The sequence below is a fragment of the Centruroides vittatus genome, unplaced genomic scaffold (genome assembly GCF_030686945.1).
Source record: "Centruroides vittatus isolate TY-2023 unplaced genomic scaffold, ASM3068694v2 contig_885, whole genome shotgun sequence".
NCBI classification, from domain to species: domain Eukaryota; kingdom Metazoa; phylum Arthropoda; class Arachnida; order Scorpiones; family Buthidae; genus Centruroides; species Centruroides vittatus.
This window is the reverse complement of record NW_027122577.1, coordinates 26,442-87,417: the sequence shown is the minus strand read 5'-3', so window position 1 is coordinate 87,417 and position 60,976 is coordinate 26,442. Positions and strand designations below refer to the sequence as shown.

Sequence of the window (60,976 nt, the reverse complement as noted above, 5' to 3'; positions counted from 1 at the left end):
AAATAACTATTAATTAGTTATTTTTCCAATTTAATAATCTATTAAAGATCTCGCGGGCCGGATAGAAACTTTTCGCCAGCCGTAGCTGACCCGCGGGTTGCCCGCCGTTGATCTAGTCTGCTCGTGATTCACATAATCGGGCGAGGGTGGCCAGGGCCGGATTTTAGGCGATTGGAGCGATTGGTGCCAATCGGGCCCCGCGTTTGAAGGGGCCCCGCATCACGTCAAAATTTATATATTTAAAAATAGTACATGTTACAAAAATAAATATCTAGGTATATTATTATTAAAAAAAACCCAACATATTTCAATATGTAAATTAACAGTTAATTAATTTTGTTATCTAAAGTTTGAGGGGCCCCGCAAAAAAAATTCAATCGGGCCTCGCACCTATTGGATCCGGCGCTGAGAGTGGCCGAATATCTAGCAGGCGGCTAACAGCCCACAACCGCTCCGGGATATAAAGTCGCGTACTCTTTACGCGTGAGTCGCTTCTACCAGCTAAACCGTGACGTTTGTGCTATGTAAAGCGCATGCGCCAATGCCTATAATCTGGCTGCTTGGAAGTTGACAGGCAGGCGGATAACAGCCCACAACCGCTCCGGGATATAAAGCTGTACTCTTTACGAGTGTGTCGCTTCTACCAGCTAAACCGGGTGAGGTTGGTGCACTGTAAACCGCATGTGCTAATGCCTATATAATCTGGCTGATTGGAGACTGACCCGGTTTCGACATTCCTTCAGCCACCGAATTATTCGAATATACAATAGCAATCTTATCGTTTTTTTCACATGTAGTATAGAAATTTGTAAAAGATACATAATGCAGTTATAATAAAATATTAATTTTAATTAATTCAAAGTACGTTAAAATATGAAAATTTATATTTTATAAAATACAAGGGAAGGTCATTGAAAGGTGGAATCGGCGCTTCCATCGCTTCCAATGACGGCACGCCACTGATACAGATGTTGATCCGATCCTCTGTATAGATTTGGGCTCTGGCTTCCCTACCCTTTCGTCGTCCTTAACTTTAACTCCTTGCACCTTAATCTGAATTGAACATAAAAACATATTTAAAAAATTAAATATAATATCCATTCAAATTATGTTTTATCTCAGACATAAATACACAGTAATAATATTACGATGCATAAAAATTTTAAATAATCTTAAAATCTTCTAATCGCTGAAATGAATCAATGAAGAAAAATTTAAAAATTACTAAATACAGTATTTAAATTCTGCGGATTCGAATTGACTCATAACAAGCCATTTCGACAATTGATTTCATTCAAGGATGGGATGAGTTCGCTAAAGAGCCAAGAAATTCAAATAAAAGGGTGGAAATAAAATATATCTTCAGAGGATTTCAATAAAATGTAAGTAATTCTCAATTACTTTTATCTATGCTTAAAGTTCATTTCAAATAAATCATTTTCAAATGTCTGATTCTCATTGGCTATGTGACATTTTTCAATGCTTATTCCTTTATATAGGTATAGATGGATATTATAAATAGATAAACCAAAGCACTAATTATAAAGTTTTAAGATAATTTATTTTTATTTTTATATTTATTTACTTATATTCATATTTTCTATTTTTTATTTCATGTACTGATTTTATTAAATTGATATTTTCGTTTTTTAAATATACAGTAGAGAGTCGTTAATCAGAACGCCGGTAATTGGAATCGCCGGTAATCGGCACGATTTTCAGTCGGACTGTGTCGTGCTGAATCGAACGTTTCTGATACTAAATTTACTTCTAAAGTATAATTTTCATGTTTTTATATTCTTCAATATATTTATTTTGTTTGTACAAAATTCAGAAATAATTTTTAACGATACGATAGCCTCGATTATTATTATAAACATTTTCGTTAGGCTTAAAATCGACGAAAATTCAACACGAAGCGACACGCAACGGAGAAAAATTTGAACATCGGACAGGTTAATATATTTTTTTCGTACATAATTGGTAATCGGAACAAATGACTAATCTGAACCACCCCAGTCCCCAATTGATTCCGATTTTCGACTCTCTACTGTATTATAGTTATGTGCTGATGCATTGCATCCTACTCGGATAATAGCGGTGACCAGTTGTGCAGGATCAAAATTAAAGCATAGCTACAGAAAATTCATTGTGATTTATATGCTGTTCGTATATGTCAGCGGTTTCCAACCTTTTTTCATTAGCGTACCCCCATGCATTTCCAACTCCCCAACGAGCAACGCATGAGCAAATCTCGCACTGCCTGTTTGTAGAGAGTGTCGCCATTTTGAATTTTATTTTGACTCTGTTCTCAGTCCCGAGTACCTACAAGTCTGGTTTTTTTTTATGCGCGCATGATTTGTGCACCTAATACTTTGTGCCAAATTGCAACTTTTGACATGTACTCCTTCATACCTCTAAGTTGGTAACATAGCAGGCAGTACGATTTTATAAACAAAACATAGTCTTGTCAATAAAAAATTAATAAAAATACTGAATAAATAATGAAAAAATTACCGCTTGTAGAGAAAATCTGGAGAAACTACAGTGGGTGATCATATTATTAGAGCTACAACGTAAAAAATACCGGTACATTTTTTCAACTTACACCATAATAAAAGCGTGAAACTAAGAAAAATGTCTAAATTTGTTTATTGACTTATTTCTAAGGGGTCTTATTGATAAAATAAAAATACAAATCAGGTATTTATACTTATATTTCTAGAACTAAAAATAAATGTAGAAAAATATGTTTAATGTTTTGTTGAGCCACCTTTTGCAGCAATCACCGCTTCAACTCTTCTAGGCATACTTCATATGCATTTTAAGCAATTTTTTTTTATTTCTTTACTCCTGTGCCACACTTCTATTAAACGCTCTATCAATTGCCGCTTGTTGGTGATTAGATCCCTGGAAACTTCTCTCTTTAGCAGCTCCCAAAGGTTTTTTATAGGATTAAGATTTGGGGAGTTTCCAGGTCATTTCAAAACTTTAATTTGTTTATCTGCCAGGCATTTTGTGACTTTTTTAGCCTTGTGGCAAGGAGCAGTCATGCATAAACAGAAAGTCACTATTTGGATCCCATTCCTCAACTTGGGGAAGCATGTTGGTGTCTAAGACCTTCATATATTGGTTTTGTCTCATTGTGCCCTCTACAACGTACATGCAGCCAGTACCTTGGCTACTGATGACAGACCACACCATAATGCTTAGAGGGTATTTCACTCTTCTTACTATACAGTCATTGCGGTACTTTTCCCTAATTCGTCTCCTTACAAACTCTGAATCGAAGACTCATCAGAGAAACAAACATGAAAAAATCAGCAGAGTCGTTAAAACCTTCAAAATGATTTAAAAAAGGCATTTAATTTATAATTTGGTATAAAACCATAGATTTGCCTTTTCCCAATGTTGAACAGTTCAGTTTCTGTGATCTTTTGCCCATTGCAATCGCTTTGCCATCATAGTGGGCCTAAGCCATGGCTTTTTTGCTGGACGCCAACACGCAAGCCCAAGTTCTTTAAGACGACGACGAGTCGTCATTGGTGATATATTTATATTAGCATCTTGAATCTTTTTTACCAACAATTTCAGAGGTGGCTTTCTGTTCTCCATACAGATATTTCTTATTTGATGCTTATCTCTGGGTGTAGTAATGTTTTTTCGGCCACATTTCCCCTTTCGGTTCGAAATTAAATCCATATTAGTGTCGAGTTTCTTCTTAATTCTATCAACAGAAGCCCTTGAAGCGCTTGCAATTGATGCAATTTGTCTATTTGAATGCTCAGTATTTAAAATGAGTTTTAATTTCAATAATTTTCCTAGGGGTGAAGTCATTAACTTTCCCCATGACTAAAATAACCTAAAAATAATGAAAAGCTCATAATTGTAATTGTAACAACTTTTATATAAAATGGCGTTATAACATCATATTAAACATTACATACTTTAACAACAATATTACCCCCACAACAAGTCAATAAAACGTTTTTAAAACACAAAAACTACGAATTAAGCAGATGATACTCAAACGGCAACAAACTGTTGAATGACAGCATTATCGCAAAATGGCATGCTATTAATGGCTATTGCTGCCAATGATAAAATAATCAACTAATTTGAAATGTAATAGTATCTGCTAGGACCAAAAAAAAAAAAAAAAAAAAAAAAAAAAAAAAAAAAAAAAAATAGTAATAAGACTTGATTATGAATTTTGCATTGAAATGTTTAGAGTATTACTGATTATTTGTCAGTTTTAACAAGTGGCTCTAATAATATGATCACCCACTCTAGCTATGCCCTTTTCCTTGCTATCAATAAAAAATACTTTTTATAAACAAAAAAATACTTTTTCAAACAACACGTGGGGATATTGTTGAGAGATAATAATAATAACGGTAACACACCCCACCATCAAAAGTCCGTAGCATAATCATTAATCACACATAATGGTATCCCCACTACCATTGACTGACTGCGCAACATTTATTGATCTGTTGCATTGTACAATCGGCAGCACAAGTTTTTATTTCTATTTTTGCATTTTGAAATGTATAATAAAGTCTGTGATTGTTGCAAGGAACATTTTTTACCTAATAATTTTTTAATACTAATAATTTGTGATACATATTATTTTTCCTGCCATAATAACTAACTTTTTTCTGTACCCCTAAACAACCTATCGCGTACCCCGGGTTGGGAATCGCTGGTATATGTCATTCAAGAATTTTTTATGTGACATGTTTAGTATGACAACAATGAATTTGATGGTTGTTTGGTCTATGATTATGGCTTGCTATATTTTGTGAATTGTTTTCTAGACCGTCGGAAATGAGAATTTGCAGTATAGTTGCTGAGTAAGTAATAGCTTGAGTTTATAAGTTTTCATTTATTCTAATCCCTCGGCGATAGTCCGCAGACTACCTATTAAAATGCCGCGCCCCAACGAGCCACTCAACTTTTCCTGTAACATTTAAAAGTTTGGTGGCGCCATCTGTTATCATATTTTATTTTAAAAACCTGTTATATTTTTAACTATTACCGGAGATTACCGGAAGCGCGGCCATTGGGGTTCCCTAGGTAAACTTTAACCTAAAATGGCAAAAAGCTTAATTTTGAGAATAGAGATGAGATTTATTAAAAAAAAAAAAAAAAAAAAAAAAAAAAAAAAAAAAAAAAAAATGTAAATGATAATAACGAGTAAATCGTCATTAAATCCGATCCTACTGGAGGTATGACACGATTCCCATTATCTCTCCACTCCCTCGACCTTTAAGCACCAAAATTTAATAGCATCAATTCTCCTAATAAACAAACCTTCCAGCAAAATTTCAGAAATTTTTGACAAAAAGCACAGAAGTTATTAAGCTTCAAACAGGATGAACGAAATCGTGCCCCTTGCACACTAATATCCATACATACCGAAATTACCCCCGATTTTTTTGCATTTCTCGACGTTTCAAGGTGTCATAAGTCTAAAAATGTAAAAATTTGGGAGGGATCATTTTTGCTGGATCGCCATTTTTACTTTCTCTCTATATAACAGCATTTCTTTTGTCTTACCGTCGGTTATTTGGTTAAATTTTTAAAATGTTATTTATAGTTATTTAATTAATATTTATGAATATAATCATATTCACATAAAAAAAAAATACCAATTGCAACCCGAATGTGAAGAGTGACGCCCGGGATTAGGCTGCTAAAGAGGCTCAGAACAGAACCTCTAGTACAGTAGTTCTCAATCGTTGAGCCACTGCATATTGATGTATCACGAAGCCGTTTTAAATGTGCCACAAGATGAATTAATGCATTTATTTAAAAATTAAAACATAATAAAACGTGTTATCGACCATATTTCAGAAGTTTGTAACAGCCGGCTATCGTAGAGAAGGTATTAGAGAGAGCTCCGCGATTAACCTGTTATAATACTGGTATATAACAGTAAATCGTACCCAACCAGTGGCGTAGCGTAGTGGGGGCGGCAGGGGCGGCCCGCTCCGGGCGGCACTTTTAGGGGGTGGCAGAATTTCACAATAAATACACAATACACAATACACCTGTACAATACACAATATTGACGATTGTTCTTTGCCGAAAAGTTCTTTAGAATTACTGTATATTTTAGTCTTTTGAATCGAGATACCTAAATAAGGGGGCGGCGAAATTTTCCTCCGCCCCGGGCGGCTGCACCCACGCTACGCCACTGACCCCAACCTTTGCATGATTGTTCGTGCGCCGCTAGTACAAAAAGGTTGGGAAACACTGGTCTTTGCACTGTGATCTTTGACTTAATTTTATTTTAATTATAGATGGCATAGATATATGTATCGGATGAATTTTAATTTTTACTGGATGTCAGCTGTCAATTTCCTGTTGCACTTTCGGTGAACGTTGTCTCCGGAACAGGATACTTGCGTTATTAATATATCTTGTATATAATTTCCAGATATATTTGGCTCGCGACGTTACTGCAATTCTAAAGAAAAACACTTCCCAGAAACATGAAATTAAATTTTTTTAACCTTTTTCGAAAAATAAATAAAATTATTAGAAACTTTTCTTGTTTTTTCTCCTTAGAAACAATGGGACTAGCAACATAACAGGGGATGAGTGATACTTGACACTTGTATGTGCTTAGAGAAGAGACCGATTGACTACTCGTTTTGTGACTATGTGCTGAAGAATTTTATTAAACCTTAAATTAGTAATTTTCCAGATGTCTTTCCTTTGCATTTCCATCACCACATTAATACTCCACTGATAATTGAGGTTTTATGAACGACAATGAGATACAGGATAAATTATTGAAATTATTTATCATAAAATGTTCATTAATAAATAATATTTGGTTAAAGCGTACCTAGGTAACCCCAATGGCGGCGCTTCTGTTAGGTTAGGTTAGATTAAATTAACTATATTTTTAGTAGACGTTTCCTTATTTTTCTTTTGTTCAATAACTACCGTGAATCAATAACTAGTGACGTTTAGCACACGGCGGCCTGCCGGCGGCTCCCCTCCGGGAGGTCAGTCGGAAGCACGAACAGTCGGAAGCGCGGCCATAGCGCCACCATTTGGGTTACCTAGGTATACTTTGACCTTATATTTTTATTAAAAAGAAAAGCAATAGTTATGCGTAGAGTTTCCTAAATATCACGAAAGCTTCTCTGGAGTTCAATTGTCTATGAAAATCGGTCTTTGATCTGTCCTGCTTTCGCTTTACATTGGCATCGGTGTTTTTTTTTTTTTTTTTTTTTTTTTTTTTTTTAATAAATATATAAATCGAGAAATTCATTTCAAGAATTAATTCAACATTTCAGGTGAACTTCGGGTAAAAACTAATATTAAAGTAACAGGTAAAAATAGCACACCACAGCATTCTTCCATTAATTTAGGTAATAGAAAATTCGAAATTTTCTCATCGATTTCCAGTGGGTTTGAACTATCTGATAATGATTAATTTCTTCAGCGTGACTGATCTCAAGTGAGCTAGAATTAAACTCGGTTAGTGTAACAAAGTCCTGATAATTCAGTCTACAGTGTCAAACACAATTATTAATGCTGAATTTTCATGATAAAGATGACAAAGGAAAGTGAAGCACTTAGGAAAACAATAGTATAGAAATATTTATACAATTTGGAATAAACATGATACAATGATAACTTTTATATTTGTTTTAAAAATCGTGAAAATTTTTTCTCCTAGAGGAGAAATGATTTATGAATGCAGTTTGTTTGAGATCAAAATAACCATATTAGGCTACTAATTGAAAATCTGAACTTTATAAATATAAATATAATTAATAGAATTTAAAATGTAGTGTTTTAAAATTGAATTTTAAGTGTTTCATCATTGTAAAATGTATACCTCGTATATGGGATTACATGCAGAACATTAATTAAATATAATTTTATGTTTTAAATATATCGAATAAATAAATAGATAAATAAACTGGGCGTAAAGTATAACTGTTTAGAAATACATAAGAAAATATTACATCTTATTTAACTATCTAAAACTGAATGATATAAGTTAAATCATTATATAATAGTTTTAATCCTGTAAAAATTGAATTAGAGAAAATATTTATTTGAAAAATGGAATAAAAACTTGATTGAGAATGTAAGTTTATTAGTAAATAGTATTTATATTACAGTAAATTAGTATATAGTGTATTAGTATATTTGATTTTATGTATGTATAAAACACAGATAAAAGTTGCATGACAAAAAATCGACAATATTTGTTCATTACTACAATACTTTAAGTGAAATTATATATAAATTACAGATGTTCTTAAAAACTGATATTAAACAACAGATACTGTTTATTATAACAAAACATTTGCTTATTTCATTTGTATATTTCAAAATATGCATGCAAAGTCTTCATTACATAACTGAATTAAAAAATTTGCCATCATTATTTTACTAATTCAGATATTGTTGATTATTAATTTAAAACACTAGAAAAAATGAAGACGTTTTGGATTCGTTTATTAATCTACTTTAATTTTTTGTTTTTATTAATTTAAATATTTCTATACATTTGAATATAATTTATAGTTATGGTATCACATTATAGTTTTTATAGTATTATATAAATCTACATTGTCAGGTCACACTTAAAATATTATCACAATAAAATGAAACAATAGACATTTTATTTTATTTTTTAATACTACAGATTTATCAGATTTCAGATACTTTTATTACTATAAAAGTAAAAAAAAGTAATTCTAAATTATAAAATTTTTCTTATTTATTTACTGATTTAAGACTTACAAATTGAAATAAATTTAAACGCATAATATATATTTTTACTTTAATACAATGATACTCTTTCCTTCTTATTTCTATACTTCAAATGAAAAGTGAAACTGTGTATGTTAATATATTGAGTTGTAGAAAAAATTCATTCTAAGTTAATTATTATAATTAATTTAACAATGTTTTAATGATGTTTGATAGCTCATTGTAAGCAATTCAACTTCATTAAAGCATTAAAGCACTGTTTAAAAAGTTCTTATTATTTTTTAAGTTTTAATCTTATTAGATATATCTAATATAAAATTTTTGTATTATTATAATTATTATTCAATTTTAAATAAAAATGAATGACTTTTTATATTTAATAGAAAATACTTTTGGATTTACAAACAATTATTATTAGAAAGTCTTTATGATTGATTTCTTATGTATATTTGCACAAGCAAATGCACCTCTTACATATAAATAGAAAAATTTCAATTTAAAAGATTTTAATGTATATAATATTTCAGTTTTATATTAAATTTTCCTTTAAATTTTTAAAAATATTCTTTTGATCCTAGTTTTTATTATGTGTTTCTAGTTTATGTGGACTCTAATGAAATGTCAAAAATAAATTGTTGTGTGGTAAGTTGTTCCTAACAGGTATTTAAAGGAAGAATCATCAGTCCAATGCTCCTTGAGTAAAGAACTTTACATTTTATATGTGTTAAATTATTTATAACCGCAAAATATCAGACATGATCCCTTTAAAATCAGATGAGAAAAGAGGACGACAGGAAAATCGAGGTCGTATCTTTTGTTTATTAAAACTGGTCATCATTTTAAAAAAGTTCATCAACCGTTATCAGATTCGTGAGAAATCGCTTTAATTACCCTTAAAATAAGAGTAAATTTTAAGTTAACGATGTTAAAGTTTTAATTGGAGATTGATTAAAATTTATTGAAATTCAATATTATTATTATTATTATTGTTAATATTATCATTAAACTTTGAACTTGAAGTGCAAATTTTATTTTAAAAAGGACTAAAAAAGTGACAGATCATGAAAAAGGTCTAAAAATTACTTATAAATATCTATAAAAGTAGTAAAACTATCTTTTTAATGTGCATAAGGTATACAAAAACCCTGTAAAATTCGAAAAAAAAAATGATGGAAAAATCGAATCAGCCAGTCACTTTCGAAATCTCATCCATCAGTTTCATAGTTTACAAACAACACTGTGCTTGCGAATACACAGTCATTCTACATTTTTCGTAATCAGTTGCAGACAACGTGAGAAAAGTAAGTCGTTGAACTAAGAAAACGATCTCCTCATATCAACAGATATTTGCATATTTGGTTTTCACTAAAACTTTAGGTTTTGTGACTGAGGAGACTTAGGAATTACATTTCGCATATGCGGGATTGAGTGCTTGATATAGACTAATAGACTTCTTCTCTAGGAAGTTTTTGAATACAGAATGATTTACCTTATTAAGAGCAATTCCTGATTGTATTAAATCTGCAGCCATTCATTCCTCTTGCTTGCATTGTCCTTTGCAAAATTTAATGATGCGAAATAAAACTCTGCTCCTTCTTTTCGTTCCTCTTTCTTTCCCTGTTGGAAATATGTTTTGCATATTTAATGCGCTGCTTAACTCGTGAATAAAGATACTTTTCAACCAAATCTAAGGTAATATCACGCAGTTCACATCTCAAAATACAATCGTCAGTCGTAATTCCTTTGTCTTTAAAATTATTTACTAACTCCTTCAGTTTTGACTTTGGTATCTTTGGCACTTTTAAACCGAAAGTTGTCGTGTCACCATCACACCCCTCAAAAAATGTGAATAACTTCGTGAACAATGAAATCGTCCTTATTATTTTATATCAGAGGAAGGTATTTAAATATCAAAATATCAAAAAACTTATTAATTAAAAATTTAATTTTAGATTTATAAATCGAAATAGAAAAAAATACAATATCCAATTTAAGTATTTAAAGGGGGAAAAAGGGAATTGATACCTCTCCAAACAATTATAAATTGAATAAAGGATTATCTTGTAATACTATGAAATAGTCCCTTCAACTTCCCAACGTTAATTCTAATTTAATTATGTTCTATTTAAATCATTTGAGATGTCATTTTAAAATTTTCATAAGCACTTTATGTTTTTTATATATTATTGTATTCACTCATTTGTTAATTACTTTAAATAATTAATTTTAAGGAAAAAAAATTAAAATTTCACTATAAGAACCAACTAATACATCGATAACGGATGACCTGATTTTAGTTATTTTGGCATTTACGACATTTATGACACAATTGATCAGTTTTAAAAATCTGGAATGTGGCATCGTAATTTACGTCAAGAATTATTTTGATTGTTTTTCCTTCCTATTTTCAGTAAATAAACTGTAAAATTTAAGTGAAACTTTTATGTGTTTCGAGTTAAAATCACAAACCGTTCAATATACGAAAGTTATATTTAAGTATTTTATTGCTTTTAGTGCTTAGCATATCGAATTATTCAAATACTGTATTAGGCAAAAGTGATATATTCATAATAATATTCATTTTATAACAAGATAAGCGGCTTAAATATTATTTTAAAAAAAGGAATGTTTCATAAATGAAAATAAGGAAAAATTTGAAATTTTTTTCTCCCTATTTGGAGCATAATCGGCGAAAAAGAAAAAGAAAACACGTGTAGTTTTATGTCATATCCTGTAAACCGCGTTTAGGTCGGAAGTTCGTGTGTTTGTGTAGGACAATATAGGCTTCAAATACTCAAGTAGAACATTATTTTACTTAAGGGAGAAAACAAGACAAACAACAAAGGATAAAACAATATGTCAATGCATTTGTATTAAATGTATTGATGCGTATTAAGTTTGATTGATAAATATATACACATAGATAATATTTAATTTTTAATTAGTTATCAGGAAGTTCACGTTTTCTTCTCACGCGTAAAAGAAACAGGTGATCTAACTTGTAAATCGAGCTACGAAACACGAATATAATTACATTTTTCACTTTCATTCTACTCCAAATAATATATATATATAAATAAATCTTAAATTTATTTTCATATTTGGAAGGAATCATCATTCTCATACGTGATTCTATAGCGGTTCTATTACATAATGTTATAAAGACTGCAATTATAAATAATGAATATGGCATATTTCATATTTTAATGACTATTTTGAAATATAAATTAATAAATGTCATGATTTTAATTATTATTTAAATGAAAATATAGATGTTTAATTAAGATAATAATACATTTTATTTGTTTATAATTTAGATTGTTTATAATTTGGTTTTTAAATCTTATTGATATTAACTTAGTTTCCTGAGCAACCTAAAAATTTTTTTGAATGAAATTGCTAAATTTAAATTACTAAAGAATCTAATGTTTAGGGAAAAATTGTTTCCCTTTATAATTCAAAGTTTATGTTTATCCTAATACTATTTACATTTTACGGTTTTGGCCCCAGGCACATACTATTTCGAAGTTCTTACTTAAGCTAATAAAAAGTTCGCTTATATTTCCTTAATTTATTCTTTTTATCTTTACCTTTTTTTCTTAATGTAAGAGATTCTTATTGTCTCCGTATAGACAAATAAAAAATGAGCGATTAAATTTTTAATTTACTCAACAGATATGATGATATAAATATCAATATTATATTAACGGCGATTGTTATTAAGGAGTTACGTTAATATCGAATTAAATATATAAATTTAAGTATAAAAATTTCCATTTTAATATTACGTTCCATACGTAGTCATTCAAAGTAATAATCTAGAAATATAAATAATCAAAAGTTAATAAAATCATTCGAGATATATAAAAAGAAACATTTCAATAAAATAAAAGCTATTATTGAGAAAATTACGTTGAAATTATGTCAGAAGTAAAGAAAAACTACTTTTACAAAATTTCTTTTCAAGTAAAGAAGGAATTTAAATAGATTTATGAGTCAGCGGTTTCTTTAAACAGTCTATATTCCAGTAGGAAGAGAATTACTACTCATTTCTAGGATGAATTGGGTGGGGTGAATGATCTGTTAAAATTGATACTTCTGTTGGAATGGTTTCGAATAAGGAACAATTTAGAAATTTTTAATTTCTCTATGTTCCGCTTCCTCATTTTATTGAAATGATTGTTTAGGGAATTTTATCGCAGAGTGGGTTTTACAACGAGTCTTAAACGTCATCATGTTATTATATAAACTGTAACACGCATGCATTTACAAATGAGCAAAAAAAAATTAGATTATTATAATAACCATAGAAAGACTGTTTAATATCACAAGAAAAAAAAATTGAATTTAAAAAGAATGTAAGGTAAAAACATAGTTCATTAGCGATTACAATGAAAAGTAAGGGAAAAAAAGAACGAGAATCAGAACTCGACATGCACATTTCACGAAAGAGTGCACTTTTGAGAATGACCCCGTTCGAAGGCCTTTAAAAATGGTCGAATTCATTTTTGTCCTAATTTTATGTATATTTTAATTATGAATTTATGAGAAGGAAGGAATATCCATCACAACTTAGATGTCGGCTGTTTATCTTGAAATCGAATTCTTACTTTGTGCAATTGCTAAATAGTAGATAAAAATCACGTCCCTAGGGAAAATTGGTGGATACTTGAAATTTTTTTGATAACCTTATTTTTTGTTTCTCGTTAGATATGCCCGTCTAATTTACTCGTCACGCCCATGTTAAAATATGTCTTCGTAAACAAAATGCTAAGAGATAGTTTCATGAAGAAGAAAACCGAATTCCAATTCGTAAAAAATAAATATCGTTAGATTTATATAGATTGGAGAAAACTCTTAAGAAATTAATTGGTTAGAAACATTATAATCTTAGTAAAAAAACTAGATTAAAATCATCGATAAAAAATGTGTAGATGCGAGGAAAATTTTACTCTTCGATGAAGTGTTTAATATCCAAGAAACAAATTTTTCCTACAGGCATAATGTCCTAGATGTTGCATTTACGTTTATGTAAATTGTAATTACTTCAATTATTATTTTCTTTTTATGTTTTAAAACTTTTCGCGACACAATATCAACAGCACTGTTTGTCATTGTTGCCGGTAAAGATTTATGAATGTCCCAGATTTGTTAGTTTTATTTATGCAAATGAATATGTCCCGAAGTCATTGATGTTGCGGTTTGTTAATTTAGAATCATCATCTTGTACTGTAATGTACCGAATAAATTATAGAATACGTGTTTGATTTATATAGGTTCTTCACGTGCCGTTACATTTTCTATAAATGGATCAAGCATTATGATATTAGGAATGAAAAAAGTTCAAACCCACACAAATTACTTACATTTTGGTTAATAGGATAGAATTAAATTGCCAGAAATAATGTAATATTTTAAATATAGATATTATATATATAGGCCTATATCTTAATTATAAGAGTAATTAATATTTATACTGATAAGATCAATATGTATAATTATGTATAATAAAGAAAGATATAATCTTGTAATTGTAAAGAGATTCAGTATTACTGTATTAAATAGTTGATAGTACAATACTAATGTGAACTAATTAAATGAGAGCTATTAGTGTCACTAGAATAATGAGTTCATTCAATAGTGGACTAATACAATTAATTTAAAAGAAGCGGAATCAATTAAAGATCCAAATTAGTTTAACGAAAAAATGAAAATATTTAAAAAATTGTCCATATAGACTTTTAATAAATTAGGCTATATTAACATAATGTAGAATAAAAGTAGAAATATGAGCAAATTAATGCGTGTTAATTAAATTTTTTGAAAAATTAATGAAAAGTTTGATCAAAAATTTATATGACTGTGTTGGATATGTAAATACAGCCCAATAAATATGCCTGAAATTAATATATTTGTACAACTTTCTTCTAAGCATTTTTAAAAGAAGAAACTGTGTCTTGTGGTGCAAATGTGATTTGATCGAGTAAAAATTTAAAAAGAAGAAGAAAAAAAAACACGCGATTATAAAAAATAGAGCATTAACAAATCAAAGCAAGTAAAAAATTTTAATTGTTTAATTTTAATTTAATACAAATTTACCGTGTTCTAAATAACTTTCAATTATATAATTATTTTAATTTGAATTGGAAATTAAAATAACAAGGTTTATAATTATTTCTAATAATACTAAAAACATAGAATTAAAAAAAAAAATGATCGCGGTAAGCCTTGGAACTAACTTCGAGTTTGATCGGAACCTTAGAAATTTTCATGAATAGTTTGACATAGGTATTTTGGGTCCCATCCCTCATTACCCAGCCTTCTACGGACTTTGCTGAATTCACGATGGACTTAGAAGAAGAAGAAAAAAACAATTCTCTTAATGCCCGCAGGGGAATAAGAGTTAAAAAATAGAACAGAAAACGAATTTCTTACTTTGTCTATCAATAAGATCTGTTTGATAAATGATACCGTAACCAATAAATTTAGTGAGCACAAATATTATTATAAGTGTAAGCTTGATTTCAAGTATATTTCTAAACACTTTCTCATATCACTATTTGAATTTCTTTTCTTTCTTTTTTTTCTTGTTCTTAGTGGACATTTCTATCGTTCATTTATCTATTCAAACTACACTAACGAAGTCAAACTGATTGGATAAATTCGTTAAAAATCTAACATAATTTGTAAGCTTCAGTGACGAGTAATTATTATTTGAAATAATTAAGTTCGTGTATTTTAGATGATTAAATTTTAAGAACTCAAATAAACTTTGGTTGGTTAAATTTGCATGCAAATATCTTTCTTACTTCGGAGAAATTTTCAATGTGTTCACTTTTTTTTTTACGTTTGTATCAAATGATAATCTCAAAGTGTAGGAATTTTTACGAAAAATTTTCTATTGTCTGCTTATTTTGTGTAATACGTAATTGTTTACGAATACACTGTAGATTGTGACTTTCTTTTCGCGAGTAATCATTTAAATAACAATTGCAAATACACCACTGTAATCACTATATTACTCTAGTGCGATCCAATTTTCTACCTGTTTATAAATAATATATAACAGTAAAAACATATGAACAAGACTTTCTGATATGAAATTTTAAGTTGGTTTATATTCGAAACTTCGATTTAACGGTATATCCACGAATCAAAATAGATTTATGTGTAAATGATTTTATGATATATTTAAAAGTTTTAATCGATTATTTGTAAGTTTAAACAAATTAACATATTTGTGTGAATTAATAAAATAATAATAATTTTTTTATGATGTAGATATTTCATTATTTATGCCAAAATTTATTGTCTTAAAGTAATACAATAATAGGGTAATAATGTCATGATTTTATGCGTAGGCCTAATATTTCAATAGCACTTATATCACATTTAATACTTTTGTAATATAATTTTTAAAATGAAGTATAAAATTTGAATATTTATCTAATTAATAATGTTAATGAACCAAAATGCCGATATGTAATTAATTTGTTAAAAAAAATCATAACATTAAAATGATTCTGATTCATATTTAATATTCATGATAAATACAACGATATATATGTATATATATTATATATATAAAGATACAAAAATTACTGCATGTACAAAAATATCCTAAAATCAACGTTTCTTCTGGCCTTTGTCTTAGCTAGCTGTACAGTAACATCTAAAATCAAGTTCTTTTTCTTCATTTTAAGTGTTTCATAAATATATAATGCTAAGACAGAAGAGTGAACTTTCAAGCAAATTTCTGCTTTCCTTCCTAGTGATCACAATTTTTTTTAGTGTTTTTAATATATTAATATACGTAAAACGGTCAAAAATTAAATAAAATATTTTCGACTCACTGGCGAAGGAAAGCACGAGTTCTGCATTTTATATAAATAATAAACTCCAAGTTTAATAAAAACTTCATTTTCGATAGACCACTGCGGGTTTGCCTCCTCCGAAACCAACTCCTTTTTCGAGAACCACTCCGAAAACGACTTTACCGTTTAAGTTAACTCTGGGTTTAGGTAAAATGGGGAAAAATAAATTCTTGAGAAGTCCTAGAGGTCCAAAAGGTATACCGTGACCTCCTCCTATAGAGACACTTAATCCTTTTCCAGGACCCACACCTCCACTAATTAATCCTAAACGATCTGAATCACCAGAAGCTTGAGCTTCGCTTCCTGCATTGCTGCTGTATGGTGGTGGCTGAGGCTGCTGAGATTGTGCAGTACCTTGTTGCTCATTGTAGCGAGCGTATTGTTGCTGGGCATCTTGGGTATACTGCTTAACATAGGTTCTTTGAGATGAAGAGCCTTGAGCGGGTTGCGGAGGATAATATTGTTGATTTCCTTGCTGATTAGTATATGTGGATTCTCCATTTCTTTGAGGACTCGAACGGCTCGTTTCAGATGCGTGGATAAAATCGGCATCCGAGTTACGAATTTTGGTTCTCTTTCTGGGAATTTTGCGCTCTACTTCTTCCTCTTCTTCTTCATCATCGTATCTGACTTTCTTTCTGGGTTTTGCATTTTTAGCAGGACCTAGGCCATCGGGCATGGGTGCAAAAACTACAAATTGAGGGGCTCCTTTTCCTTTTGATCCTGAAGTTGAAATTATTTTAGATAGCAAATCGCTGACAGAAGTTGATGTGGGAGTAGAAGAAGTAACGGCAGAATCCTTAGTGGGTACAAAGTGAACATAATAGAGGGGATCTTTAGAATCTGCTGCATCCTTATCCTGTTGTGCAGGTATAGGCTCATTATTTAATCCTGGCGGTACTGAATTATCAGGATCATCACGAGAAATAACACGAGCTTGTTCATCTCCATCCGGTACCGATACAGTTAAGACTGATTTTGGATGAAAATCGGCATCGCTTCTTTCTTCTAAAACAGGAATTTCGTATCCTCCTCTGCCATTCTATAAAAATTAAATGTTAAATTAATTTAGTGAGATCGTTTATAGATAATTTTTAAAAAGCATAAAATTAAAAATTATAAAATTCTAGATAACACCCACTGATATTAAAATATTTATAATTATTTTTAATAACGCTATGTTGAAATTTAGCTAGGTCAATGTAGGCTACACAAGAAATGTTTTTATATATCTATATTTAAAATTTTTGAAGAAAAAAAACTACAATTAAATACAAAGCACAAAATAAAATCTACTTAGAAAAGGAAAAATAGAAAGCGATTAATTTGAAAACCTGAAAATCATAAATTAGAATTAAAGTATAATATTAAGGTTACAAAAATGTTTTAAGCTGAGATTTCTATTTATCTGGCTCTTTATCTGTTATAACCGAGAAATTCGATTTTATCACTGCAAGCAATAGACAATAGAATAAAAAACAAAATCAGCTAGAGGAAGAAATTGGATATTATGGAGGAAAGTCGTGCTACGCCTTGAATCGAAGTAACCTACTTAATGAAACAATAAAACTTCATATCCTGATTTTATTTATACGAAGACCTTTGAAAGTAGTTCTAAAAGTAATTATCGAGTATTTAATATTGAAATTTTGCATCTATATAAAGAATGTTCCGTTAATACATTAATATAAGTGAAGGTTATTTTGATAGAATTGATATTTCGAGTTCAATAAATTAGAATTTTAAAAATAGAAAAAGTTTCTATTGCGAGTGATGCAATTAAAAGTTTAGAGAGGAATAATTTGTTTTCATGTTATACTGTAGGAGATATTTATAAAGCCTTAGGCCAAAGGGAGATGGTGAATTCGGTCATTTGCTGAAGTAACCCCTTTAACAGACAAAAGTAGATCAAAATCCTCGCGAATGAAACAGGAACTCGATTTTACTTAACCGGTTCTATCCTTTCAAAGAAATGGATTAAGATCGATGTTTGTTAGTTATTCGTTAGAACAACGTTACAGACTTTTAAAAGTGAATTAGAAACAATAACAATGAATTGAAAATTTGTGCTAACTTTCAAAAGAAAGAAAATAATTATTAAATTATGCTGAATTTAATTATGAAATTAACATAAGTTTGTAACATATATAAGTTTAAAGTATAATTTTATCTACTAAATTATAAGATTATAACAATGAAAAGTTGTAGTCTAGTACAGTATTTTCTGGTTCAATTGAGCTAACAATAGATTATGTTGAAAGTACTGTACAGTATTATTTTACATAGATTTATCTATTTAAACATGAACATATATAATAATTCTCTCTACGAGAAATTTAAAAAATATTAAAAGTTTATTGAAAATAAATATAAAATTAATGTTAAAAGATCAAAAATTAAAACAGAGAAATGAAATAATTATGGGGAAACCTTGTGACCTATAAAGATCTATATTTGAAATTTGTTGTAAAACTTCGTTAGTTTTACAACTGATCCGCTAACGAATCAAGATGGACGAAATAATCGTCTAATAATTAATCCAGTTTATCTAAATTAATATGATGCATAAAAGCATTATTCTGTGAAACTTAAGAAAAAATTATGTAATGTAAATCTATAAAATTTGGATAGAAAACAAAGAGAAATTTGCCAGGTGAGATGTAGTGTATACTGTTTATTCTTCAAAATGTAATTTTATATACAGTAGTTATTATTATAGGCCTACTGTAATAAATTATTTTATATTAAATTACAATTTAAATAAAAATTTACTTAGTTAAAGCTTCCATAAGTATGCTCTGAATATACTGTTATTAATTTATATTAACATTTCTACAGTTTTAAAATGAATTTTTTAAGTAAAATATATGTAAGAATTTTAAATTGTGGATTTAACTTAAATTCTTCCTAACTGAAATCATCAAGCCGATACTTTGAAGTAACTCTTTTAAAAGAAGAATCACCGAAAAGAGATTAATAAAAAGTGAAATAATTGTTTTATATCTAACAATCTATTTTTAAATGTAAAGTAATTAAGAATAAAATTTTCGTTAGGAATAAATAGTTACATATTTAATAATTATATGTAATTATTGAATATGTAACTATTTATAACCCTTTGAATCGCGTAAGTCGTGTTAGGGTAGATAATGGATAGGTGTCGTCGTCTGACCTATATACTTGTGCTATCACTCTCGAGAACACTAAAACGTTAACCTCTAAACTTCTCTACATTCAAAGAGTAGCACTGACCTTAATATTTAACTTTTCGTAATATTTTATTGACTTGAATGTAGAAGGGTGATTGTTTGATAAAATGATGAAGTATATTTAATATAACACACTCTTCTCTGTCAATTTCTAAAATATATTATTATTAAAATGAAACTTTTTAAAACTCTCCGCCTTGTGAACATTAAGAGAACCTTTTTAGCAAGCCCATTATGGGTTCGGCCAGGCCCACAATGGTGTGTCCTAGAGGGCTTAGGTCCAACTTATCCGGACGAAAAATTTCGGGTTTTTTCGACCAGTTCGCATTCGATCTCGGGTTTCCCAGAGCGGTAGGCTGCTATTCGACCGAATGAAATAAATCAATAATGAGTAGTTTATTCAAAATTTTATTAGAATATTTAAAACAATTTGATATATTCTATACGAAATTATTTAAATATCTTAAAACAACTCTTAACAGAATTAATTTAATTCAATACTATAACTGAAACTCTACATCTAACGATAATATTGGAGGGAGAAGATTTTCATTAATTTCTGATTTTTTAAATTCAAAATATATGAAAAGTTATATAAATAAGCACGAAGAACATTTCCTTTAATGTTGTTTACGTATCCACGTTTGAGCAGATACAAAACAATAAAAAAAACTAATATTGTTTAATTATGTATAAAAGTCATATTTAATAGCTAATTCTAAAAATATACTCATGACATAATTAAGGGCAATTTATTTCCGTCTATCTTCTTACATTCTAGGTTTTCACAAATATATGATCGTAATATAAATTTAGTTTATGCTAGTTAAGGAAGTCAAGCAAGAAAACTCACAGTAAAAAAAAAAAATATCCGAACTATTGTGATCCGAACGAAGTCAATATAAATGTATAATCTATAGACCTCTAATATACGTTTTTTTTTTTCAATCTTTCAATTCATTCTACTTCAAACAAAAGAGAGTTCATTATTTATTTTATGTTAGCCCCATTTAATATGTCTAGACTAACCAGTTTCAGCCCTTTAATCAAAACTTTAATCTATTTATTCGTACTTTTTCCTGTTAATAATAAGTTTGACAAGATTTCTATTTTTGGTAATATATGTGACATAAATTTTTAAAGGCAAAAATTCCTCTTTTATGACAACCGAGCACAACTTTTTATTCATTTTTTCTTTTTGTGCATAAATCTAAAATTATTCTCGATAAGGACGGAAAATTTCTAAATTCTGTCTGCAAGAGTTAATAATTTTGAATATATTATAAAATATAATCAAATATAATAATATTAATATCATTATATAATAAAAATCGAGACAATATATTAGTCCAAATTTAAGACTCCCTTTTCAAAACAGAAATTTCAAAGAAAAAAAAAAATTGGGTTAATGTTACCCTAGGTGCCAAGATGGCGACTCGTCTCCGATTCCAGCAAGGAAACAGTGGGACGCACGTTCTAACCTAACCTGTTCTAATAATTCGGTTGCTAATAATTATGGTAATTTATTAGAATAGGTTAGGTTAAGTTAGAACTGCTTCCTTGCTGGAATCAGAGACGAGACGCCATCTTGGCACCTAAGGTAACATTAACCAAAAATTGTTCATAATATAGTTTTAAAACATTTATTAAAAAGTAAAAACGTTAATATCGTATTTAAAATATTAAAATATAATTAATATAAAATAAAAAATAAACAATTTACTTGTACGTTATAAAATTTAAATACAGAGTTTAAGAATATCTCAAATATTATAAGTACTGTACTGTACTTCAATTTTAAGTCCATAAACATTTGAAAAAGTGTATTTTAAACTCGAACTAATACAGAAATTTTAATTATATATATATATATAAGAATGATTGAAACAAAAATTATTAATTTATAAATATCTATTTTTTAAGTGAAAAATGACTTGAAAGTAAAATTTTCATGTTTTAAAAATGGACGAAGTAATAACATATTTTCCCTTTTTCCTATAACAGAGAAATAGTTATTTATTCATTTTTTTTTCACAAAAGAAAATATTATAATTCTAAAAAAGAAAATTTAACATTCACTTTTATCTATATTCGTAACTATTTCGAGAACAAATAACAATAGAAATCTAGAAATCTATCCAAACATCTCTAGTAGTGTTTTGGTGCGTGACGTTTTGCATGGCTGCTTACGTGTCTAAAATAATTTTAATTCGATTAACTGACAATTTACAAGAATTATTATATATTAAATCAATTTATATAAAATTAAAAATTTTTAAATTTAATCAAAACTAGAGCTGAAATGGAAACTGATAGTTATAATTTTCAAAATTGATTTAAGTTGCGTTATAATTATTTAATTTATTTACTCTCTGACTCATGCAAATTAAAATATTATACAGAAAAATAGTTCTAATTAACTATATTTATTATTATTTTTTTAAAAAAATAATATGCATTGAATTGGATCAAAAATTATTAAAATTGACTGAGTTTACAGCCTTACTAGTATATTTTAATTTTAAAATGAAATAGAGCAATGTTTCTATTAGGATAAACGGATAATTTAGAAGTTACAGCATCTTATATTATTAAAATTGAGTAAATTCTTTAAAATTTCCTAACAACTATATCAGATATTATCGATTACTATAGATAATAATTATTGGTAGATTGCTAACCGAAGATTTCTTTTAGTTACAATTTAATTTGTAAAAAGTCTTTGGTATGAAAACGTTGTCAATTCAACTAAGAGATAAAAGAATTAAAAATTTAAAAAAGTGAATTTTAAAAATAATATTTAAGTTCTTTTTTTTCAATTAATTAACACGAGCATCAGACACTTTAAAATTCTATAAAAATGAAAAATAGAAGGAAAATAAAATTATTATTATTTCTGATAGCAAGCAATCGACTTTTAGATTTCAATAGGAGTGAATGACTTATGTAATGCGATGACTTACATGTTACAGGAAACTAGATTGAATAAAATGATACGCATAATTAGTGTGAATAAACCAACAATGATTAATAAAATCTAGTTTCTACAACCGTAGAAATTCCTATATTATCTATTCATATGTCAAATCAAACGGTGACACATTAAATAATTTATACGTGTATATTTTTCTCATAGAATTTCCTTCTTCCTGTATTTCCATATTTTTAAATATTTTAAAGAATTTTGTCATATAGTCTCGAAATGGGTTAAATTCTAGTCATTTCTAATCCGATTTCTGCCCTTTGATAATAGATTCTGTAAACATTTCAACTAAGATTGTACTTTAAATCTAATTTTCAACAGATAATTTTCATTAAAATTCTTCGTAGAACGAAAAGTTTTAAAATATTTTAACTTCATGATTCAAATTTATAAACATGTTATTGAACGACATTGTTTAATACGTAGAATTTCCATTTTTTTAATACGAAGAATGAATGCCACGTAGAATACTTAAAAATAGATTTAACAAGGAAAAAAAATGTTTTCCTTTACTGAAAATTAAATCACAAACCCTTAATATTATTATTTTTTCAGAAGTATATTTCAAAAATTCCGATATACTAGTTCAGAAACACACGTAGTATTTATGAAGCAGATGCTTTATTTTTTTTTCCATCCTTTTAAACAACGAAAGAAAGAGTATAAAAATTGAAAAATTTGGGTCATAAGTTGGAACTGGTCCTGATCTGATTTTGAGATTTGAAAGTCTATATTTTTTCTTTCCATTTTTCTATGTGCAAACAGGAAGTATTTGGAACGAACCGGTCAAGTTTTTTGGAGACTTACTGTTGTAAAGGGAAACACTTGGGGCTACGTACCATTTGTATCTGTTGATTTAGTTCGTTGACTCAAAGAGCTAGAAACAAGATCGCACTATCCCAAACAGATTTTACTCCATTTACATTATAATCTGCGTGATGTAAATGTAATTATTAAGGACTCATTCTAGAAGATTATTCCATGGAAGTTCTTTTAAATTTTTAAACTAATAAAGGAAAATATTTCCGAAATTCGTTTTTTTTTCTTTTTAATAAAAGCTGCTTAATGAAAACACAACAATAAACTGTAAATATGGTTATAAATTAATATTCTAAACTGTATTAAAAAGAACAAAATTAAATATATATATATATATATATATATCGACCTATTGGACAAAATTTACCGTCTAATTCTAGAACAAAAGACGTAATTTGAAAATAAAAATTTATAATAAACTGCTCGGATTTAACCAACGAAATTCATATCATGGACACGTTATTTCTCTAATAACTTCAAGTTTTCTGACGATTAATTCTACGATATTTGGAATTGGTCCAAATATAATATAAAAGATTAATTCCAATATTAAAGATATTTTTTTTTTTTAACGTATTCAATCGATATTTTTTTTTCTCGAAACATCTTTCGAAATGTTCAATTAATCTTAGAAATATTTTACAATTTTTTAAATTTCTATTAATAACCTACGTATCGTTAAAAGTAATAAATTTTAAATATTTTTATAAATCTGAATGATAAAGCATTAGCTAACAATTTTCTTCAAGTTAGACAAACAGAAAACGAAGACGGTAAATACCATTAAATATAACGTATCATAATTAAAGTTTAACTAACTTTGAACTCAAATGCTCCAGTAATCTCATAGAATATAATAATACATTATACAGAATTTTATATAAGAATAGCAAAGTTTTAATTACATAGAATCGATTTTTAATAAATAAATTATCATTGTTAGTTATATATTAAAGATATTTAAAGCATAAAGATATATTTTCTATATTCTGTTTATTTAAATTGAATCTTTACAATTGAAGAAACATTAAAATATCTTTTTGTAGCATGATTTGTATTTCACACTTCATAAATTGTATAAATTATTTAATGTTAAACTATAGAAAAAAACGAGGAAAATGTGGGATTTAATATCAGATCTCAGTAAAGTGTGACAATGTGTGGTATAAGGGATAAGGGTATCGAAATCGGTCGAAAATCGTGCGATGTAATATGTAAATGACCTCAGAATTCTAGTGTGTACCATTCTATAAAAGATATCATTATAATAATATATTTAATTTCGTTGTATTTAGTTGAAAAATTAATTATAATTTATATTTTAAAATATTTCTTTATAATAAAGTGTAAACTATTTATATACAGTAATACATTTAACAAAACTTTTTTTAAAAAGTTTATAAATAATTGTAAAGATAATTAAAATTATTATTTATTTTATATATTTTTAACTCGAAATACTATAAAATGTTTTAAAAATAAATTAATTTTTAAAATTTTAATTAGAAAAATATCATTTATTTATTATAATTAAAAATGTATGACGAGAAAGGGAATGAAGATTAATGGATGAGATCATATTTCTATTCAGGTAAGTAGGTCATTAAAATAAGAACTCTACCGAAGGATGAAGACGAAATAAACAACATAAAGTACGCTGTTGGGGTCAAAATCCAGTATTAAGGTTTTAATATCGATCTATTATTAAAATTATCAAGTAGCCACTCGCAAATTTATCAATTACTTCCTGATTTACATCTTCGAAGAAAATACAATTGCACACTTTCTATGAGTATTACTTAAGGTGCTGAAGATTTACAGCCTAATTTTATAGTTCATTAACGATGATATCTTTCTTTAGTATAATAATTGCAGATGTTTTTAACGATGCTCTTAACGATATTGAAAACTTAAAAATTTTACGATGTCCAAATTATCTGTTGTATAGTTATGATTACGTTAGAAGTCACATTTCCTTTAATTTTGTCACAGTTAATTTCTCAGGAAAGTTTTTCTGGTTATAGAGAAGAATGTATTAATTACAATTTTTCATTAAAACAAATTGCATAAGAACTTATTCATTGGCTAGTTAATACATTTGTTAAATGCATTTTCACAACAACGAAGTAAAGTGATATTACATTGTCCATTTATTTATTTATTTATTTTTTCAGAATGCCGAAAATACAATTCTTTAAGTCTAAAATTTCAGTATTTCAATTCTTTTTTAAATTTTAGTAAATATTATTTTTAATTATTTAAAATAGAGGCTTTAAAAGGCTATTGTATACGAAACCGAAAATTATTATTAAAGAAAAACATCCCATATATAAACTAGATACTCAAATAAATCACTCAGAAAAGAAAGAACCAATATATATAAACAGCAAAGAAATGAATTTTGGTGCTGAAAGATTCCAAATTTAAATCTTTCCATAACATTACTGAACGCCTAACAAATTAAACTAATTGCACCCATAATTCATGCTTTCTAATGGGATTCTAAAATTGAAGAAACTAAACAGGCATTTCTATTGTTTATTAATATTTTTGATTGTAAATTATTTAAAATTTTAAAATACTTCATCGGTCCTAATCTTGAACTCCCTAAACATATCGGACTAACTGTAAATTCTTCAAAAGTAATTTGGCTGTAAAGGCAATATTGCTCTATACTATCGCTCTATAATTTAATTAGAATTTATTAAATATTTTTAGGGGAATTTTTTAAGCAGTAGTCCACTTCAAACTGACTTTTATTTATAAATTTATTTTTCTGTCGCATTGGAAGAAAGATAAAACTTGTTTAATTTACTTTGTATTGAAAGGTAACATTTATATTATTATTATTATTTCGTTTATATATATTTAAAAAAAAAAAAAAATTGTACATTCTGCTAAAGAAATCTAAGAACACGAACGAAATGTGTGTGTAAACTTTCTCGAAAATATATAAATTAAGTTTAAACACGAGATAAAAAGAATAAGAAGTTGTTACCTGTAGTTCGTAAGGACCTTGTAATTTGCTTGCGTGTTTATTTGGTCCCCAAACTGCTTCTGCACTAACGGCCCAAGCCACAACACCTATTCAATTAAAGAAAACAAAAACAATCATTTGCTATTTTAATAATAATAATAATTTTTTATTTGGAAAAATTTATGAGAAAAATAACGCTATAAAGGATCCGGTTAAAACAAAAGACAGTTTTTATAATTGCTTACATTACGAAATGCTAATTAAAAAAATGTAAAAAGAAGTAAGATTCGAGTGACAGTTTATTATATTTAAAATTTTCCCATATAGTTAATGGACCGTTTATTATCAACGGCCATTGACATTTCATTAAAGTATGCAATCGATAAATTTCTTTATTTAATAAGATAGTTTTCCTTATTCTAACTAAAACTATAAAGAATAATTATAAAACACTCGTATACATTAAATTTTTCGAATTTAAAAGCGAATTATAAACTTAATTGTGTAAATAAATAAATTTTAAAATATTTATTATCCATTAAATAATTTGTAGGCTTTATATTTTAAAATCGGCTCATATTTTTCTTTAATCACATTACATTTTTGTTTACTATTGTTTTAAATACTTAAAGAAAAATTTTGAATTTAAATATTATTCAAAGAATCTTACTCATAATAATTTCCCCCTCCCATATTTTATGTATTAAAAAATAAAAATCACTGAAGGTAGTTCATTAATGTTATAAATATGGATCTGTAATAGGTAATATAATATAATAGTGTATCATAATTCAATAATAGTAATTATCGAAATTTGATACACTATTTTTACATATGTTAATTTTCAAATGTAAACTAGACTTCTCGTTAAACAATTAAACGACGTTTCAACTATGGATTTTATCTAAATATTTAGTTATTACTCTATTATATTATATATTAATTAGCAAACTGATAATTCAGTGTTAATTTCTATACCTTAAAATATTATAAATCATTTAAACGGAAGGTGTTAAATTAATTTAACGAAACGTAAACTTACCTATGACTGCTGCAAGTGCAGGAAGTATCAGTCCTAGAGATATTAAACACTTCATTCTACTCCTGGATTTTCTGTCGTTAGAACTTACGGAAGATGATGTACTGCTCCTACTCGAAGAACTGGACCTCTCCGATGTTAGGAGGGAGCGTGGCGGATGATTGCTTTGCCTCATGGATCTGCCAGAGTAGCACACGTAATATATATGTCAGTGTCTACTCTAGCTCTGACTAAGAAGTGCAGCTTTCGGCCTGTTTTACATGAGCCACGTCACCTGAAGCGTGTCTTTGGATTGGCTAGAGGCTATATTACGTCAAATTCACCTAAATATAACATAGAAACGGGGTAGCAGGTAATAATAGATCCTCCCCCTTTTCTTCTCTTTATGCAGTAAGCAGGGGGGGTAGGAAAGGAAAATGTAATTGATAGGAATCTAAAAGAGAAATTGTTGTAGTTTTTTTTTTAGAAATGAAGTTTTATTATCGTGCTTCATCAGTTGATGCACTTGAATAATTTTTTAAAGAGGTCCAAATGATTCTCGAAATTAATGGCGGGTGATTTTAATCAAATTGTGCATTCTAGATTTTAAATTTGGAAGTTAAGATAGGATTGGAAATCAAATTTATCACGATAAATTACTTTAGTGATAAAGTTAGCTTACATGGCACATGGCTTTTTTTTTGTTTTTAAATTTATTTTTGGTTTCGTAAAATTATAACGATTTACATGTGTTTATGTTTGATGTTTTTTACGCTGAAAGTATGTTACGCATGAAAGCTGCACTTCTAAATTTTTGTAATTTAAGAAATAAAAGAATTATTACTCATTTTAACATTTTACCGTATACGAAGAAGTTTTTTTTAAATAATTTTTTTTAGTTTTAAATTAGTGATTTACAATAACATCGACGAATATACTGCAAGAACTACTTTAAATGACACATTTCCTTCCATAATTTAAATTAAAATATATTTATGTATTAATAAGAAAATTTATAAGATAGAATAATAATTATATAGAAAAATTATTCGAAATTATTCATAAATCTGTAGAACTATTATATATTAAAAAAAACGAATGAATATTATTTATATAACTTAAACGTTATTAGTGTGTATTTAAGTAGTTTGCAGTTTAGTCAGAACAACTTTAACGTAGATAATCATAAAATATGGCTTAACATTTGTTATATTTAGATTATCAGATTTAAAATATCAGGCAGAATAATCGTTGATTTAATCATTTAAAAAAATATATTTATAATCTTAGCTTTTTTAGCTTTTAAATGTTACTTTTTAGTTATTTAATCTAAATATTAAACAATTGTTGAAATAGATTTTAAAAGTAGTCAATATATATAGAAGAATAAAGGTAAGAGAATTTTACTTACACAATTCTTCCTAATACCTCACAAAGTTATGAGAATAAAGGGAACAAAGCTCTGATTATAAGTCAAAATTATAGGAAAAATAAATTATGCCACTAAAGTATATCGTCTATTGACATGAAAAATAGTTTCATGGATTTCAAGCATGATTTCTATGTTGTTAGTTACGAATGAGAAAGAATGGAGTTTTCTTTTCCATAAACGAAAGAAAATCTAGGTCTCAGCGGGATAATACCAGAAAATAGAATAAAATATATTATTAAAAAATTTTTCGTACGAAATTAAATAGTATTTATTTTAAAACTTTATTACGTGAAAATCTATGTTTACAAACTTTATAATTAATAAATATATTCATTTTTATCCTGTCTAATAAGATAAATTTATTAATATTAGATTAAAATATTAATAAGTATCCTTCGTATGATCTCGATTTCTCAGACTGATTTTTCATATTTTAGAAATTATCGAAAATAAGATCTTGCTTTTCGCACTTTGTCGAGACTAAATAAATTTCCTTTTACTATCTTCAGGTTCAGAAATACGAAAACCAATAAACTTGCTTAATATGATTATCTTTGATTTGTTTTTTTTTATAAGTCTAACCGCTTTTTTTATCTATTAGATTATCAAACTTTGCCATAAGCATGTTTACTTACTTATTTTAAAAACTTAGCATTTATTATACGGTTACAAAAGGATAATATTTTAAAATAAATAAATAAATAATCTTAAGAACTTTTAATTAATAAAGTTTAATAACCTTTATTAAAAGCAATGTAAGAAAAAAATTATCGAATCGATGTATTAAAATAGCTATAATGTTAATAAACGTTGTAGAATTATTCTGTGAATACAATTAAAACAGGAAAACATGGTTGATGTTACCCTTGGTGCCAAGATGGCGGCTCGTCTCTGATTCCAGCAAGGAAACAGTGGGACGCATGTTCTAACCTAATCTAACCTATTCTAATAAATTACCATAATTATTAACAACCAAATTATTAGAATAGGTTAGGTTAGGTTAGAACGTCGTCTCACTGTTTCCTTGCTGGAATCAGAGACGAGCCGCCATCTTGGCACCGAGGGTAGCATTAACCGAAAAAATTAATGTTTAAATTAAAATTTTAATAAATATGAATGACATAAAAATGATTACGACATTAATAATGTTAAATCGTAACCACTTATTTGCATAAAAATATTCGAAGTAGTTTATGTATAATTTTTTAAATTAATTTGGGGCAGTAATTACATTAATCAGTGGATATGATCTTAAATCAAAGATTTAAAAAATAAATAAATAACAAATAGTCTTTTAAGTTTTGTAAAATATTTAATGAAATATATAAGGTATGGTTTAATTATTTAAGAAAAACTAGTTAAGTAAAAGAGGTGTCTTTTAAAACAGTTAAATTGTTAATTGAAGTTGAAACGAAAGAATAACAATATTAATTTAACTGCATATTCAAAAAATAATTTGTTTTTTATTAATATTTATTTTTTATATTGATTTATGGAGTAAGAAGAAATTCATATTACTCTCTCAAAGATAGCCATTTAATATTAAACATATAAGGAAGTTAAGTATTTAATAGAATAAAAGTTATTATTAAATGGAAATCTTAAGTAAATAACTGAACAGAATAGCAATTAATTGTTTAATAAATAAATAAGACTTTATCTACTAAGTTTCTTTATAAATTTTGTTTTAGACGGAAATTCTTAAGGGTCTACGTGTATTATCTTATATACAATATACATAGGTTTTATTAGTCTAATGTTAATTACAATAAAATAGGATATATGATATTAAACAAGACGTGTAGTGTCATATATCTACAAGAGTATAGTTGAGAGGCATAATTTATGCAAAAAGTAATAAATGATATTAGAAACATTAGTAATGATATACGGAATTAAAAGCAGGACAGACAGTATCTGAAATTTTAAACAAACTTGGAACAGACACGAGGATAAGGTTAATAACTGAAGTTATCTGATTCATTGGTATAAAAATTTATCGAATTCAATAATATTTATAGTAACTTAAAACTAAATAAATAATTTAAACTATGATCGAAAGCGAATAGAAAGTATAGGCTAAGTGTTAAAAAGTTAGACAGATTTTTTTCTTATTGAAAAAGAAAATAAGAAAAATAGAATATAAAATAAAATTTAAACTTCGAAATTTTAGCAATTATATTCAATTAGAGCTAGTTATGAAGCTATGAATAGAGACGGATAAAAATTATAATCATTAAATGCCGAAAGGCAGAATCAGATGACTTATGATTATAAAAGCTGTACTGATTATAATAATACAGCTCTATTTTATTTGTTTATAGAGTGTAGGATATACTTCACTTGCCCAAATAAAAATTAGAACTGTCTTTTTTTTTTATTTTTATTTATTTAAAAGAAACATCAATCAAAAATCCTTGGCCTTTTAATACTAAACAGAAAAAAAAAAAATGAAAATACAGTATCAGTATTCGATTAGAACTTTTGATAATGTTTATTTTATAGGTTACTTTAACTGAATAAAATTTTTTACTTATACAAAAACGTATAGTAAATTTTGGCCTAGATTAGCCACCCAAAATTTGTAAAAAAAACATGTTTTTCGCTTAAATTATTTCATTTGATGTCTTAGATTTAAGTAGAATAACAGCAATTCTACGTGAAATTTAATCCCATACAGACATTCTGTATCGTCAATAAATAATAATACAAACGTTTTAATATTGTTTTTTTTGTGGTATAATAAACTATTATATTTTTAATAAATAGGAAATAAATTTTTGAGAAAAATTTAGCATTTTTGGTAAGATAAAAAGTAAAATAAAATAAATTGTATGTCAAATTTATCTATTTTTTGATAATGAAGGAAATGTTTCTGGACGGATCAAGATGAATGGCGACAAAAATTATCCTCAATTAAATTCCATTTTACAGGAAATGATATTAACAAACTGAGAGTATATCGTTAAAATATTTTTTAAACTTTATTAAGAAATGTCATAATAGGTATTTTCAAAGATTTCTCCTCTTTTTTTGCAATTAAGAATATTTTAAATGCTTTGGTTTTATATATATATATATATATATATATCTTATTTATGACCCCATTGTTTCACTTGATTACTCTAATTGTTATTTATTCTCGAGATTCTAAAAATTTACGATTTTTACACGAAGTTAATGGAACCCTGAATCTTCTTTTATGACACCCACTTTTTATTTTATATTAAAGACAATGCAGAGATTACCAAAAAACAATTAAATTCCAATGGTTATTTTTACTGTTAATATAAAAATAAAACCATTACTGTTTTGGAATGTCAAATTTATAATTTTTATTATAAAATAATTAGTATTTTGTTAATTATATGTTTTTAATCATAATCTCTCCATTGCATTTCTACAGCTGAAGTGAGTGATATCGAATTAGGTTAAAGAAAATTAATTTATTAACTATAAATCAAACAGGAAATATTGATTTAATACTCTAATGCTACTTTTATTTATTTATTTTTTAAAATAAGGTCTTTTAAATGCATATAATATTTTAAATCTTTAAACTATGTTTTCAGATAAGACTTTACTATCTTGCGTGACAATCCCATTTCAGTAATGAACATGCCATATGTTAACGTTTTCTATTTATTGGAATAAAAGAAATAAAACTAAAAAACAAACTAAATATGGTTTAAAGCTTTCCTTGGTATGCATTTCATGTAATAATTTAAATGTTTAAAATATCTTACCTGTTATATCGGATGACAAAGATCCTGTCTATGCGTTGTAGATCAAACAAGATATGCAAATATCAGATTTTCCTCTTATTTATCCCTGCATATATATACGCTAGAAAAAATTAGTTTTTTGGGTCGTCAATATTTCGAGTTCATTATAAAGAAAATCACCTTAATAGTGTTTTTCGACATCAATTCACTATCAGGTAATAACTGAATTACACTGATAGTGAGAAATGTTAATTAAAAAGATGTTACAAATCAAAATAATTCAATTAAATATCTATATAGCGACCATCTAAATGTAAATTAAGAAGCAATAAGACTATTTTATTTAAAATCGGTTAAGAAATACAAAATCATAATAACTATACCCGACAAATTATAAAGAAATGCATTCATGACATTAATATATAATTTATTATGCGTATTAATTTTATTATAACGCTTAATTTTAATTAAATTTCAAGTATATTTATTTTAATTATTATCATCAAAATTTTTATCGATTCATTTTTAATTTTCTAAAAATCGGTTAATGTTACCTATGGTTCCAAGATGGCGGCTCATCTGATTCCAGCAAGGAAACAGTGGGGACGCACGTTCTAACCTAACCTAACCTATTCTAATAATTTTGTTGGTAATAATTATGATAATTTATTAGAATAGGTTAGGTTAGGTTAGGTTAAAACGTGTTTCCTTTCTTCTATCTGCTGTAATCAGAGACGAGCCGCCATCTTGGAACCAAAGGTAACATTAACCTAAAAATCATTATAACAAATACTATTATTATACTTCATATAATTTCAACTATGAAAATATATACTAATTCATATCCGAGATAATTTATTTAAAAAATAATAATATAGGCCTATATTTAAATTTTCCAAGCTCAAATGAAGAAATAATTTTTAAAATTAATTGTGAAAAATAATAATTATTATTTTACAAATTCCTTTATTGCATTTCTATAGTTTGTGATTAAATTATATCGTAATATTTTAAAGAGAATTAATTTATCAAATTTAAAACTATTGTTGAACAACATATAATTTAAATTAGACAAAACGATTAAATATTATATTCTTTAAATTCATTTAATAATATAATACTTAATATGGAATAATTAAAGATCATAATTACAAGAACAAATTTTACTCATTTTAAAGTTCATTCTTTTAAATAATTTATCAAATAACTTCAAAAAAAACTTATAAATTAATTTTTAAAGTGTGTTTTAGAAGTTTTAATATTATATAGAATAGATAGAATCAAGAAATAGTATAGAAAATAGTTTTCAACTAAGAAGACTCCTTTATGTTAATTCATTAACAATTAAATAAATTCATTATATTCGGATTTCAATTGAAATACAGTACTTTTAAAGATATTTCAGGAGTAAATAATTTGCAATTTACAGAATTTAAAATGTATTTTAATTTAAAATTTAATTCTTTATTTCTTTCTAGAAATTACATATTATAATTAATATAATTGGCATTGTATACGTATTGAAATTCTTAGAACGTAAGAATAATCCTAACGTACGTATACCAATAGATTTAACATTATTGGTTTAATATCATAGCAGAGTGAAGTCTACAATTGATATAATTATTATATAATAAGACTAAAACTTGTTTTAAGATCTATAAAAATCAAATCTTAAAACGAGAGAAAAATGTTGAAATCTTTGTCTTCAGAGAATAATTTAAATTAATGAATAGCTAAAACCTAAGATATAATTACAACCTTGACCCACTTCATTCAGATGAATTCTCAAATTTTCATTTTTAATAAATGGACTGAAACATATTGTCCCAAAGATGTGATTATTTTAGTAAATAATACCTAATATTCTTTCTATAATTTGAAAAGTCTTTTACGTGATTTATAAACTTTCGTGCTAGGCATAACTAACGAATCCCAACGTTTCTAAATTTATAAATTAATAATTTTTATAAGCAAGTTATTACTTTATAAACCTACTTAATTCAAAAAAATTATTCAATTGTTTCTGTACATTAAAGAAATTGTAATCCATTCAATTAAATCCTGCAGGCTTAATTAAATATTTCTATGATATATAATTAAACGTAATTACTATAAGTTAAACTTAAAAAATAAAATAAAAATAAATTACTGGACGATTTAAAATTTGTTAAACAGTTCAAGACCCGATTACATAATCCATTAATTTGCAAAGGAAAAAAAAAACAAAATAGAAAAGGGAAATTTTTTAATGTGATTGTTTTTTATATAATGGTCTCTATTTCGCAAAATTTCTCCTTTTTCCTTTTATTTCCGAAGTATAACATTTCCGTTATTGCTTAAAAGTATTTTATATTATTCTTACTTTTTCACATAAAAGAATCTTATCTTCGTCGAATAATCGTATTTATTATAATTGCAATATAAGTCTAATTTAATATAGTTTGTTTTTTTCCTGTCAAAACTTAGTAATTAATATACGTTTTGCTTGACTTGATGCAGCGTAACTTTGTCTTTTGTGATCAAAGAAAAAAACATACTATCAATCACTTAAATTTTGTTATAAAGTTTAATAATTAAATCAATCGATTACATATTTAAACTGATTTTAAATAATGAAAAAATATGTTAAATTATTTAACTTATTTATTAATAATTTTATTTTATGATTTATAACTTGAGGAAAATCGTCACGAATTTATTATGTCGTGTTGGCTCATCAATTATAAATACTGAGCGCTTTATCTGATAAGGTTATTTGACTTGTTACTAGTTAGATATTTTTTTAGTTTACTTTCATTTTATACTGATAATCTACATACATAAATCAATTATCTTTGTAGATATAAATTAACAGTAACTAAAACCAAAGATAGATAATTGGGGGATAGTTTATTTATCATTGCATGTTGCTAATGTTTTAAGTCATAATAATCATAAATTTCTTATGGTAAATATATTAAAGGAAAAACAGTTATATGTAGAATGAAGCAATTCTGAGGAATAAGAAAGTATAGACATTTTAGTTATATGAAAAATTTTTAACAATGAAAATATTTTATACACACAATGAAACATTTGACAACAATGACAACAATGAAAATATTTTATAATCAAAGGATGATTATTCTTTGACCATGAACAATTTTAAAGCTTAACGTACAAATTTAAAATAAAGAATAATTATATGTAATAATTAAAATATAAAATACGTATTCTGATAAAGACAGAATACTTATCATTTTGTATTGAGCAACATTTAAAAATATGAATATAATATATCATAATAACAAGACATTTATATCATTGGAGTTAGGAGTGTTGTTTTATTATTTTAAAATTTAAATTTTATGGGATGTATCTTTAAGTTTTATCATCATTTCTTTAATTTATTCTAAAAATTAGATATAAATATTTTCATTAGAAATGAAATTTATATCTAATTATTACTCTTTAATGATGAAAAATAAAACAATTTCTGTATCTGAAGTACCATACATTTTTTAATTTATATATTTGATTACGTATATAATTCCATCGCTGCAATTTCGATGTAATCTCAAACGAAACTAAAAGTTATTTTATTAATATTTATGTACTCATTTAATGAAACAAATCTGAATATTTGACAGCATGTTATTCCAAAAGATTTCCAGCAAGAGGACCTACTTAGCATCTATTTAGAACAGACTCCACCTTTTCTTCGGGGATATACTCTAATACTCAACTAATATTCTACAAAATGAATAGAATTTTTAATGATTTATCAATTATATATTTATACAATATATGTTTAATATATATATATATATATTACTACAAAATTCACATAATAGTTTTTAGCAGTTTTAATATAAATTAAATTAAATTATAAGCTAAATATTTTAAATAGCTGAAAGGGTTCAATGATTAAATCAAATTATGCTCTATTTAGGAACTAATTAAGATGAAGACAAACAATGGAAGCATTAAAAAAAAGATCCTTTTATTTTTCCCTTTCACGAAAACACGAAAGACAAAGAAACTATTAGTTATTTGAAGCAAAATATTGATTATCGGACACGCTCGAATAATTGATAATTTTAAGAAGCCATTTTCTGTATTCTTAGTTGTAGTTGAGTTCGAAGAACCATAAACTTAATTAAAAGTTTTCCTTTTTCCGTTTACCATTTTCTTTAAAGTGTAAAGTATCCAAATAATGTTTGCAATATAGTTTTTAATGGTATAAACCGAATACGGAAATTATCTTAAGAACTTTTATTTCGAAACGTATTGTTTCTTTTATTATTCTGATTTTTAAAAAAAAAAAAAAAATATATATATATATATATTGATGCCAAGTGAAAGTCTTTAAATTTTACTCTATAAAAATAAGGAAAGTTTCGTTTTCGATTAGAATTGTTAACTGTCGGCCGGATGGCCGTGAGGTAAAGAGAGTATTTTTTTAATCTAAACGAGGAATCCCGTTTTGAATTCGATCCGGATTTTCATGATTTGGCCTGAAAATCAATACTTTTTTTGCAATTATTTGGGCCAGAAGTTTGTTTTTAATCTCTCGGTCATATTAGTCAGTTTTTTCTTTTAATTTTTCATATATATATATATATATATATTTGCGACAAGATTTGTCCATAGTGGACAAAATTAAAATCGTATGTGCTGGAACTATCATAATGTACTGGAACTTTGCGAAAAATAATATAAAATTTAATCAATAACTAACGAAAGTATTAAAACAATTTGTGGTTATAAATGTAAGTTATTCTCTGATCTTATAAATAAAAAAAATATTGCACTTTCCTGTTGATTTCATATGTCAAGGATTATTTTTTAAGCACTTTTGAAGCTTCCGTCCAGTTTTTTTTCGTACATTATATGTACATACAGATATATAATAAAAATATTAGTAATGAATGAACACTAAGATGAGCCCTATATGAAAGCAAGGCCCAGTTTTTTTACTGTTTCTGCCCTGTCGGCACAGAGAGGGCCTTTTTTTCAAGCCCATCGTGAGTTTGTTCAAGCACACAATGAAGCGGTCGGATGTTGAAAAATAAAGACCGATATAACCGAAAATACGAATAATACAATGATAATAATATACGTATTTTTATATATTCTGATTTCTGGTACGAAGGACAAATTCAGAATTATGATTATTTTTATCTTCCAAATTTTATTAAAATATTTTATTTTATTCTAAGTTTTATAATTTAGATTTAGTTTTTAGTCATTTACTTTCATGTTACTACTGGATATTGTTTTTGATTGAATCTACAATAGAATCTACAAATTTCAAGTTTTTTTTTTTTTTTTTTTCCTTTAAATATTATTGAAGCTGAGTTTCAGTAATATTGTAATACCTTAAAAATAATAATAAAATATTCTCTTATAAAAATTATATGCTTACAGGTTGAATGTTTATATTATTATTCTTAAAATTTAATTAATATACACCGTATATAGATAATATTATCAAATACAAATCTAAACAATTAATATAAAATCTAAAATAAATATTTAAATTTTCAGATATAATTTATTAAATATTTACACAGTGATAAAATTTGTTCATAACGTATAATCTGATGGATCTATGAATTTTTATCTTCAATTAAAAACGTTAAAATTTTAAATGAGATTTCCAAGTAACGTTCTACATTAGATTATTTAAATTATTCAAAATTTATTAAAAGTCAGATGAATCATTGAAAACAATTAAGGAGTGATTTATATATCAATACCATTAATGAATGTTTATGCAGTACACTAGCAACTTCAATATTTAATATTTGTTATTTACAACATAATAATAGTTTATTGCAATTAGAAATAAAAGAATTCAGCTGCAATATAACAGTAAAATTACTGTATAATAAACTAAATGCACACAGATTTAACATACTACTATAATAATAATATAATTTTCTATTAATTTCTATTATTTTCGTGATTATTTCGAATTAACAAAGTATAAATTTTATTTACAGTGTATATTACGATAACCACAGCCACAAAAGATACTTATAAATGTACATGAAATATATACAAAACTACAAGATGTTTGGAAAATATACGCCTATTATGAATTTTCGAAAAGATTTTTTACCGAATTTAAACAAAAATGTAGAAAATGACTCTAATTTATTATAATTGAGGAAATTTATATGTCAATCAGGTTTTTCATTATAAAATTCCAGATTATCAACATGAATTTACATTGTCTACATATATGATACAGTAGTTTAGATTTTATCTCGTTCGAATATGATACGATTTTCAATAGTTCGGATGAAGATTTCAAATATCGAATTAAATTATTTACAACATTTGCATTATCGATATACATTATTATTATTTTTTTTATAATTTTAAAAGTTTTCTAATTAATTAATTATTGCATTTTTTGAAGCTCACAACTTGCTATAGGAGTATGAATTTTTATCTTCATCTAAAAAAGATAATTCAATAAAAAAAAATTGTCCATCCGTTTAGTCTAAAATCAACAATGAAATGGCCGAAGACTATTCTATATGTTGATTTTACGAGTCTTATTGTCATAAACTATTTGCATTGTGGCTATTATATTCGTGAGGCATTCAACCAACGAATGTTTACACACGAATGCAGTCATAATACAAGTGATTTTTCAAAAAGAAACCGTAAAATCAACATAAAAATTATTTTCGAATATTTTATTATTATTTTTAGATTTAATAAACAATAAGAAAACATCGAAAAACATTTTTTCTCATTATCTATTTAATCTGGAAAATAATAAAAAATCGATTATGATATTTTAAAGTTATAAAAAGTACATCAATAAAAATAAATTTTAATATGATATTATAAAAACACGTCGAAATAAAACGTTACTACGTATAAGAATGATAAAGACTGGGTCAATTTATTTAAAACATCCTATACATAGAAACTAAGTACATAGCGACTATGTAGTTTTATATAAGCTTGTATGAAAACTGTAATTTCAAACGTAAATTTATTTTTAGCTGAATATAAAGTAGAACGTACAATTTTTCTTATTTGAAGTTAAACTTTAATACAAGTTTATCAAAAATTTCCACATTGTATAAATTATATTCTGCTATCGAATATCAGAATACTGCCGTAAAAAATTTTACAAAGTTTAATAAGACAAAATAATTTTTTTCTGTTATTATTAATAAATTATAATTATAATAAATAAATACATCAGTAAATATCACTGAAAAATTAAAAATAAAATGGGTTTATATAGTAAAAAATGAGAGATCAACGTGTAAATCCATTATCGAACGATGAAAGAAAATATAATAGCATGTCTTTTCCCCCCTAATCACAAGAATAATTTCCACTTATCTTAAATTGCTATCATAAAAATGTCTCTTTTTCCGTTAATTTTGAATAGTTAAGTTTTATGTTTACTGGGGAAAATACTACAAAAGATTCTCTTCCGCCTAAATTAAGTAAAATTTCAAAAATAATATATTAATTTCAACATTTACAATATTTACAACAAAGCTTTAACAAATACTTTCTTCATTGACTTTATTTAATATAACATATATTGAATAATTTTTTTAAAAATTATCGTTGTAATTTATGATTTTTCATAGATGTCATTTGTATAGTAAATGATTAATCATAAACGTTAAAGGAGAATAATCAATGAAAAAATCATTCAATATATCTCCTGATAAGAACATTAGGGACGTAATTCCGAAAGTGATGCTTTGAAATAATTGCATTAATGGCTTTTATCGAAACTTCAATGTTTCGTTCCTACTTAACTATTTGAATTATCCAATTAATTTCCCCCGTGTTCACATGGAGCGAAAGGAAGACTTTCGCTTTTTAATAATTTTAAAATATAATCTTACTTTATAAGTAAATAATACATAATGAGAAAAGAAACACAGTTAAAACCCTATTTAACGTATAAATTGAATGACAATCAGGAAATTTCAAATATAAATAGCATAAACTTGTTATAATTTGTTAATGATGATAAATCTCAAAACGAATTCACAAAACAGTCCGTATTAATTAATTGTAGTTATAAGAGAATATTTTCATAACTTATATTTTTAACTAAGAGAATATTATATTGCAAATTGTAATGAGTAATTAAATTTCAAAGTTTAACGCCTTTAGATCACATTAAGAGAGAGATTATATTTGTAAATGTATTTATAAAAATAAAATTGTTATTATCATTCACAGTTAAACGAACTTTCTCACTATAATTTATTTGATTTCTATTCATTGTTCCATTTTAAAAATAAAATCTCTTCCTGTTTATTACTTGAACACCCTATTGCTCTTTTGTTCTTTACTATCGCACTTTTCCATCAAATTCTCCTTAAAACAATTTTAACAAGTTAGAAACTAGTTCATCACTTACGAATTCATTTTCAAAATTATTAAAACAAGGTTTTCAGCATTAAAAATAAAAGAAAAAAAAAAAAAAAAAATGAAAAACCTTGGATGTGAACACAAAAACAAGATAAACCGTTCCGTATTTGTGCAGCGTAAAATAACCGAAATTTCTATAAAAATAGAACAAATTAATATGAAAAGAAAACCGTGAGAAACTTCGACGCTTTAACACCCTCTCAAAGAGAAACACCCAAATTTGAAAAGAAAAATAAATAAATAAAAAATTAAAAATACACCCAATTGAAGTTTTAAACATACTTTTTCGTAATTTACTTTCCTTTATAATTTTTTTTTTCTTATTTATCTATTCGTGTTTAAAAAGTTATTTACAATTCCAAAATTAACTACTTTAAAGAATTCTGAAACTCCATAAAACTTGAATGAAGTATTTTAGAATTTGAGCTAGTGATTGAAATTTGTTTGAGCTAGCACATCGCTATCTCGAATATATTAGGATAAAAATCGGTGCAAATTCATTTAATTACTTGATCACTACAACGCTATTAAATAGATAACCCTTCGTATAGTTATAATAGTGTATTTTCGGTTTAAATTTAGTTAAATAAAGATAAATATTTATCTATATAATAAAATTATAAAAAAATTTATTTTTTCTAATTTACTCTTATGTTGGAAGCGTAATATATACACATATTTTTAATTTTTATTTATTTTTTTTAAGGTTAATGTTACCTATGGTTCTAAGATGGCGGCTCATCTGATTCCAGCTAGGAAACAGTGGGGACGCACGTTCTAACCTAACCTAACCTAAACCTATTCTAATAATTTTGTTGGTAATAATTATGGTAATTTATTAGAATAGGTTAGGTTAGGTTAGGTTAGAACGCGCGTCTCCACTGTATCCCTTCTTCTATTTGTTGGAATCAGAAACGAGCCGCCATCTTGGAACCATAGGTAACATTAACCTTTTTTTATTTGGATCAATTAAGATTTTCAATATTTATTTCGTGTTTAGATCTCTCTGATAAGAAATATACAGTAGACCCCACTATAACACGGTAGATACGTTCCGTATTATATGAATCCGTGTTGTACGAGTCACTTAAATACATGAGCCAATCACAGCCCGGTACACGGGCTGTGATTGGCTCATGGTAATATAAGATCACTTGTAAACTGAATATCACTTGTAATCGTAATATAAGATCACTTGTAAACTGAAAACTTATTTTAATATTTAAAAACTTTTCATGCAAAAAAGAAATTTGGAAAAAACTGAACAATTTTTTTGAAGAATTTATGTTTTTATAGAGAATAAATTTATTAAATTTTATTGTACGAAAAATTTTTCATAATTGAAATACTTCTCTTATTAATTACATTAATTATTCGACATCAGGAAACGATGGAAAAATATTGTAACTTTTAAATTAATAGCTAATTCGAAGTTATTTATTTTAAATAAGCAATCGATTTTACTAAATTCACCGATATTTAAATAGTAAAATAAGTTATTTTATTATTTAAGATAGTTTTTATAATGTTTTAAATTAATAGGAAGAATAGACAAGTGAGTAGAAAATGTTTTATGATCCTAAATTTCATTTGTAAAATAAGTATAAAACATTTTACAGATGGACATATTTTATGCATTGTGTCCATTTGTATACAGTAATTATAAAAATTTCATGTATTTTTTAAACTATAACGATAAAATCTAATTTATAAAGAAATAATTAGCTCAAATTTTGTTTCAATATTTTGAAAAATGGCAAATATTTACAGATGTTTAAATCGTTGTATCATCTCTAAAATAAAAACTTTCCGATTATTTTGGTAAAAAGAACTATAATAATCCTTTATATTGAAATCTAATTTTGTCTCATTAAGTAACGATAACCATTTATTATCAATTATAATCATGCTTATCGTATAAATACTAGAAATAAAGTATAAGCTATATTAAGCTTTAGGTTATAAGCGGGTGAATAACCTAAGAAAATATAAAAACCACAAACAGATCAATCAGAAAGAAAAAGTATTTAGCCGTAACATCTGCTCCATAATGCACAATCAGGACGCAAAATACCCTTGGGCTGCGACAAAATTATCTTAGCGTGTTTGAATATGACGTAAATGTGTCAGGAAAAAGATAAAGAATACAATTAACTATTTATATTGTACATCTGCATGATCTCTACTCGGAATTTATATCGCATCTTCGACGAGAATTCGTGTTAAATATTAGTTTGACATTAAAAACTGACAATCAAATCGGTCGTAACAGGAAAAATCCTTTAATTATTTAAGTTACAACTTCATTTATTTGTTTCGTATTTTTCGTCTGATTCAAAAAAAAAATTAAATTTTACTGTCCACGAAAGTATTTTATTTCCCTTCTTATAATATATAAATTTATACATTTTTACTCGAGCACGATAAATTCATTAGAAATATTTATAGTTATTCTAGTGTAGTTATGATAATCCACGACTTATCCTTGTTCTAATAATAATCATTACAACGAAGATCTGACTCTAAACTGACTCTAAACGAGTTAAATATAAATCCAAATCCTTTGTTAACTGTAATGTGTTTATATAAAAAGCTACGAGAAGAATATAATTCATAATTATTTCTTATCATCTATCTACAATGGACACGATAACTTTGTTTTAAAAAAAGTTCCAATTAAACTATAATTGATCTCAAACTGAAATGAGAATAAACTAAATTATTAATCTTTAAGATGATATATAAAATACTTGATTTTTTTAAATAATTTTAATTAAATAATTTAAATATTCTGACTTTAATTGATATTTATTATAAAATTAAAGTTATAGTAGTGGGACTTAATAGCACAAGAGGGCTAAATTACACCAAACAATTGGTAGATATAAAAATATAAAATTAAGAATATTATATGAAAATAATGTTATATATAATATAATATTATATTATATATAAGTATATATATTAAATAATATTAAGAATGGATTAATTTTAAAGAACATCTTTATGATAAATGGACATTTATATTTTTAAAACATAAAAAATTAAAACCATTAAATAATTTTCCTTTTTAATTTTTTTTTTGTGCTAAAAGTAATTATCAGTTTTTTAAACTTTTTTTTAAAAATACTATTTTGGTATTTATTTGATATTGTTTATTAAGATTTCTGTAGATTTCCTTTTGTTATTCGATTTTCAGAGCGGAACTTCTAAAGTAGGAAAATTCGGAAAAAACGTTTTTTTATAGTTAAAATTTATGTCTAAAAATTTAGGATATCGTATCATATATCAATAGATAAAGTCGTAATTAATAATTTTATTTTATAATCTTACAAAGAAATTTAAAAATAAAAATGTTTAAAGATAACATTTTGAACCTATCATTATTAACTGATTTTAAAAATTCTTTTCTCTAATTAAAAATAGAATTATTATGATTTTGAAATGTTCTCGAGCTTAAAAAAATCTGTATATTTTTTTTAAAAAAAATTCTAATTATATTAATGTATTTTATAAATATGAAGTAAGGCTGGATTTAAGTATAGGGAAACTAGGCAAGGGTTCGAATCTGACAGAGGTCAGTAAATGGATTTATAAATTCACTTATAAATAAAATAAACATTTACAAAACGATTCAGTAAATGGAGTAAACAAAATTCTTTTCTGGAGATTGAGGGCCACAATTTTTTCCTAAAGCACAAAAATTTCTTTAATCAGGCACTGGTATAAAGTTTAATTAATTTGCATAACTTAAAGCTGCTTACATACAATTGCCATTTTCATCCGAGTTGAAACTAAATGGGACAGTAAACTAAAAGAATTTATATGCTAAGAAAACCGTTTTCTACATTAAAAATTTAATGAAACAGAAAAAGGAAATTTTTCTATAAAAAACGTTAGTGATGTTACGTTGAACAAAGGAAAACTTTTTAAGAAAACACCAGAAAGAAGAGGTTAATGCTCAACAATCTAAATTCCTCATACAAGATGATTGGAATTATAGGAAAAAATTCGAGATGAATCTCTAGATAACTTTACCGAATTTACAGAAAAAAAAAGAAATCATTAAATTTGATACGTAAAAATAGAAAACATTTTTTCCGCCTTTTGATTTGTAAACAGTTATAGAGGGAAAAAATCATTTTCACGAGGAAGTACAAATCCAAGTATAAATCCTTTTCCACTGATTGAAAGAAAAATCAATAACTTTCTAAATTGATAAATTTTAATAGCATGAAACTTACACGAAACATTTTAAAGATATTTTTTCAGTTAATGTTTCAGTTAATAATCCAAATAAAGTATCACAAATGTTTCCAATAATAATCTGTGAACAGATGCATATAAAGTATTACAACAATACTGAGTCAGATGAAAATATAATTCGGTATAAAATGAGTAAATAATACCTCTATTCGATATAAAAATATTGTATAAGATTATTTTGAATACTTAATTATTCAAGATTCATCATTCTATGTACAGATTGTGTAATACGATAATCTTCTTTAAATCATAAATGAGTAGTTTTTATTACATATTTATGACAACTATTCGAAATAATTATCTTTTAATCATCATTATTATATCTACTGATAAAATGATCATTCAGAATATCACATAAGTTGTAGAAGACTTTTTCGCATGGTTACGCATTGCTCTAAACTAGGAATTTTTTAAAATTTAGAGGTGTTTTTAGAAATAAATAAAACATTTATTTTAATTATTTATAGTTTTAAGTACGTTATCATAAAATATAAGATTTAACACGTATCACGACAGGGACAGACTGCTACGAAAAATTCTTGGAGTTGTTCCTCCCGATGAGGTCGCGGGTTCTCAAAGTGGTAGGCTAGCCTCCTCGGCAACCCGTGCCTAATTAATCATAATTACGCTCGTTTTAAGTAGTTAAAATATCGTTATTTATAATGCATCTAGAGAAATTATTCGCTGTAATAGTATAGTATGGTAATTGATGATGACAAATTCGAATTTATTTAATTACGATATAACAAGATGATGATGTGATCTTGTTATATGCGAGAGATCCTGGAGCGCTAAACCCAATGGGCCCAGCGCTCCAAAGGCTCTCTCTCCGGATAGACACCTCTGCTAAGGAATATTTTCATTCTAAAAAGGAAATTGTCTTATTTTATGAGAATTAAAGTTACAAAAAATTCTTTTACATAAGCTTAAGTTTTCAATAATGGTTTATATTGGAAATATATGCTTTATAGGCTAAGTGATATAATGTTAACACCCAAATATAACGTTTAGCTAATTTAACTAAATTAACTTGTATACTTTTGCAGAAAAATTTTTTTAACTTTAAAATTTAAAATATTAATATATTCATTTCGAAATCATGATTTGAAGTGAGTTACAACAATCCAAAGAAAATGGGATAAATTAAATATAAATTACTAAAACAATATTTTAAATGACATGGATTCATTTACTGGAAAAATCCAAATTCTTAAATAAATTAAAGTAATCCCGTGAAAATTTATCAGATGTAAATCTTTCGCTATTCCAATTTATAAGGAAGAAAGTAAAATCTTAAGGAAGATTTATTTTTTTCTTTAGAATGACTTTAATTAAAAGAGAAAAAGAAAATAATTTATACACTGATTTATGTAATGTCATTGACATATATCTTCAAATTGAAATAAAATTATATCAATGATGCCTTTTGTTTGTTTGTTTATAAATGAAAACTTTCGTACAGCTAATATTTAAAATACATAATTTAATATATTTAGGACTATATCAGGATTATTCATATGAAAAATACAGTTTCAAAAATAAAGTTAAGAATTTTATTTTAGTTTTTGTTAGTTTTTAAATTTAAACGGTTAAAACTTAAAGAAGTCATACTACCTTCTGTTAGTTATACTGTGTTTAAGTATTGATTCAGTTATTGATAAAAATAAATAAATATAAATCAAGATATTTCTTCATTCTTAAATTAAAAAAAAAAATGGTTGAAATTATATTTTAATAGTTGCTGTAGGTGATATGTAATCATAGCTCCGAGTGTTTATTGTTTAAATATATAATTCATCCTGTTTGTTACGTTTGTTAACTCCATATAATTTACTAATTTTCAAACGTATGAAATAATTGTTTTTATCACTCACTCCTTGCTCTATTTCATCAATTTCGTTAAGCATTAATTTAATTATTTTTATTTCTGTATATCTTATCACGTTTTGCAATACTTAAATACTTTAAGTTTGTTGCTAACGGCAAGAAGAGAATAATAATAATAATTTATATAGTTTCGGAGAATACAAATATATTTGGATTTAATAACGCATCTGTGGACGTAACTGTTATCGTTTAGTTTACAGAAGACATTTTAGGTATTATAACCCAATAATTTTTTTTAAGTAATCGTTAAATTAATATACTGTACTTATTTTTAAAAATATTTTATTGAATGAATATCGAGAAACAACGATATCGAGAATAGTTTTAATGGAGCAAACTAAGTTCTAAAGTGCATTTTATATTACATTTTAATTATATGTGTACGGACTTAAACACTATTGAATGTAATTTTGCATTGCATTAGTATTTGAATTTTTATTTAGATAAAACGAGAGAAGTTTCTGTTTTAATCAAACTTTTTCTCTCTTGTATAATTATAAATGCCAGAAATGCGATCAGCATTTTGTAATACCGTACGTACTGTACTGTACATGAATGCCTGAATGAATCTGAAAATTAAATTGATAATTTCCTTAAATTTGCTTTCCTTTTTATGTAATATTTTGTAATATAATTGATTTAATCAATGGTTAACCAAATATGATCTAATACGAGATCTATACTGTAATTGAGAAGATTAATAGACATTAAGACATTTCAAAATATTTCTTTCAAACTTTTAAATGAAAAATATTTTTAAAAAATTAGAAAATAGAACAAAATTGTTCCATTAAAAGGGCCAATTCGTTTATTTATAAAATTTGAAGAATAAGAAGAGAATTCACAAAAATGTCAAGAGGAAAATATTTAATAAGAGGAACTTAATATTAAAATAATGCTCCGAAAGAAGAGAATTTAAATAAATTAATTTATTTTTAACAGATAAACTGATAAACTTATATTTAAGCGATGTTATAATTGTAGATTTGAATTTAAATACACTGCATTAAATCAAATTTTTATGTTATAAGTAAAGCCTCAACAATTTAGAGATTATTCAAATGCATTATGAAATTCGATGTAATGATTGAAAAAAAAATATATATTTTTTCACTTCCCATTTTGTGCAATTTTCCTACTTATAAGAAAATTAAGTGTAATAAGGTGTGGCTACTGTTTTTCATTTTATCAATAAAACTGATAGTTTACGACCTGAATTCTTTGACGTACATAAATCTTGGATTAAAATCTAATAACACGGAGAAAAAAGCTTGTCTGATGAGGTGTTTGTCCCACACCCCGCAGCACCTAGTGAAGAACTACTCTAACACAAAAATTTGAATTTTTCAAAGAAAAAAAAAGCCGAAACTTCTTTTTAAGCAAATGACGTAATGTTAAATCAGATTAAATTTTCGACTGAACAGAAATTGGGACGTGGCCATGCACTAGTAGTTGTTCTACCTGGAAACATATTTTATACGATTGTTTATAATTTTGGAATGAGATCCATCGTCCACGGATGGCCAATTGGGTATTACAACAAATGGACACCGACTGTGCATACGTTTCGGATGGTTTATTCACTTTTTCTTCTTAAGTATCTTCCAATGGTTCTCTTTTATCCTGTGGTGTATCTATTAATAAAATTTCTAGTGTGTTGAAAGTAAAAACTAAAGTGAAACTTCTCATCATTATCACACCTAAACCACTAAAGATTTTGAATTGTTTATAAAGATTTCGATGTTGTAAAATGTTAAATGTATAATATACAGTATTTATGTTAATTTTATATAAGATTTATACGTAATATTCTAAAAAATTAATATATTCTTAAATACAGACTAAATATTTACGATTAGAAGTATACAAAACACTACTCAAACTTCTACATTTTGGAATTTATGTAAGAATCTAATTAATAATTTTTATTCGTGACATAAAAATCTAATTTAATTAATTTTTCACTTCCTTTATTAATTTATATTATATATTATTTATAGCCATATTCCTACATTGAACATCTGCCTTATTAAAAATATTTTTATAAGCGATTTTTTTTAAACAAATTTAATTATTATCTGTCTAAACATTATTTACGACAAATTACAATAATAATAGAAATAAGTTATTAAAAAAACACTTTATAAGTAGGGTAGTATTGTGGTCATAATACTGTATATAATAGCTCAACTAATTATTTAGCAGATCGACCACAATGAAAATGAAGAACAATGAATTCAGGCCATTCTCCCTAAGTAATAAACGGAAGTTAACGGCAAATTACCTGTTTGAATTTAAATATTTTACTCTCAATTTAGTTTTATTTTAGTAATTTCAAAATTATAGGGAAGAAAAGAATGAAAGAATTTTTTTTTTACTGGTGTTCTTGTGAATGAGTTTTTTAAATGGAGTTATTAATTTTCCTTAATTAAATTGGAGAACTGATGTTATCGATTAAAACATTGCGTGAAATGGAATGTGAGAATTTTCATTATATTTACAAAAGTATTTTTTAAAATTAGGACAATGAAAAACGAAAATAACAGAGTTGAAACATGTTTCAAGTACACAGTCATTTTTGAATCTAAACCGGCAATGAGCATCAATACATTTTTAAAAACGAATTTATTTATTTAATACTCATATTTATATTATTTTTTTAATCCAAGTGATTCATATTATGATTACAAAATCATATGTAATTTCTTAAACCTAAATATTTTATATCTTGTTACTGATTTAAAATTCAGTTATTTTAACTAACTCCTATTTTAAAAAAAAATTGAGAAATGTCACTACTTTTAATAATTTACATTAATTTAAAAATGTAAACAAACAATAGTCATTATTCAGTTTAGGATTTCCAAGATATATTATTATTATTTTATCATAATGCATGCAATCTAATTAACTTTCGTTCAATTATTTAAATTGCACAACAGCATTTTATGACTCATTAAGATTAAATATAAATCTGTTTTAGTAATGAAATTTAATCTCCGAATAAATCTTAAGTTATGTTAAGAAAATTACGATATGGATCAAATGATTTTAAATTTTATTTAGGAAGATATTAACACGTTAAAGTAGTGCATAGCTGTGGAAATCCGCTTTCGAATTCCATTCCGAATCCGAATCGTATGTTCATTCTTAACGTCCGGGTCTGGCGGTATTCAAAAATAGACGAAAATTGGGCCGGTTATATAACAGGACCGAATTTTTCATTCGTGATTTAAGTGTATTTGGTTACAGCAAGACGATATCTGGGGATGACTTTTATGGGAAACTGGCCCCTATTTAGGTGTTCCATATGTGACGAAAACCGATCGTCCCATTGTGGGCCTGGCTGAACCCGTAATGAACTTGCTAAAAATGGCCTACTCAGTACCCACAGGGCGAAGAGAGGTAAAAAGGAAGTGTACTTAATGCCACATGTCAAACAACAACAAAGATCAGGTGCGAGCAGTATAAATTACAGTTTTGAAAATATATATATATATATATATATGTAAATGCCTGGAGAAACGTTAAATAAAGTAGATACTTTGCTTTATTTCCTCGTTTTAGAACTTTTTCTCAGTTAAAAGCTTATGCTATAATAATTTCCTTCCCGGAATCGTAAAAAAAAAAAAAAGAAAAAAAGATAAATGCAACACCACTTAAGAAAAACAATTTTCTTAAATAAATTCTGTAACATCTTCACGATACTTAAAATCTATATTTTAAAAATATAAAGTTGAAAGTTTACACTGAGCACTATTTCCCCACGATTCTTCAATTAAATAATAGAAAAATCTATTAATTTCTTTATAGATAAAACACTAAAACGCTCGTAAAATTATATGATTTCAACGAAATATATATATTTTTTCGTATTAAATAAAATAAGAAAATCAAAACGTATTTAAAACAAAAATTCGATAAATATTTTAAAATACAAATTTATATTTAGAAACATTAAACACGAAACCAATTCTACTATAATAAAATACGTATAATCCCATATATTTTTCAAGGAAAACAGTTAAATAACTTCTTAAATATTGATTTTGTTAAATATTTGTTTTACAATAATGCTTTTGAGTAAAGTTCATTTGAATTTCTAGGTAATTCTTTCCTTAGATTTTTCAATGAATCTAAATCTGTAACTATAGTTTTCTATGTTTTTCAAGTCTGATTATTTTAAATTAATGAATTTCTTGCTAATATTACCGTTTTAAATTTGTTTACAACAAAAGCTAAAACCTCAAACAGTTATTGTTAGAGAGATTTTTGGTTTCGAAATAATTATATTCCCTGGTAATATATAATTTACTTCAGGATCTGGTTTAGGACAAGCCAAATTTTAATTCTGAATGCTCTTGTTTCAGAGAGAGAGAGAAAAAAAGAGATAACATCAGAAAGTAGTTGTTTGCAAAATAAATGATAAAAATATTCATTTTGTAAATCTAGTAGAATAATAGAAACGTTTCGCTTGATATAAAAAGTGGTCAACAATGAAAAAGATCTTTTTAAAAGTTTCAAAATTTGTAACAGTGCCCCAGATTACAAGTCTCGATGGTCGTCCATCCATTTCCACTTTTCATCTCAACTGGAACTTGGTCAGAATATTGTAAAACTTTCTCCAATTTTTAAATATTTTAAATGAAACTGTTACTTTCAAATTAGATTATTTCTCCGAATTTTCCTGGATAGTTAAATACATCACTACTCAGATTCGAATTATCTGTAGTACTTATAGATAGATGCAAAAATGCCTTTCTATTTATTTTGAAATAAAGGAAAGAAATTGAATATTTTCTTATTTTTACGTAATTATACACTAGTTGTACTTAAATAAACATCAATTATTAATGGATAAATCCATCTCTAAAATACTATATTCGTAAAGAGTTAAACTTACTTATTAGTGTACACCATTTTTAATTTATTCTTTATATTACTTCAAATATAGTTAAACAATTTATTCATACTTATTTAACCATGTAAAAGGGGTTTTTGGACTAATAAACAAATTGTTAATTAGTCCAAAAACCCTTTTTTAGGTGGTTAAATACTGTAAGTAACTGATTACATCCGGCTAATATTGACGATTTTAGCTTATTACTAATTTATTTATCATTAAATAAAACTGGAAAATTTCAATTCAATTAAACATTCTAGCAAAACTATGCGCTATTTTGACACTTATTTTAATAATTGATATATTTAAATTTTCTGTTAAATATTCGGCATTTATAAAACATAAGAAATAATTTGAACATCTCAGAAGACGTTTACCTATAAACATATGTTTTATCGCAAAACTAAAGGTTAACATAGTATATACTTTACTGCGAAACATATTGGTAGTAAATATTAAGTATGTAAACTTCTATATACATAATGCTATAGAGATATATTTAACCCTTGTTTTTATATGTGCTGTAATACAGTAATTTTGAGTATGTAATATCACCATTTTAAATAATGTTAGGTATTAACTGAATAGTTTATATTTCTACAATAATAAAAAAAATACTTTATTCTTTAAATGCAAAAACAAAAGACATTTAAAATTGCTGACTAAATATAGAAACTTTATTCTGAAAGTTACTTGATGCTTTATTAAAGCATTCACAGAGAACACTTCTTTTCGACAAATGAACAATGGGTTTATTAATAGAGAATAAATGTAACGTTTAAAATAACTTAAAATAATGCGCTTTATATTAAAATTTTACAATATTATTTTAAAAAGTTAAATAAAATTAATTACTTCATTTTATAAGTTGAATATAATTCCTAATTATGTTTAATTTGCAAAGGACTATTAAAAATTTCTTATTTAAATTACGTGTATAAACATTATTGTCTTTTCATTTTTCTTATAACACAAATCGGTATACAATTTATTTATTTAAGCTTACCGAAATATAAAAGACAGGTTAATGTTACCTATGGTTCCAAAATGGCGGCTCGTCTCTGATTCCAGCAAATAGAAGAAGGGAAACAGTGGGGACGCACGTTCTAACCTAACCTATTCTAATAAATGACCATAATTATTACCAACAAAATTATGAGAATAAGTCAGGTTAGGTTAGAACGTGTTTCCTTGCTGGGATCAGACGAGCCGCCATCATGGAACCATCTTGGAACCATGAATTTATACAACTTCAACAAGAAATCACACAGAACAAAGATCTCGTAGTACCTTCATTGTTTTTATTTATACTTTATTACATTAAATTACGTCCAGGTAGATATTTTCATATTACTTTTTTTTAATTATTATTTTGAAAGCATTTAAACATAACTGTTATAACTTTCTGATTAACCTAATTTTAATAATTAAATTAAAATTAGGTTAATCAGAAAGTTATAACAGATTATTATCGATCTGTGTCCATTGAAGAATTGTCGAATGCAAGTAGTGTTAGTAAAAAGTTGTTAAGACGTCGAAAATGTGCAAAACCCACATCGTTTAAACTTTATTTTAACATTTCCTTTTTCCAGCATTATCCTTCCGGAAAATGGCTGTTTGCAGCCCTGACATGAAAGAAAACATACGAGAGCACGGGATTTCTTGAACGTACCGCTGTACTATCAATGTTCTTCGTACACTACTAGGGATAACAGACTATCATACGAGATAAGCACTGATAGTCTGCTGGTCTGGTCTACTCCCCAGACCAAGCTCACTAGCAGTGGGAGAAACGTGCTTCACGGGCAATTGAAGTGCTCAGCAGTAGTAGTACGACCATTCTAACACAGTGGTCGTACGTTTCCAAACATAACCGGGATTTGTTGCTAAAGACGATACGCTGCCAATCCGCAATAGTCCACGCGCCTCTGAAAATAAAACAGACGATGCTTCGGGTGTTAACGACAGATGCACAACGGTCACCATTAACACGCCATCATCAGCATCAATAGAAACAAACAGCTCATAGCAAATATCGAAAAATGGCTCAATGCAATTCAAATTTGTTACTGCTAATCTCCTTCTAATGGTATTGGAAAAGAGAGGACTTGAACCAATCTTCGGATGGTGGACAAATGCGCCATTGCAGCTGTTTGTTCTTGTATTACGATCAGACGATCATTTTTCCTGGTTATCTATCTTAGTGTCCAGAGCCTGCCCGCCGTTTATATGCTTCACCTATCCACTGCCTCCAATATCTCGTCACGGTCAGGTCAGAATGGCCTAGGTGATGAGTAATTCAGTGGTGTGCATGGGTCCAGGCAAATTTGAATTAGGGAACCTCATGTATAGCTTTGACTTCAGACATTTTTCTCGGGGAAATTTTTTTAGAAAATATTTTCTTATAAAAGATTGGTTGGGGCCCTTATTGGTAGAGACACCAGGCAAGTGCTATTTTTGCCCATAGGATGACGCATCACTAGAGTGATTCGGTAAAACGACCGTCCTGTTTTCATCAAATGTTGTGAGCTTTGTCAAATTGCATTAGCTGTGCATGACTTTGACTCCTACCGACATGACTGGTGTTTGAAGACCGCCAAACAACAACAACAACTACTACTAACTACTACTAACTACTACTACTACTAAAGGATGAGGAGACCTTGACCAGTCGGTATACTCTTGGAAGAGAAGAATGAAGAGTTATAGCAGAAGTGAGAAGGTTGAAAAAAAAAAAAAGGATGACAGGAAGCATAAGAATCTCAGAGCGTCCACCTAGTGTCATTAATTAAACAAACCACAAGTGGCCATGGGCTCCAAAATTACATCATAGTGAATCTCTGAGTCTTTTTATGTGATACTGAGTAACAATTTTAAGGCTCTGTAGTTGTGTTACTTGATGTGCAATTGGATAAAAGTATAATAATTTAAATTCTTGTCTGAGTCATAGCTGTATGCCAAACTTTATAGCCTCTATCTCCACCGTTCTTTAAATGGGCTTCAAAAATAAATTATTTCTAGGGCCTCACAAATCCTAGGATCACCTCTGGAAAGAAGATTAAATATCTATTGTAACATCTCTTCACTTACTAAACAATTTGAATTTACAGTAACTCTTGCGAGTATACTGTATACTGCAAATGAACATTTATAATCAATTTAGAATTTTCAGTAAAAACTTATATAAAATTTAAAACAGTTGCTTATGTTTCATTTTTATTATAATATAATCATTCCCTTAAAAAAAAAATAAGAATTCGTTTTTGTTATTTAGTTACATATTTTTCCAGATAAAATATCACATAATGTACGATATAGATTTGAAGAACACTATTCAGGTGAAGGAATAAATTAGTCATCTTCGATTTTTCTCAGGGTCATCTGAAATCCGTGGTTTCTAATATATGCACCATGTACCGTTGATGATCTGGAATAATAAATACTGTATATGCTGCTTGTGGGCACATCATACTTGATACTTTCGAACATGTGCGATGTAATTTGTAGCATCGTGTAATTGTGTGTATGTAATACGATAAACACCAATTTGAATGTTTTCTTCCATAATGATTTTGCTTTTGTGAACGGACTTATCGAACACTTTTTAGAAATAATAATACAAATAGCAGGATAATAAATGCACTATTTTAAATATTTTCGTAGTTTTTTTTAATAGTTTCAAAAATTTTTCACTTTATATATTTTTAATAATCGCTTTTCAATAGAATACGAAATATTTGCTACTAAGCTGTATTACTTTAAAGAAATACAGTATATTATTTTAATATTAGAACAATATCTTTTTATTTACATACTTTTTATAATTTTTAGAATATTGGTAATGAATTTAATTAACGGTCCTCGAGTTTATATTTTTATATTATATTTAATAATTTAAGATTTAATATGAATTCGTTCAGGTTCGGATTGATTGCATTATTTAAACTCCAATATTATTAATTAATAAATTTGAATTTATATCGCGAAGAATCTATTTCACGTAGATATTCTTGAATTATATGATGCTTCCGAGTGGATCAGCCGGCATAATGAAGAACGGTACGAAATCTTTCCCAATTATGTATGAAAAATAATGAAAATCAAGTGGGATCGAATTTATAAACTTAGCTACAATTGGAGAATTTGATACTATACGGTTTTGAATAATTTACATATCTGTTCAATAACTAACAATAATTGGTCACTGCATTAAAAGTATATTGATAAGTTTACTGTAAACTCGTACGTTAAAGCGTAATGCTTTTGGAGGCTTTAGAACTGTTTTGTCTCATAAATCTTACATTTTCTCACCTCATTTATTATCTTTGCGATTTTATCTTCTCTAGTACATATACGAAACCTAATACAGTAGCTGTTATATTAGGTTCCATATGTACTGTACAGTACTAGAGAAGATAAAATCGCTTAGATAAAAATTGTCTTAAATTCAAACTGATGAAAAAAAAATTTTTTAAATTTAAACTTCTCTTGCGTAAAAAGTGAAAACATCGGTGTTTATCGGTGTTTGTCAAGAAATATATATATATATATATATATATTTTGGAATGTGTGTAATTAAAAAACAAACCTTTCTTAGAAAACAAACTTTCTAATTAAATGTAAGTTTACTCTCAATTGGAATTTGTATGAATTGCTTTTGTTACAAATGATATTGGAGTTTGAATGAGATTACTTTATAATAATTAAGACCTATATCAGATAATTTTTCTCTTGAACTAGATAAAAGTAATTCCACTAGTTACAATTAAAAAGGAAGGAAAAAAAAGCTGGATTAGTAGTTTATCTGATAAGCATAAATTCAATAGACATTCGAGTGTATATTGTCGACTTTAAAAAGGAATAACCTCGTGTACAGTACATAAATAAACGATATAATAAATGACGTTCAATTTGAGTTCAGAGTAAAGATGTTCGAATGAATAATTTAAGGAAGGAAAGTCTTTTAGGAAAATGAAAAGTTTTTAAATTTTTATGTTATTTCTTAGGAAAAGATAAAAAGATTTTTTTTAAAAAATTACGATTCTTTTATGAGTAGAAATCTACATTAAACAATGATTGAGGAAGTTTTAAATTGATTAAAAGAAGTTTATAAAAAGTATTATTATTACAAATAAATATAAGTTTAAATTCATAGATCAAATTTGTAATTTTCATAACTGAACATTTCCAAATTATAATATATGTGAAACCTTCACTCAACCGTGATTAATGTAGTGTATAGGATGTGCATTTCTTATATTCTACTATTTATAAAATAGAAGAAGTGCACTTCACTAAAAACTTATTAAAACGAACAACTAATTGACGTACTTCTTTTCAAGTTTTTTTTCAAATATTGGGACAATTCTTTTCCTGTTTATACAACGAAAATCACGTGATCATTAATCAAGTTATTGAGACTGAATGGTTATGTCATTGTATGATTCCGCCTCGGGAAGAAGTTTCCTGTTTCGATATAATTACAGGACATCGCCCTTTTCAGTACCTGCAATCACATGCCACCTTTGGCTCTGATTTAAGTTTGATTTGGCTTTTTTTCTCTCATTAAGTATCAATAAATTGAACCACAGGATAGGATTTCGGAAAAATTTATTATAATTTTATATCCTGTAGCCGCTTACGTCCAAAACTATTGCTATGAAAGATGTACAAAATGGAGAATCTTTTTGTCTCACAACTTAATAATTACGATTGAGACAGTCATTTTTATTGATTTATTACAAAATTTTTATATAAATAGTTCATATTTCATTTTATTTTTATTAATAATTAAACATTTTGATAGTTTTCTTAATTGAAAATGAATTAATTAGTTCTTAAACGATTCAAATCAAATTGAAATTGAAAGTACATTCTTCAGTATAAAAGAAACTAAACATTTTTAAAAACATTGTCTTTGTTATGCTTATTACAATGTTTTATGACAAGTCTTTGTTTTAAAAGTACAATTATGATAAATAATTTTTATAAAATCGGATTATGATAATATATTTCAATATTTGTTATAAAAATATTTTCAAATTGCATGTTATATAGGCGTGGTTAGTGAGCACATAAATGTTTACAGTCGTTATTTGCATGACCTTTGTAATGCTCTTATTCATTCTACATTTCCGTTTTATTTATATAGGAAATTATTCATCTCACACTTTTATATCGGGTCTAAATTGTTAGAGATTTAGTCATTTAAATACCATAAAACTTAAATCAACAATCTTATCAATTCTCCACTGTAACATCCTGTTAGTCCAAGTTTGTACCAGATTGTTTCCGTTAAAAACAGATATGTGTCAGTAAAATTTTGGTCATTCTTCCAGGCAGTCCGACATCACTAATTAAATTATCTTAGTCTTATAGTTACATAATAAATGTATACAAGTCTTTAACGAGGACACACATTAAAACAAAACAAAAACAGAACATCTTTGATTTCTTTAAAGTTTAAGTTTATAGGGAAAAAATTTCGGAAATCTGAAAATTACTGAGATAATGAGATATTAGAAAGAAAATAAGATAAATCATTAATAATCTTTAACAGAGGTGAAAATAATAACTTAATATTGAAAAATAGCAGAAAAAATAGGGCTCATTTCTAATGCCTAGATTATTATCAAGTCAAATCCCACGATCTAGTGTCAACCTCGCAAGGATACAAAACCGTGTTAATGGCTCACTGGTGTAAAAGCTAAAAAGTACATAATAGCTAGAAGCATATATTAGTTAAGGATGATTGAGTTCCTTAGAGGAGAAACACAATAAGTTGTAAATTTTTAAATTAAGGTAGAAGAAAAAAGTTGAATTAAGATATTAATGTAATCAATTATGCATTTATTAACAATAAACTTTCCTTTTCTTCTTAATAAAAATTTAAAAAAAAAAAAAAAAAAAAATTAGATTGTGTATACACTTCCTTTAAGAACAATTGAGGGAAATTATTTGTGGTTAAACAATTATTTGATGTAGTAAAATTATTAATACAAACTTTTCTGTTATGAAAAATTTATCTTGTTGAAATTTATAAATAACAATTTTATATATTAAATAAGGATAGATTTAATAAGTTTAAATGCTTTAAAAATAAATTTTTTATCTGAAATTTTACTTTCTATTTATAAAAGTAAAATGAAGAAATTGAGGAAAAATTTTCCTTTTCAAATTTCTAATTCTTTGATCAAGCGTTACTTTGACCTCATATTAATAGGGTTACTGCAAATGTAAAAAAACAAAAAAAAAAAAAATTCTTTCGTAGCGATAATCGTTCTTTGAAATCATAACTACGTTTTATTATGTTTTTTATCAATGAATTATTTTTGACGTTATTAACAAAAGCTGACAAAATATTGAAAATTATATCACAGATTAATCGCATTTTCATAAGTAAGTCAATGTAGACTACCGCGAGTTTTAAAAAGAAATAAATAGGCCTGTACTGTACATTTATTGATACATATAAATATTAAAAGATACCGTGGCACAAAGCCCTTTTCTAGTATCATACGGAGGAAAAACGTCAAGGAAGAAAAATATAATAAAAATTCAAATATATTACATTGACTCGATTCTGTTCAAATTAGATTACTAGATTACAGTTCGCACGTTTAATGTTTTCAGATAAATATTCTTCTAAAATTATAATATCGAGGAAGTGAAAAGTCTAATAAATTAATAAATAAAGGTCATAAAGGAAAAAGTGTCGAAATGACACTTCGAGGGTGCCATGGCTTATAGGGATGAGCAGTGTCATAACGCTATTTACTTGTATTATTAAAAGTTATTGTATAGTCGTATGTAATTAAAATTATAAATTACTTAATACATTTGTAATCATTTTGTTGAAAAATACGTGTACTATTATGTACAATTTAAACTGACGTATATATACGTATTAAAATATATATATAAAAAATAGGGGTGCCGCTATTAGAAAAAGGTTGAAAAACACTGCACTAAATCATTTCAACAGTTTAATTTGGTCACATACAGTATATTACACAATTGGTCACAATAATGAACAGAATGAGGAAACAATGCCCCCAAACAATAGTAATTGATGCATCATCATTAACATTCGTATGATAGAAATATAATTTCAACGTGACTACTGATAATATTTAATTTATATATAAAAATATAGGATTTAAGCAGTCTTGTATATACTAGATTAAATTTTTAAAAGATATATACATATATATTTTTTAATTATTTGAATTTACATATTTCATTCTTTAACAGTTACTTTAAGAACAACTAGAGTATTGTAATAATTCAGTTATAATAGAATACTTTCGGTGTAATCTAACACAATCGGTTAGTTATAATTTACGATTTTACAACAAGGAAGGGACATTTCATTGATAATATCACGCACCGTAATATATTTTATAATATTAAATTTTATAACATTTTAAAATATTCAATAAAACATACTATGACGAAAGATGGCTATTTTGGGTAATTTCTTATAACATTCTTTAGACTATTTTTAAGACTATTTCGCTAAATAGTTGCTCTATTCCAAAGAACACTATAATATTAAAAATATCTGCTACCATTCTGTGCTAATGGCTTAAATTTATTAAGTACAGATTAAAAATAAACGTTTTAAATGTTTTAAATTCATATTATTTATCCTTAATCTGCATTTTCAGTTTATTTTTATCTACGATATAAAATTATACAGTAACAATAGAATGGTT

The 60,976-nt window shown here is 26.5% G+C and overlaps 1 protein-coding gene and 1 long non-coding RNA gene across 2 annotated transcripts; one reads left to right on the top strand and one right to left on the bottom strand.

The window, feature by feature from the left end:
* Positions 1–1,251: 1,251 nt before the first annotated feature.
* LOC136983784 (uncharacterized) lies at positions 1,252–9,621 on the top strand. Its single transcript, XR_010882091.1, has 3 exons — positions 1,252–1,382; positions 9,350–9,449; positions 9,526–9,621. It is a non-coding gene; the product is annotated as an uncharacterized lncRNA (long non-coding RNA).
* A 6,654-nt stretch (positions 9,622–16,275) lies between these two features.
* LOC136983783 (uncharacterized) lies at positions 16,276–27,890 on the bottom strand. Its single transcript, XM_067280629.1, has 3 exons — positions 27,656–27,890; positions 26,635–26,720; positions 16,276–17,667 (listed from the first exon to the last, which is right to left on the bottom strand). The coding sequence occupies exons 1-3, from the start codon at positions 27,825–27,827 to the stop codon at positions 16,669–16,671; spliced, it is 1,257 nt and encodes a 418-aa protein (XP_067136730.1). The 5' UTR covers positions 27,828–27,890; the 3' UTR covers positions 16,276–16,668.
* Positions 27,891–60,976: the final 33,086 nt, after the last annotated feature.

Bases quoted from the DNA above. Each gene is read 5' to 3' on its own strand.
- LOC136983783 (XM_067280629.1), bottom strand. From the start codon at position 27,827: ATGAGGCAAAGCAATCATCCGCCACGCTCCCTCCTAACATCGGAGAGG. The intron at 26,721-27,655 runs GTAAGTTTACGT...TTAATTGAATAG, and splicing joins TGCACTTGCAGCAGTCATAG to GTGTTGTGGCTTGGGCCGTT. The intron at 17,668-26,634 runs GTAACAACTTCT...TAATTTTTATAG, and splicing joins AAGGTCCTTACGAACTACAG to AATGGCAGAGGAGGATACGA.